The 65171-nt window shown below is 37.7% G+C and overlaps 1 protein-coding gene and 1 non-coding gene across 2 annotated transcripts; one reads left to right on the top strand and one right to left on the bottom strand.

Moving 5' to 3' along the window:
- Positions 1–4493: 4493 nt before the first annotated feature.
- On the top strand, positions 4494–55242 carry MTPN (myotrophin). Its single transcript, XM_009243259.4, has 4 exons — positions 4494–4927; positions 30414–30527; positions 31362–31445; positions 51960–55242. Exons 1-4 carry the CDS (start codon positions 4856–4858, stop codon positions 52044–52046), a joined length of 357 nt encoding a protein of 118 aa, XP_009241534.1. The 5' UTR covers positions 4494–4855; the 3' UTR covers positions 52047–55242.
- On the bottom strand, positions 20613–20719 carry LOC112134429 (U6 spliceosomal RNA). The gene has a single exon (XR_002915862.1). It is a non-coding gene; the product is annotated as a U6 spliceosomal RNA (small nuclear RNA).
- Positions 55243–65171: the final 9929 nt, after the last annotated feature.

The raw sequence follows: 65171 nt of genomic DNA, 5'->3' as shown, positions 1-65171 counted from the left end.
GATAGGGTTTCACCATGTTGGCCAGGCTGGTCTCAAACTCCTGACCTCGTGATTCACCCGCCTCGACCTCCCAAAGTGCTGGTATTACAGGTGTGAGGCGGCCTCCTTGTCCTTAAGTGAGCACTGGAAAATGTGTTCTCCTTAAGAGTCTGAGCAGCGTTCTCAGACAACTCTGTCCACAGAAGGCTGAAGTCCCACTCCCACTTGGAGTCTATTTACAGTTTCCTTTAGTCTTGACTAATAGCTATTTTGGCATGTCTCTCAAAAATTTAGCCAGCTTCTTCCATATTTGATTCCAGCTAGCTCCACATACCGTGATTGTGTGTGTCTCCACTGCACTAAGTCACAACTTTCTCTTTTACTTCTTTCTTGTAGGTACCTTGAATCTATCCAACTCTGTCATGGGAAGACCTGTGCCATTGTTCAACTGAAAAGATTCATGGGGTACTACTTTAAGCTATTCGGAGGTTTTAGTCATGGGTGTGACTGTCACACCTGTAATTTGATCCTTGCCAAGAGGTTGAGTTCTAATCAACCTTTGTTGTTCATCTCAGTTTTGTTTTTAATGAATAATAATGAGAATCACTTGCATCTTCTAAACGTACATGTCTCCAAGTTTATAGCTCCCTATAATCACTTTCATTCCTAACTGCAAGCTGGATAATTATTTTCTAATCTCATCATTTCCTGTAATATTGAGACAGGAGAATAGGGTCTGGAGGCAGGGAGATTAATTAAATCTTTTTTTAATTATCTAAGGCCGATTCACACTGACTTCCTAAAACTAAATCAAAAGGAAAACCCCAACTTCCCATGCCCAAGTAACAAATGGACTCAAGGCAGCCTTTGCAACCCCCATCTTTTCTGGGTGGCAGATAAAAAATTGTAAGTACCTGTGACTGGTCCCCTCCTGCAGCCAATCAGGCTGGTCACAGGCCAAGTCTTCCTTTGCATATGAGTATAACTTTGTAACTTCACTTCAGCCTCTGACTCGTCACTTTCTGCAACCAATTAGTGGTTTGCATAGGGTGTAACTGTAACTTTGCTTCAGTCTCTGATTAGTCCCCTCCTGCAACCAATCAGACTGATTGCGGGCCACTACTTCATTTACATAGGGTGTACACCAAGTAACCAATGGGAAACCTCTAGAGGGTATTTAAACCCCGGAAAATTCTGTAACCAGGTCCTTGAGCCACTTTCTCCAGCATGTTCCCACGCTACAGAGTGTGCTTTCATTTTCAATAAATCTCTGCTTTTGTTGCTTCATTCTTTCCTTGCTTTGTGCATTTTGTCCAATTCTTTGTTCACAATGCCAAGAACCTGGACACCCTCCACCAGTAACAGTATTTTATATAGTCAATAGTTACTGATACATGCCACTAGCTTTCCATTTTCTGGCCTTTTCCTCTAGAACTACTAGAGCTTCCCCATATTATTACAGTTTTGCCAAAGGTTTCACTCCTGTGAGTATGAATCACCGTCTTTATGGCTTCTCCTATCACTTCCTTTGTTGTGTACTCCCCAGCCACTAAGCCAATGCCATTTATTTAAAGGTTTTGTTCTAGTAACATTCCCATTCTGATACTAATTTCTGTGTTAGTCAAGATTGGTTCAGTGTTCCTCTAGTAATAAACACCACAATTTCAATGGCTGAAAACAATAAAAGTTTAATTCATATTCATCCTATATATCCATTATGGGATGGTGAGGGAGCTCTGCTCATTGTAGTTACACAGGAACCCAGACTGACTGTGCAGCCACTATCTTGCATGTTGCTAGTTGCTGTAGTAGAAGGAAAGAGTTCTGAAGGGTCTTACAATGACAAGCCTGGAAGTGACTCATTTCACGTCTGCTCATAACTAATAGGCCAAAATTAGTTACATGATATTATTCAACTACAAGCCAGGAAGAGCAATTCTCTCTTGTGCCCAGAATGGCAGACAAAGGAATTATTTGTTTAACACCATGAATACTTACCAAAATAGGTAAACAAAAAAGATAATTAAAATACTTGTGACATGTGCTGTAAATGGGGGAAAAGCTGGGCTCTGTAAGTAATTGAAGGACCTATTTAAAGTGGGTGGTCTGGGAGGTCTCTCTGAAGGTTTGCATTGAAACCTCAAAAGTCAGAAGGAGTGAACAAGACTTAGATGAAGAACATTCCAGAGAAGAAACAAGAAGCATAAAGGCCTTAGGGTGGAATGAGCTTGGCTTAGCTTGAAACTGACAGAAGACAACATATTTCAAAATCAAAGAAACAATGGGGGTGGCAAGGGACTGTCATGAGATAGGAGATACTATCACCTACCGTCAGCAGTCAGTGCAAAGAAGGCCCTGAAGCCCATATCAAGTAGTTAGGATTTTAACCTACCTGCAATAGGAAGCCTTTGAAAGGTCTTAGGACAACAAGCGCATGTTTAAGTTTTAAAAGAGTAACTCCTAAAGTGGGGAATTATCTAGAAAAGGATGAGTGAAAATAGGACACCAACAGGGAGGCTATCATAGCACATAGCATCATAGCAGTGTAGACAGAGATGACAGTGGCAGGGATGAGGGATATGTGAGGGTGCAGGGAGTAGTAATAGTGAAGATGGCAAGAAACGAACAAATTTAAGACATATTTTGAAAGATTTACTGATAGATTGAATAAGAGAAAAGTTGAGAATGGGAAGAGCAATTATGACTCCCAAGTTTCTGGTTTTAGTGATAGGGTGGTTGGCAGCACCATTTACAGAGATATGTGGGGGACAACTAGGTTTAACATCTACAGGAGACCAGATCCTATTCTGGACATGTTAACTTTGAGAAATCCAAGTGAGTAAGAAGTTAAATATAAGAATAGATCACATAGGAAAAGTCTGGTTAAAGATTTTTTTTTTTTTTTTTTAGATGATCTTGCTCTGTCACCCAGGCTGGAATGCAGTGGTGCCATCATAGCTTACTGTGGTCTCAAACTCCAGGGCTCAAGTAATCCTCCTGCCTCAGCTTCCCAAGTAGCTGGGAAGGCAGATGACTACCACTGTACCCAGCTAATTTTTTTAATCTTTGTGTTTTGTAGAGACGGTGTCTCATTTTGTTGCCCTGGCTGGTCTCCAACTCCTGGCTTCAAGCGATCTTCCAGCCTTGTCCTCCCAAAGTGGTAGGATTACAGGCATGAGCCACTGCACCCGGCCAAAGATATAAATCAAGAGCTCAGCATGATGTAACTCAGAAATCACACAGGTGGGAGTGTGTTGGAGAAGAGATGGAGATTCTAGGACTTGCCTAACAAACTCCCCTTTGAGATTTGTTTCCAGAAATCATATCACTATTGTGTATGTGGACTTGTATTTCTAATTATCAGGGAGTAAAATTAACAAATGACAATCTAGGTAGATGTTAATATTTGGAGGGATTTCTTTTGATTTGAAACCCATTTGCTATCTATTCTAAATGATAGCAAAAAAAAAAAATACATTTCCAAACACTATTGACATCCCCATTTTACACATGTGGAAAACTGAAGCAGAAGGGGGTTCAGTAACTTGCCCAAGATGACACAAAATTAGCAAGAAGTCGGACCTGTATCGCAAACTAAACAATTTGTCTCCAGAGTCTGTTCGGAACCCCTACACTGTATGGCAATGGTGGTAAAGTAGCTTAGTTAATGTGTTTAGTGCGTTACAAATAATAGATTATATATATGAGTTTTATATATAGTAATAATTATATATGTATATATATTATATGTATATTTCTAGCTCCAATAAGAGCTTTTATTGGATCTATGTTCCTTTTCCCCTTCCCGGGTCATTAGGGTTGTGAGGAACAATTCAAGTGGTAGCTGTGCACTATGGTATTACAACTAAACCCTAGGAAGAACAGAACTGACTTCACCAGAACAGTCTTGAAGTTTCAAACCATTAAAAACAAACAGTAAATTTAAAAAACGTAAATTGTACTAGACAGTTTGGTTTGCTCCACTTTATGGCATCAAACTGAATGCCTGGACGTCATTTGCTGGTCAGGAAGATGAGTTATTTTTTTTTTTTTCCTGCCACACACTAAAGTTTTTTGCTCCAGGGAACATTATACATAGTGTTAACACACTCAATTTACATTGTAGTTTTAGTGTTGAAGATTTCCTGGAGGGCAGGAACAGCGTTATTCCATCGTTTTTAGCCCAGTAATACTGGATGACGGAGAGAGGGAGGGTGAAAGGGAGGGAGGGAAGAGGAAAAGGCAAGGAAGAAGGAATTCAAATTAAACAGTCTTACTATACATTTTTAGAAGCTGAGCAAGATGCCCTCCAAGATTATGATTTTTAAAAAGTAAAGTTTTCCCCATTAATGGTAGTGCAGAAGCGTCCTAATCCCATCGAAAGTACTCTCACTCTTCCTCCATTCGCTGTCTTGACCTCCCCCTGGGCCTCCTTCATTCAGCCTCCCAGTCCCGCCCACTTGTCTTCGGCTCCTACCCTCCACTCTAGCCTCCCCGCAGCCTGTACATTGCGCATGCGTACTAGTGGCGTTCGCGCCGCGGACCCAGAGAGGGCGTTCCGCGGAGGAGAAGAGGAAGAGGAAGTTGGGGGAGGGTCCTAGCGGGGAGTGAACCGGAAGTGTAAACGTTCCTGCCTCTCCTCGGCCAGGCGGAACCTGCTCTGCTGGGCCCGGTGGCCGCAAAAGAACTTTCTTTCTCCCGCCCGAACGGTCGCCGCGGCCAACTGCCTCGCCCGCCTGGCAGCCTAACCCGCCTTCTCTTCTTCTCCTCTCCGGCTTCGCGCGGCCCTGCCTCCCTCTCGCCCGGCGGCATCCGCTTGCTGCTGCCACCGCCTCCTCATCTTCTGCCCGGCCAACCGGCCTGCCCCGCTGCAGTGATGTGCGACAAGGAGTTCATGTGGGCCCTGAAAAACGGAGACTTGGATGAGGTGAAAGATTATGTGGCCAAGGTAAGCGGGGATGAGAAGAGTAGGCGAGAACACGGAGGTAGGCTGGAGATGAGGCTGAGGAAGCTGATGGGAGCTGGACTGCGGGGATGGGGGTGGGCGGGAGGAGAGAATTCCTGGGTGGAGGCGGCACCAAGGAGAGAGGGGCGTCTAGGGAGGAGCTAAACTGAAAGAAGGGTCCAGGTAACTTGGTAGCGTTCTGTGTCAGGTAACTGCTGCGTTAATACAGTCAGGCTCTACCTGACTTCCTGGCCTCTTGGGGGAGGGGAGGAGTGGTGTCTGGCTCATCCAGAGTTTCTTCTGCGCACTGATCATTTGAGTTTGGCCCTCTTCTACACCAAAGTTACTTAAACCTTTCTTTGAATGAGGTAATTCTCCATCTTGGACTTACCCATTACTAAATGAAGTAACCTAAGTAATTAGGATCAGAGGAACATTTTTTTTAACGCTGGGCCTGGTGTGAAGTTAAAGAATTTATTGACCGTGAAAAGAGTACCGAAAATAGAAATAGTTAAAATTCTGAAACTGAGTATCACTTCGCTGTGGTGTCTTAACTTTGGGTGTGGCCTTTCTCCTTTCCCCCACCACAACAAATACATATTTGCTTCAAGTGGTAAGGTTGTCAACTGGCATCTGGGAATGTTTAAGATATCTGAATAGTTTTTAAACAAGCATGTTAACTTCAGTTATTCCATTCTTCTCCCTGATTTCACCTGAAATGCTTACATGTGTAGTAAATAGCAATGCAGTTTAGTGGCAGTGTATTTGGGGGGTAAAATCATGATGAAGAAAGACAAACTCAAACCTCAGCCCCAAATATAAAACTGAATCCACATTGTGGCAGAGTGAGAAACTTAAAATTCCAAGCTAGCCTGCCTTTCCATCCTGAAACTCTGCCTTTGTAATTATGAGAGAACTTAACATGTGATTTTAATTTAGTGATAATCTAAAACGAATCTTCCAAAACAAGTAAAATTTTATGACAACCACGGATGGCATCTTGCTCACCTTCTAAAAGTGTGAGAACCCAGTCTAGATTTTAACTCTTCAAAGAATAGGACCTGACCTGGGTTTTTGCTTCAGAGGCTGTGTTAGGAAGCAAGTAAGCAGAAGCAGTTTCTTAAAACTTACAGGATTGTGCAAGGCAAACTGCTGCAGGTTTTTACTTTATTTAATGCCATTACAATTTAGACTTTTTGGATGCTGCTTACCTGCTTAGTTTTTTGCAGTGGAGTTTTAGGACAGGCTGTCTTCTAGTCACTGTCTTCTCAGCTGGTAGCCGACTGAAACTTGACTTATTGGCTATTTCAATATAAAGCTAAAAGGAAGAAATTATTTGGTACACTTACCAGTGGTGGGACACTGCAATACTCTGGAAGTGAGTGGGCTTTTGTTTTCCTGTCATGGTGGAACCTAGGTTGTTTGATATACTTGAAATACAAAAAGTTGAGTAAGTACTAACTGAACTTACAGCTACCAAAATAACACAATTTATTTAGTTTTTTCCGGACACGTTATTTTATGTCATCCTTGTGAATACTGGGAAGTAATTCCTATTATTGGTCCCATTTTACAGATTACTGAGGTGCAGGATACTTAGGAAAGGTTATGGAGATGGTAAATTGTGAAGCAAGAACTAAACTGCTGAGTCCAAAACTGAAATTCTTTAACTGCTCTATGCACTATCTCTCAGTCTAAGATCTAATTGTGAAAGTGTATCATACCAAGATTTCTAGCAGGACATTCCCAGAGTCCACATTCAGGCAGGTAAATTGTGCCCAAAGAATTTTCAACTACACAAAAATATTTATATGAAAATATGTGCCAATAAAGATGGATTAATTTATTTCCAATTAGTTTTATAATTAGGTTAGGTTATCATGTTCAATTTGATTATTTTCCCTATATTACTGCCATAGCCTGTTCTTCATTAATGTAAAAAATTTGCATAAGAGGGAGGGTAGACATTCGGAAAAAGCAAAAGGAAGTATTGAAAGTTGGACTATCCAAAAAGATATGACTGTAACTGTAATGTAATCTGATGTACAGAGCATTGAGCTTTATCCTTTCTTAGTTTTGAAGATTTCATAAAGTATCTTTCACTTTGTTAATGAGAAATAATAACAAGCACTGAAGTTTGTACTGACTCAGCTCCCTTATGGTGCCCATTTATACTTTCAGGTCCTTATTACAGTTTCTTCTGCCCCACAGCTGTCTTCCCTGCTTATTTATTGACTCACCTTTTTCATCTACCAATTTGTGAACACTCACTTTTTGAGTTTCTGTAATGTGCATCTATCTGAGTAGGTGTGTACAAAGGAAATACTAAAGAAACACTTAGACCTATCTAGTCTTCATTCTCAGGGGTGAGAGTCTATTTTAAAAACTCTCCTCAACATTCCTGTGAAGATCTCTCATATTGTTAACCTAAGAATCTACCTGTAAGAGTAAGATAAGCATTTTAGTATTCCCCTCCTCCTTCTCTTTTTTTTTGGAAACAGGGTTTTTTTGTTTTTGTTTTTCGGAGACAGGGTCTTTGCTTTGTCGCCCAGGCTAGAGTGCAGTCTCATGATCATAGCTCACTGTAACTTCAGACTCCTGGGCTCAAGTGGTCCTCCTGCCTCAGCCTCCTGAGCAGCTGGGACCATAGGTGTACACCACGACACCCAGCAAATTTTATTTTTTGTAGAGACTGGATCTCACTTTGTTGTACAAGCTGGTCTCAAACTCCTAGCCTCAAGCGATCTTCTGGCCTCGGCCTCCCAAAGCACTGGGATTACAGGTGTGAACCACTGGGTCCAGCCCGTTTTTCCTTTATAAATTAGTATTTTTAAAAATCAGTCATTACACTTTTCTACCTGCCTCTGACTTCTCTATTAAAGTTTGAAGTGTGAATATCCCTAAATCATTGGTTTTAGGTGAGTTCTTGAACTTAGAAAAGTCAGTTCGCAGTCCCCAAACCACTGAAAATTGTATTTTGAAATGGAAAAGACAGTATTGAGAGAAAAATTTAGAGTATTGAGAGAAAAATTTAGATTATTTAGAGAAAAATTTAGCTTATTACATTAAATGTTTCATGTATAACTTTAAGACAATATCTGAAGCAATTTTAAAGTCTTTCAACACTACATTTGGCTTCTTGACTGACTTAAGGACCACATTTAGTTAATTCATTCATTTTTGCTAGGCATCTTTCAGGTCTTAAACTCTTTAGTAGTCCTGGGATGATAGTAAAGAAGTTGGACACAGTTTTCAGGAAACGTAAGCATCTATATTTAGCAGACCATCGTGAAAAAAAATTCATACTTTTATAGTAGTATGCAAATTATAAATAACATCTTATTTTCCTAAAATTCAGTTGTCCAGCTGGAAAACAAGTGAAAGCCAGAAAATAAGGTATTCATGAGCAGCTATAAGGGATATTCATAGCCCCATTTTTGATATGGATGTTTCTTTTGGGTGACATTATTTTTGACTTTGTCTTACATTTCTGCCTTTATGTTCTCTTGTTGGAGTTAATTCTAGCCTCACCTGAATTTCAGACTGCATAAGCTCTGTTCAGACAAATTCCAAATTGAGCCATTTTCCTCTCAAAAACTGTTTTTATTCCTATTGTGTCTCCATTTTGACTAATGGCATCATGACCCAATCATTTTTCCAAACTGGAAACTGGGAAATTTTCCTAGATTTCTGAGTGTTACCAAGACTACCTTCTTAGTCTCCCTCATCCATTCCTCACTCTCCTTTCTTCTTCTCACTACTTTAGATCAGTTGCTGCTTCTTTCCAGCCTGGACTATATTTTCTTTCTTGACTAGCCTGGACTATATTTTCTTTCTTGACTATAAGAAAATAGTCAAGAAAGAAAATATAGTCCAGGCTGGAAAGAAACAGCAAAAATTGACCCCTTCCTGGTCAGTTTACACAGTTTAGGTGGAGGGATCGCTCTATAACATGAATGTAAGCATGTAATCTTTTTCAGCCAGTCTCCTTCACTGCCCTTAAAATATTAATACTTTTGTGATTTCTCATTGCTTATTTTAAAAGGGCCAACTCCTCATTGGTATGGTGTACTAGGCCACTGTTATCTGGGCTTGCTTTTCTACACTTGCCTCTCTGTAAGCACTCTGCTCCAGATCCTACCATCCTGTTTCTTCCTTGTAGATCTTTACATGTGTTCTTTCATCCTCCCCGACCAAGTCTGCTCACCTCAATCCCTAACCCCCAACCTGTTAAACTCCTGTTTACCCTCCTAGGGTAAGTATCACCTCTAACAGAAAAACATTTTGACTTCACATAGAGTGCTGCTTCTTTTACTGTTTTGCTCATCAGATTGCTGTGATTTTGTTTACATGTGTCTTCATTAGGCTCTGAACTCCTGGAGGGTAGATAATATATTCTTTTTCATCTTTCTGCCTCCAACATAGCACCAAGGAATTTTACACATTAAAATCATGTTTCTGGTAAGAAATTCATTTTATTCTTAACTTAGAAATAATTTCAACATACTTCATTAATTACAGAATAATAATTACCATTGACTGGATGACTTACATTGTCAGGTACTAGAAAGCACTCTGCAAGATGTTTTACCTAAGTTTTTATTTGCTTCTTACCACAGTGTTTCAGTATAGGTAATAATCTCATTTTAAGGATGAAGAACCTGAGGCTTAGAGAACTGAAGTAACTTGACAAGGTCACAAACTAAGTAGCGTAACTGGAATTTAAACCCAGAACTGTCTGAATCTACATGCTCTGTGTGTGTGTGTGTGTGTGTGTGTGTGTGTTTGTGTGTGTGTGTGTATTTATAACCATATCAGTTTGCTTTAAAAATTTTTTTTTTTAGCTAACAACACTTTAGAATTAAGAAAACAAGAAAGAGGCTTGTAAGAAGCAGGTACAACTAATTAGCTCTGACTGTGAATGAAGACAAAAATGGCAACCATATTTTAAAAATTGTAAATATAACAATTCAGAAATAATTAGTATGGAGACAAACATCTCTGTAAACTTAAACTCTCATCAGAGACTGTCATTGCTCAAGACGTGCCATAAGAGTGACTGATAGCCTGTAGAATGTTTTGTTGTATTTATAGTCACATATAATCTAACCTTAAAATTTATGTTCCTAATTGTGATCCTACACAGTCCAGAAAAAGTTAAATTTTGTTTGTTTGCCTTAGGAAGAAACAAAAATAACTAAATTATTGAGATTTCTATTCATAATTATTTAAATAAAACAAGTAACACTTTGAAAAAAGTATGTTTATAAAATTTTATGTATTTGAGGATTGTGATGCAGTATACAGGTATTATTTCATTTACTTATCAACAGTAAGCCATGAGCATTATTAATAATGTTAACCCCATTTTAGAGATTTTAGAGGCAGAGATTAAATAACTTGCTCAAGATCATAAAGTTCTTAAGTGGTGAAGCTGAGATTTGAACTCACTTCCTTGGGTTCTGAAGGAGTTTCAAAGCCCCATGCTGTTAACTACTTCAGCATACCCTTGACCTTCATTTCTCAATAAGGCCAGAAACTAGGGGGGTACTATATTATTGAGTAAATAGTAAAAATAATCATAGCAGGATGATAATTATCCATTGAGACGACTAAAAGGTGAGCTTTCTGGTGGATTTTGAGGATCCAACATGCTTACAGGTGAGTGCTTGTGAGTTGCATTGATAAATAGCCCCTTTTAATCTTCAGCAGGTCTGATATATGTACTCTCTTGTTTACATGTACTTCTATTTCACTTGCTGTGAAATAGAAGCCTGGTCTCTAACTTCCCTTTCTCTGTGGTTTCCTTTCCCTCCAGCCTCCATTCTAACTACATCTGCCGTTGACACTCTAATAGGTTTGAAAAGCAACAGTTGTGCACCATGTGAAAGGATAGAATCTCTTGAACCTGAGAAAGATATCAACTCTAATCTTTAGAAATTCCAAGACTTATTGAGATCACTTTTCACTTTCCTAATAAAATAGCCAATTTAAAAGAGGCCCTGATTCAATCCACTTTGCATTTGTTGGTTTTAGGCAGCTTCCTTTTTTTTTCTTCTTTAAATTATTAGTTTCTTTCTTATAAAAATGTATCACTATGTGTTGCCCTTTCTACAGAATGGCTGGTGACCCATTCAGAAAGCATATGTCAGCTTGTATAAGATACAGGTGCCCTCAGTAGACAAAGAAACATTAGTATAGATTCTTTTCTAATTATTAATGCTTTTAGTCATTTTTAAAAATATATAAAATAGAGGAAGATCTTTTTTTACATTGGAACATAAATGTTCATTCAGATGTACATAGGCTATATAAAGTGTTTTGGTTTGAAATTCTAAACATTTTCCTTTTATTAGTGCAGATAATTAAAAATTTAATGAATTAAAGCTGATTGAAATTATAACAATATTATGTGCTTGTTATTTAAAAAAGCAAAGCTGTATTGAATAAAGTAAAATATCCCGTTGACTATTTTTCCTACCTATGTGGTTCCTCTCTTTAAAATATAAAATTGATTAGGTGTTTTTAAAACAAAAGAATAAAGAAGACAAAAATTGGCCAAAATTTTACTATTTAGGTAACTCCTAACTTTTAAAAAGTAAAATTAAATTAATTCAGATGTGGATTTTAAAATGTCACAGTTAGGACTGAAAGGTAAAGATCTCCCCTCCCCAATGCCTGTGAACAAATCAGCCATTCTCAACAGGTCCATGTAATTAATTTCAGAAAAACATTGAAAATTTACTTACTTATCTGTTTTTCCCGCTTAAAAAGTTTTGTAAACACTTATGCACTTTGCTTTCCACATTGAAATGTATTTATTCTTCCCTTTTTAAATGGTGAATAGTATTCCATTTTCTGGATGTTTATTTAACTATTCCTGTATGATAAACATTTTGTTTCCAGTGCATCTTTGCAATTAAACAGGATTGTAGTGATCACCTTTGTACATATACCTTGACAACTTTTGAGACTATATCTGCATTACTCTCTTCATGAGTTTCGTCAGCTTAGGCACACATTGGCAGACACGAGACCGATGGTTCCCTCACACCATCGACAGCACTGGGCATCATCAGACTTTTTAGATTTTGCCATTTGGATAGGTGAAAAATGATTGTTTATGTCTTTTGTTTATTTTTCTTTTAGTTGGTCTGTTTTTTATTGGTTTGTATAAACTCTGTAAATTAGGGAAATCAGTTTTTTATCATGTTTTGCAAATATTGTTCCCAGTTAGTCTCTTGACTTCATTTATTTTCTTGTTCTACAATGGTCTTTTACTTTTTGTGGGGTTAAATGTGTCACTTTTTTTCTCTTTTGTGACTTGGATTTTGTATCCTGTTTACAAAGACCTATTCTCCTCTGTAAAATTACAAATAAATTTACTCTTCTGGAACTTCATTTTTTCTTCCATTTTGGATATTTGACCTTTCCATTATTTATTTTGAAGTAAGGCATGAAATAAGTATATAGTTTTTTTTTTGACAGTTCTCATACCATTTATTATTATAGTTCCTCTTTACTAATAATTTGAACCATCATCTTTATCATAAACAGATTTCTTGCTCTTTTTCTATCGATACCAAACTGATTTAATGATGTGTAGTTTCAAAATTTCAAAATATGTTTTAGTATCTCCCTCTCACATTCTCTTTAGGATTTTTGCAGGTGATTCCTGAAAATTTTTTTTCCCATAATCTCAAGAAAAATATTAGGATGATTTGAACCTACCTAAAACTTAACGTGTATCTTTTAATAAGCATTAAGCTTTTTTTTTTTTTTTTTTTCTGGAATGCTGGGATCGTGTGATCTGTGGAACATAATATTTTAACTTTTAATTCTTTATGAATCATCTTAGGATAGGAGGATGTCACGCACTGTGAGAATGTGCCATATCAAAGATTCAAAACAGAGTAAGTGTGTTTAGATAATCAAATCACAGCAAAATTGGTAATTAAAGTTATTTCATGGTATTACATCACAGGCCACCTTGTAATAAGAAAAATGGCTGAAAGTAATTTTTTTTGCAGCTATATCTTTACTAAATAATTCTGATAAGCTTAGAAGCTTGATTTTTTTTTTCAGTCCACAGAAAATTACCAGTGTAAAGAGGAGCTGTGATTACTGAAAGAAAAGAAACCAAAATTTAAGAAGCTGACCCAAGAAAGTGAAGGGCAAAGAGCCATATTTACCTTGAAGTTTCAGAGGCCCCAGGCAATAATGAATATGTATAAGCGTAACCTTGAGCTTCTCGAAAAGTTTAAACTTGGTTACTTTTCCCTTATTTACAAAGTCAGAGACATGTATAACATATTTTAGGAAGATTTCAATTTGACATATAAAAAATAATGAGCATTTTGATACTAGGCCTAAAGTAAGTATCTGAAAAATACTGAAAAATGGAGATATTTAAAAAAAAAATTGTAAGCCAGGCATGATGACTCATGTCTGTAATCCCAGCATTTTGGGAGGCCAAGGCAGGAGGATCTATCACTTGAGCCCAGGAGTTCAAGACCAGCCTGGGCAACATAGCAAGACTTCCATCTCAACCACAAAAAAATTGTAGATAGTAAACTCTTTAAACATAGTACAATAGACGCTCATTATGGCACTATCCTTTAGGGATTTGGAATTGCATTATTGGTGAAACCATAGCATAGAGGCTAAATGTGTTGGCTTTGGAATTAGATCTTCCAGGTCTGACCTTCTTACTAACTGGACACTTTGGGTGAATTAAGAACTCAGAACTTAAGTTTCTTCAATTGGTGAAAATGGGAATGATTGTAATACCTACATAATAAGTGTAAACTGTTTACCATTGTGCCTGGCATATGGTGAGTGCTAGTAAATATTAGCTGTTGTTACTAATCAGCATCCTCATAAATTTGTTTAGAAACAAGATTACTTACAGAGCAACTAGTCCAGCTCCTTTATTTTATAGATAAGGAAAAATTAGGTGTGAAAGCCCTTGACCAGTATCATACTGCTAATTGAGATTGAAATTTAAATTCAGTTTTCCTGAACTTGGATGAGGGTGGGTGGGTTGGTTGGTTGGTTGGTTGGTTGGTTGGTTGGTTTTCCACTACACCATTGTGTTTGCTAATGAAGTCATCTTATGCTAGCTGTTACCTCTAATACATTATTATTTTTTGTCCCACAACATCTGCTTGGCAAATTTCTTCTTCTTCCTGAAGTTTTATATTCATGTCTGTTTTGTTCTGTATAGCATTCCCTGACTGCTTGTGCAGTTTATTGTTTCTTGGTGACATCTAATATAGAACTTTTTTGTTGTGTTTATGTTCTGTTGTGGTTTCTTGAATTTGAGAGCTTATGGGCTTCTGGCTTGACTAACAAGTTATTAGACTTGAATTTGAAAAACAGCAGCTTAAGAAACTTAAATCTTGTTCTGTGGGGTATGTCTTTAATTTTTGAACTGCTAAAATGAGTTTTGTCTTAATGACTGGTTAAGAAAAAACCAAGGTGCATTTATAAATATGAATCAGTTATTACCATTTAGTCACTTGAATAGTGGCTCACAAACTTGAGAATTCAGAGGCTCTTCTCCACCGCCCCCTCCAGCCCCCTAAAAAATGTCTTCAGATCTTTAAGCTACAGTGCTTATAGTGGGGCATTTTTCTGTTGACAGGGGTCATAGCACTTGAAGGTTCTTCCTGTGCTTGAGGAGTTCCCTACTTACATAGTATGAATCTTGATCAAAGGCAAGGTCTGGTGCTCACCGCAACAAAAGCCAAAAAGGGCAAATAAATTGCTTTCTCTTGCTCACACAGGAAAAGAGCTCATAACCCAAACATGACTAATTGGATGCATCTATCTAGAGCTGATACAAATGCTCGGGCACAATAAAAGATGTAGTGGCAACAGTAAAACACCACTTTCCAAAAACAGCAGAAGTCGTTATGTGCCACTTGTAGCATCTCTTCTGTGCCCAGGTGGTTCTTGTGACAGATTTTGATTTCACAGACAGTCCCGAACTTAATTTTTTTTTGACGTTGCAATGATGCAAAAGTGATACACATTCAGTAGAAACTGTACTTTGAATTTTGAATTTTGATCTTTCAAAATCAAAGCTTTCAAAGTCAAAATCATATCACTGCTTAGGGATATGCATGATGGTACTCTCATGGTGCAGGGAGCCGCAGCTCCCAGCCAGCCACTCAATCATGAGGGTAAATAACTGGTACTCTGCTGTGTATTGTAATGCCAGCTGTTTTTGCCCAATGGTAGGCTAAGGTAAGTGTTCTGAGCACATTCAAGGCAGGCTAGGCTAAGCTGTGATGGCAGGTTAGGTGTATTAAATGCATTTTCAGTGTAACCCAATCATAAGTAGAGGAGCACTTGTATTTCTTGCTTTTAAGCATCCTTGTTTTCTGTCCATTTACTGAGCTTTGTTCTTCAATCCTCCTAGCAGTTCTGGGAGCTACTTTTAATATCTGTTAATGTATTACATGTCTATTAATCAGTCTGATTTGATTTCTGTTGCTAAAATCAAGAACCCTATATTAATTTTTACCTATTTATCTCACCTAATATTCTGTGGGTTTGTTGAAGATAGCAATTATCTTTGTATCCTCAACAGTTATCACATTGCCTGTTATCTGCCATACAGTTTCATTTGTATTTAATTGGTATTTGCAGAAATTATCCCTTCCTTTGTTGTTTTCAAAGTTGGTTTACCATATACCACTTTGTATGTTAACAGATGTTCTTAGTGTAAATGATGTTCTTTCATTTCCTCTCTTAGAAAGAGCTCTAAATTTTCAAGCTCTTTATTGTTTTAAACCCAATGAACTTTGTCCAACTTTCCACACTGTTGTAGTGTCAACAGTTCTATTAGTATAACAGCAACTTCCACTTGTAACCTTTCATGACTATCATTTTAGAATTTCAGTCAAGAATTGTTTATACAATCTCACTAAAAGTAAAGATAGTTTTGTGCATGCTTCCTTGTGAAAAATAAGAATCATCAGTACTTTTACCTTGGTATTAAGAAACATGTTAAAACCTATACTTAATGCCACATTACTTATAACAATATAAAAGCATATGGACCCTAAAACTAAGTCCTTAGAAAACATTTTTGATTATTTATTATTTTGAAGTTCTCTGTAAGAGATATTACACTTTCATTTTGGATTTCAGTAGACCTTGGTTTGATTCCCAGCCCTGTCCACTTACTAACCTTGACCATGTTATTTAATTTCATCAAACCTCAGTTTTGTATCTGTAAATAGGGATTGTGATAATACTCAATTCATGTTGTGTACAAGTTTCAAAAAATAATGTAAATGTAAAATTTGCAAAGCAGTGCTTAATACACTGAAATTCTGTAGTAAGTATTTGCTGTTTGTATTATTGTCTGTATAGATCTAAGAGGAGATTTAGAGAGGCCAATGTTTAATAGCAAGAGTTGGGAGACATTTTTTGTAAAGGGGCAGCTAGTAAATATTTTAGGCCTTGGCAGTCACACAGTCTCTATCATAACTATTCATCTCTGCTGTTGTGCAAAAGCAGTCATAGATGATACATCAATAAATGAGTCTGTCTGAGTTCAAGTAAAACTTTATTTACAAAAACAGCATGCTGGCTTTGACCCATGAGCCGTAGTTTGCACACCTCTACATAACATTGAAGTTAGTAAAACTACTTTGTCTAATATGTTTCACTTTATTCTCAAGTTTTTGAGATATAAAAAAATTAAAATGTATAATATAAAACTTATTTTGGGGGTCAGCATTTTCAAAAACATTATTCAGGAATCTTTATGATTCAAAGATGTTGGACTGGAAAAGCAAGGCATGGAAAGGTGCTTGTGGATAGAGAGAAGAGAGGGAGTTTGAACGAAATTCTCTAAAAGAAAAAGCATAGAATTTCTATACTAAATTTGAACCTTAGGCAAGAGGCCTAGATTTCTGAAAATGAGGAATTATTACTTGTAATATACAAATAGGAACTAATTTAGATTCTTAAACTGAAAGTAGATTCTGCGAAATCTTTTCAGTGCATGAGATCATCCTTCACCAAAAACGTTCCAGAATTTTCTTCCCAGCCCTAATGTGAGTCCTGTCCCTGGCTTGATTTCCAACTCCAGAAGTGAAAGAGAATGCTAATTAGCAGTTTTCACTGGTTCATTCATAATTCATGCAGCAAATACCATTTGAGCACCTACAGTGTCAGCCACTGAGATGAGTTTTCTTTGGTAGGTTTACTTAAAAGCTTAGAAAACAAACAGCAAATAAGATGGTCGTATGAGTTCTGAATACATTATTTCCCTTATTTAATACATGAAATATGGATAACACTTAGAAATCAGCTCTACAGTTTGTTAAGATAAAGTTCTATTTGGTTCCTTTCTCCTCTCTTCCCTCCCTCCCCTCCAGCTGTGGAGCCATGAATTAGAATCTTATAAATGAAGCTACTTTTTGATTGTCAGTCTTTTTTCCAAATTGACAATTTTTTCCAAATTGACATATTATAACATAATGTTTTAAATGGGTTTTCTTAATTTTGATAGTCTTTCTTTATATAAACATGTTTTGTTATTAAAATTTTAATTTCCCACAAGTAAGCTTTTAAAAAATACTTCACCATTTTCAATTAGAAAATGTCTAAGTGTAATTAATTGCTTCTAAACCTTCCAAAGAAGAAAAATTGTGTGTATTTAATAAGTAAATCAGCTGAAAACTAAAACTAAAATTTCTATAATTTGAATGACTGAAGTAGTCATTTTTGAAAGAAAAAAATGCCTTAGTTGAAGGTTCCAAGTAAATGTATAAGTGGGATAAGAATACATAACAAATGTATTGTTATTCATTATTTAAAATGAGTTCATATTTATATCATTGAAAGTTTGATGCATTTGGGAGGATGACATCAGCAAGAGAAAGTTCATTTGGTGTGACGTTAACACTTCAGAAAATATGTCAAGTAAGAGCAGGTTGATGTTATACTTCCGTCCTTTTAGACCTTTCTTTCTATTGTGCCATCTGTCTGTTTTTCTGTATTGTAAAGTTCCAAATAAAGTATTAATGTATTAACACCTTTCTTGTTTGCTTTGCCCCCTCAGTGGTAGAGTTTACATATAAACCCATTGCTGTGTTGTAATTTATAATTGTGGTATTGTTTGACACACTGATATCAGTCACCAGTACAGTAATAGGTGATTGTTTTTTGCAAAGTTATATCCTAAATAAGGACTTTTAACCTGGGGGATTGGGTAGGGAGGAGGACAGAGAGAGAGTATTAGGAAAGGAGGGACTATATTATAACATTCATCTCAAATGGATCTGTCATTTTTTAAATATTAAACACTGCAGTCTTAAGGAATTCTGAATTCCCAGTGGGGAAGGATAATATGTAACTGTAACTGAAATTATTGGGGACATCGACTCAACTATATAGAATTTTGTAAATTTAATACTTTTGCTGCTTTCTACTGTCAAGTGTCCAATATTTAGTTTACATGCTGTGGTACAAAGTGGTGACACATATGCTAATTTAGTCTACTATTTATTAGGTAGCTTTTGGGACACTGATCTCTTGTGACAGTACAGCATGTACCTATACCTTGGAACTCAGTGGCAGCAATGTGTACATATATTACAGATCAAAGAAAGAGTATTATTTGTTTCTTTTCACCCGAAGAAAGGTCTAAAAAAAATTCTCTGTAGGAGTCGGCCATTTCACTTAGAAATAGCATAAAGAGTACTATTTTATTGTAGTGTTTATTATTCAAATAAACCAAATGCTATGTAATAGAGGCCTGTAAGAAGTACTAATCTAGTGAATAACCCCCACCAAGCCACACTGTGGAGGAGCATGTAAAAGATTTTGCTGTTGAAGGGAAAATCTGAAACTACTAAAAACATACCACTTATTTATTAATATGTTTATGTTTCATATTAAAACCAGTTAGGAGAGTAAGGGAGAAAAAATTGAAAACAGCTGGGAAAAAATCTAGTGAACAGTGGCAGTCTTTTAAACCATGTAATTTCATATTAATTTAACCACCTCCAGATTGGTTTTTCACAGATTTGGTTCTGTCCATAAGTAATATTCTTGCCGTTAATAGAATACTTTAATATTTTAACATTTATTTTCAAAATGGTCTGCAATTCTAGTATTGAGTTCTTCTTTGCTCCATCAGTAATTTAGGAGATTTAGTATTGGTTTGGTTGTGTGTATGTGTTTTGTGTGTTATTTTTGTTCATTTATTCTTTTTTTTTTTTTATGTTTACTTTGTGCTAATGCTTTTGGTATTTTGCTTTATTGCATTGGGATTAGATAATGGGTTCTGTAAGGTTTTAGAGTTTGGAATGTATTGAAATTTTCTTTGTTCTGTTATAATTATATTTTGTTGATATTCAGTGAAATAGTAACGTACAATTTCCATAGAGTACAAAGTTTGATATACATTAACAATCTCATTAATTATTAATCATGCCTGCTGTGTCCTTACCTGCCAAAGACTGAGATGATTATGATAGTCTCTCTGTACAGTGCTATTTTTGTCAGTTGTTTTCTTGCCGTTCTTCAGATAATTCATAACTAGCTTTTACTTTTTTTCATGTAAAATGAACATCTTTCCCATTTACTTTTTTTGCTTTGATTCTACTTTATCATGTACTAATATTACTCTTCCTAGCTTTTTAGATGTATGTGCCTACTATATTTTTGACCATTAAACAAATTTTTTTCACATTTTCATATTTTGCTTTTAGGTATCTCAGTAGCAGCTTCTGGTTGGAAATTTGTTTACTTTTCTTTTTGTTGTTGTTTAACAAAATTCAAGATTCTTTATCCTTAAATTTGATGTTAAGAGCCTAGCACATTGAACCTGTAATCCCAGCTACTGGGGAGGCTGGGTTGCTTGAGCCCAGGAGTTCAAATCCAGCCTGGACAAGGCAGTGAGATGTTGTCTCAAAAAGGAAAGAAAGAAAGAAAAAAAAGGTATATATCTCAAACTCTCTCCAAATATCATTGCTATAGATAGTTTCTCTCTGTAGTCGTCTGGAATTCGGTGTTCTAAGGAGGCCACAAATATGAGACCAATCTAATTTAATTTTTTTGGTGTTAATGTGATTTTGACTTTTTAATTTTGGGGGTCTTTTTGCTTTATCTAAAGAAATTCTAAAACTATTTTTGGGAGGGGGGGAAATCAACTGAATTTTTCCCTACCATACAGTGAGTTCTTATAATCTATAGGCTCAGGTCTTTCCTGAGTTCAGAAAACTTTTTAAAACTTTCTGTTCCCGTTCTGGTTATGTATCATTTATAAGTTAGAACTTTATACTCCTAATACCAATCATCTTTTTCTTTAAACATTTGTACTACTTTATTACCTCGGTATTCTGGGAAAATTTCTTAAGTTTGTTCTCAAGTCTTTACTTAATTGAGTTTTCTTAATTTGAATAGTGTTTCCCAACTCTACTGACTTCGGTACAAATTTTAATTTTGCAATTGCAGTTTTAATTTCCTTGCTATATGTCACTTTCTCTGCAGCTTCCCTTTCTTATCAGCCTGCACCTCAGTTTGTTTACTTTGTGTGTTTGCCTCTTCTCTTCGTAAGACACCTTACTTATTGAGCCCATGTCTTTTGGATTCCATTTTGATTACTCTGTAGATGTTTTCTAAAGTTAAGTTTTTCTTTTTTTTTTTAATTAAAAACCAAAAAAATATGGACTGCTTCATGAATTTGCATGTCACTCTTGCAGAGAGGCCGTGCTAATCTTCTGTGTATCATTCCAATTTTAGTATATGTGCTGCCGAGGCAAACACTAAAGTTAAGTTTCTTATATTGAATCATTTCAGAGGTATGTATTTCCTTAGAGTTTTTTTTCTTTATTTTCTTTTTCTACTACATTTTAGAGGAAAGAATTTTCAATATATTTCTTTTGCCATATGATTAATTTTTATACACTTACCTCCATATTGGTTTTCTTTGTTACCTATCCTTTAAAGGGGAAATACTATTCAGATTTAGGGTGTGCTAGCAGTTAGGATGTGAGGATTGCCTCTGACCACACTTAAAACCTACTTATGTACTAGAAGAATCCTAGTGCTGGTGGTTTTGTTCACCCGATCTTTTATATTCCCTATTGCCTAAGGCATAACTTCATTACATTGTTTAAAAAAACATGAAATCATGAAGACTGGAAAAGAGAATCTTTTTTTTTTCTTTTTTAAAGAAAAAAATGTTAGGCTTAGCCCAAGCTTAATTATCTCTTCATGGTAGCTTGATTAGACCCCTCCCAGGCTGAGCTACATCTCCTTTTCTGTATTCCCAAAACAAACTCATAGCCTGTACTGCAGCTTTAGTCACATGATATAATTTAATCACATTATATGAATGGTTTACTTGTTGTCTTGCCTTTTATGGCTACAGATTCCTTGTGGGGAATGACTCCTTTTTCATCACTATCTCAGATGCTTGCCACAGTTCCCAAAACTTTATAAGCTATCAGTAAATGTTTCATGAGTGATTGAGTAACCAAATTGATGTCTTTGGGAAAATATTAGAATAAACCATTTAATAAGCATAAAATACTAGAAGGAAAAAACAACTTGGCATTGTAAAGAGGAAAGTATACTATGTAAGTTTGATTTCATTCTGTTGTTGCAGTAAAGCAGGAGGCAATACACTTAGTTTATCTTGATCTTAAAAAAGCAGATGTTCCATTAAAAAAAAAACAAGCAGATGTTCCTCCTGAATAATACTAACAAACTAGAAAAATCTTCCCTTGCTTGTAGTACTGTTAAAAAAGCAAATAACTCAGTGGGGATAGCCAGGTGGCATATATTAAACTCCAGGGATATTTCCTATACAGCCAATAATATTGCTCTCAGAAATTAGATCTAAGACATGTTCTATTTAATATTTAATTTCTCTTCTCTGGATTAAAAATAGTTGATGGCACACTCACCAAATTTTCATGAGAATAATATCATCAGGTCAAATCAGTGAATTTCACCGTTTGTGTTCTTCAGAGTCAGCTTAATCTAATTCTATACTTTACACTCTAAATGTCTTGACCCACCCATGTACAGGTTTCAGTAGCAAAGCCAGGCATAGGCAATGATGGTTAGTGTTTACACAAAGTACATAATCAACCCATGAGTACTTTTCCGCCAATCTCCAAGGCAAAGGGTGTCTGTGACCAGTTTTAGGGACATTAAAATACAGAAAAATGTGTGCTTAGGAATCAATGAAATAATGTAACTGTTATGTTCTATCAAATAAGAATTTTAGTGTTACAGGGTATTTGATATTTATTGCATGTCTAGAATTAGAATAAGTAAACTATGGTACATCCACTTGATAGGATGTATGTATCTTTCAAGAATGATGTCTCTAGTTCAACCGTTGTGGAAGTCAGTGTGGCGATTCCTCAGGGATCTAGAACTAGAAATACCATTTGACCCAGCCATCCCTTTACTGGGTATATACCCAAAGGACTATAAATCATGCTGCTATAAAGACACATGCACACATATGTTTATTGCGGCACTATTCACAATAGCAAAGACTTGGAACCAACCGAAATATCCAACAATGATAGACTGGATTAAGAAAATGTGGCACATGTACACCATGGAATACTGTGCAGCCATAAAAAATGATGAGTTCATGTCCTTTGTAGGGACATGGATGAAATTGGAAATCATCATTCTCAGTAAACTATCACAAGGACAAAAAACCAAACACCACATGTCCTCACTCATAGATGGGAATTGAACAATGAGAACACATGGACACAGGAAGGGGAACATCACACTCTGGGGACTGTTGTGGGGTGGGGGGAGGGATAGCATTAGATATACCTAATGCTAAATGACGAGTTAATGGGTGCAGCACACCAGCATGGCACATGTATACATATGTAACTAACTGCACATTGTGCACATGTACCCTAAAACTTATAATAATAATAAAAAAAAAAGAATGATGTCTCGTGAAAGAATACATAGTGTGATCACAACTTTTTAAAGCAATTATTTTCATAGAAAAGGATTAAACGGAATTATAGCAGAGTGGTAACAATGGTTGTATTTTGGATGGTAGGCCTTGCTAAAATATTTTTTAATTTCCAGATTTTATTTTATAAATATGTATGTGGTGGCAATGGGGTGGTTTATAACACTTAACAGGGGATCAGTTAGAAATCATGCTGTACTAATTTCCTTTCTTTGAAGTTTCTAGACTGTTATAAAGATAATCTGAAATACTTTACTGAAATGTTAATGTTTCAAAGATATCCTTGAGGGAATGATGGGGAAGGATGATTGGATGAAAGTGTCATGAACTAGATTAGGGATCAGCAGATGGTAGGTCTCTCTGACCCATTAGTGACTCAAATTCAGGATAACAGCAAATCAATGAAAATATTTAGTTGTAGTTACAGTGTGTTGTGACTGCTAAACACAAGTAATAACCTAATGTAAAAATAAGAATTGCTTGTGCCATGTGTCTGCAAGGGATAGAACCATAACTAGTAAACAGTGAATTTTCCAGTACTGAGAGCAGGAATGGACTGATCAGCAAGGTTCTGAATTGCCTTTCATTAGAGATACTCAGTTATAGGTTGGGCAGACACAAGCAAGGATTAAAACATAGAATGGGTGGCTGAATTAGATGACATTCAGAGCCCCTTCCAACACTGAGATTGTATAACTTTCAGAGACCCTAATAAGGTTTTAAAAATACCACTTTGTGAAGTAGTAGCTGTTTGGTAGGCAACAGGTTGCACTGTGACAAAGCTGTTAATAAATGACTGTAGGAACTATTAAAATAAGACTGCTATGCACAAGTCACCCACAGACATTGTAGGCAGTATATAAACAAGTAAGACATTGTTCTTTCATTGTCCTTTCTTTAATGAAGTTTTTATTAAAGTATATAAATAACATACCTGATCGAATAGAGGTAAATGTAATGAAAGACATATAAACAAGAACTATGAGGATTAAAGGAACGGAATTATATATCAAGAATATCAGGAAAATACCAATAATATTTAATTTTTTTAGGTTGAAAAACCTGTCCAGTGCCCAGTCCTAAAATGCCACGTGTTTTATTCCATTTAGGGTTGTTACAAAGGAATATCTGAGGCTGAGTACTTTATAAAGAACAAGGTTTATCTGTTGTCTAGGAAAGTTTAAGATTGGGCACCTGCATCTGTGAAGGATCACAGGCTGCCTCCACTCATGGCAGAAAGTGAAGGGGAGCCAGGTGTAGAGAGATCACATGGTGAGAGAGGAAGCAAGGAAGGGAGGAGGTGCCAGGCTCTTATTAACACCAGCTCTCAAAAGAACTAATGGGATAAGAACTCACTTATCCCACACCCAGTGAGAACATTAATCTGTTCATCAGAGATCCCGCTCCCATGACCCAAACACCTCTCTTTAGGCCCCCACCTCTAATATTGGGATCAAATTTCAACATGAGATTTTCCTGGACACACATCAAAATTATAGCACTATGCTTTGGCATTGGAATAAATGATACAATAATTAGGTTCTCCTCTGACATGGAACTCACCAACTTATTGATGTAAACTGGTCATGCATTGTCACTTTTTTTTTTCTTTCCAATTTTTTAACACTAAGAAGAATTCAGGTTAGGACCAAGGAAGACTCAGAGAAGCTAATCTCGGGTTGCCAGAATGTAATCTTAAGACCTTTCTTGGGTTCCATTTGGTTTAGAATTTCACATAGACTTTCTCCTTTCCACTGTAATCTAAATCCTCATCTTAACTCTTAGAAGCACCAGAAGTCAACCCATCCTAAAGCATGTTATGGTTTCTATGGTGGTTCCGGATAGTGTATGTATTTAATTTAAACTACTCACCAGAATATACTATGAAGTAGTAGTGTTTCATATGTGTATTATGTATATACATTACATATGTTACTTAGATTACATATATGGAATATACCATATTTAGAGAAAATAATAGCTTCAAAACAACTTAGTATGTTTTAATGTAATACAATCTAGGTTGTGAATTTAATAACTGACAGACTTCATGTTGCAATGAAAAGAAAGTTTTAAGAGTAAAGGGAAGCTTTGTATTTGCAACATGAAGACCCTTGACCTCGGCAAAAATGGTTATGGTAATAGTGTTGAGGGTGGAAGCCAAATTAGAGTGGACGGTGAAACACTGGAGACAGCAAATATAGACAATCCTTTTGTAAAGTTTAGCCCTGGAAGGGAGGAAAGAGAACAGTAACTGAAGGGCAGATGTCAAGTCCAACAAGAGGTTGCTGCTGTTTGCTTTTATAATGGAAGAGCTGTGAATGGCACATGCTGGTGAGAAGGAGCCAATAAAACAGGAAAGGCTGAAAACACAGTCAAGAAAAGAAACAAACATGAAGTTTTCCCCCAAAAAAGAAAGAAGGGATGATATACAGAACATAGGTGAGGGATGGCTTTTGATAGGATGAGAGGATGAGTCAGTTCCAAGAAGGTGTGATAGAAGTTCCTGAGGGAGATCATGTCTGTAGGCAATCTTCTGTATAAAGAAGGATATGGGCTTATCTGCTGAGAATGAAGGGGAAGGAAGAGACAGAAAAGCCTAAGGTCTATAATAAGTAGAAGAGGTTTAAAATAGTATCTGTGGAAAGTGGAAGAGCCAGAGGAAAAGGAAAACATGGTAACATTTCCATGTGAGCTAAGGAACGTGTTAATATTGTGTATCTCTCTTCTCTATCCCCAGAATTTGGGAAAGAAAATTAGGGTTTCATTTTTCTCTGTAGCTGGTAACGTTTTATGAAGTTAGAATGAAGATTACAGAATAGGTATCTTTATCTCTGCTGATGTCACTAAGGCCTAGAGTATAGACTGGAGGCAGGGAAGAAAGGAACTATATAGAGCACTATCTTCCTTTCGTATTTCATCACCACTGTTGGACCTACCACCCATCAAGACTGCTGAAAACCTGGTGAAATTGTCATTCAGCACCCCCCTAACCACGGGATCTGCGGATAAAGACAGCTTTAATTCTTCCTTCTCGAAATGGATGCCTTTTATTTCTTTTCATGCCTGGTTGTACTGATTAGAACCGCTAGTGCAACATTGAAGTGGTAAGAACAGACATCCTTGTCTTGTTCCTGATCTTAGGAGGAAAGCATTCAGTCTTTCAACAATTAAGTATGATCTTAAATGTAGGTTTTTTGTAGGCCAAGGAAGTTTCCTTCTTATCCTAGTTTGCTAAATTCTGATGACAAATGAATATTGGGTGTTTTTTTTTTTATAATCCATTGAGATGATCAATCATGTGGCTTTCTCTGTTTATTAAAATGGTAAATTATATTCACTGACTTTTCGAATATTAAATCAACGTTATTCCTGGGATAAACCCCACTGGGTCATGGTATATTATCCTTTTTACGTAGTGTTGGATTACGTTTGCTAAAATTTTGTGTAAAATTTTTCCATCACTTTTCATGAGGAATATTGGCATACAGTATTTTCTTATAACATCTTTGTCTTGTTTTAGAATCACAGTAATGCTGAACTCATAAAATGAGTTGAGATAACATCCCATCTCTTCCATTTTCGGGAAGAGTGGGTAGAATTGGTATTATTTCTTCCCTTAAATGTCTGGTAGAATTTACAGTGGTGCCATCTGGAGTCTGAAGGTTTCTTTGTGGGGAGGTAATCTGTTGTCCGATATTGGCACTTTGTATCTTCGCTCTTTTCCTGATGACGTTTGCTAGAGGCTAATCAGTTGTATTGATCTTGAAGAATCAGCTTTTGATTCCTCTCATTTTTCTGTTTTCTGTTTCTTTGATTTTTACCCTGATCTTTATTCTTTTTCATGCTTATTTTGGATTTAATTTTTTTTCAGTTTCTTATGATGGAAATACAAAGATTATTCATTTGAAATCTTTCTATTTTTCCAGTATAGGCATTTAGTGCTATAAATTTCTCTATAAGTACTGCTTTGCTAAGGCCCTGCTGACAAGGATTTTTTTCTGTCAGTCACACAAAGCCTTTTCAGTCTCATCATCTTTTTGTCTGCTAAAATAAGAATTGTAATGTAAATGTCTGAAGGAATAAAGGAGAAAGTTTAAACTCACAACTCCATTTCATAGGCATTTTGCACTCGTATTAAGAGTGCAAGGGAGGGTATAACATTTTTTATTTTTTGAGATGGAGTCTCGCTCTGTCACCCAGGCTGGAGTGCAGTGGCACAATCTCGGCTCACTGCAAGCTCTGCCTCCGGGGTTCATGCCATTCTCCTGCCTCAGCCTCCCAAGTAGCTGGGACTATAGGTGCCCGCCACCACGCCCGGCTAATTTTTTGTGTTTTTTGGTTGAGACGGGGTTTCACCGTGTTAGCAAGGACGGTCTCGATCTCCTGACCTCGTGATCCTCCCGCCTCAGCCTCCCAAAGTGCTGGGATTACAGGCGTGAGCCACCGTGCCCAGCCCTGAAGGATGTAACATTTTTGGTTTACGGAAGTATCTTTGACAAAGATCTTATTGATGATTTATTGCACTTATTTATTTGCTTTGTCTCACTCTAAAGACTCGTCTGGTTAATCCTGTCTAGCTAATATTAATAGAAAGGACATGTTAATAATGGGAGGAAAACTAATTTTATCTGAATTGTTAAGCATTCTTTGTCTCAACGACATTTTTGTAGTTGTGAATAAAGACTAAGGTGGTATGCCAGTTCACCCTTACTATTTAAATTTGATTTTGAATATAAAGCATGTTACAATAAATGTCTTCAATTATTCATATTTCAACCATTATGCAGAAACCTGCCTTCATCCTATTTTGAATAATCTTTTGTCTAGTATAAGCCAGTACCAGGAATCCACAAAAATAATAGTGAACCCTTATTAAATATAATAGCCTTCATTAAACATTTATTAAACAATGTGTCAGACACTATGCTAAACACTTTGCATGGGTTATCTCTTCCAGTGACACACTGAAACCCTGTGAAGTGTAGGCATTTCTATTCCCATTTTACAGATAAGGAAACTAAAATTTAGAAAGTACCTGGTCTCTGGTCCCACAACTAAGTGGTAGAGTTGGAGTGCTAACCTGGTCTCCAGTAATTTTAGGCACATTATACATCCTTATATAGACATTATATAGACACTATATATTTACATTATGTTACATATATACATTATACATTCCTTCTATATCCTTCTGATTTACAGGAGGCCCTGTTGTAATGCATGTATCACATATTAACTTAAGTAAACAATCCATTAGAAATTATTGCTTTGAATTATTGAAGTAGTCTTAACTTAGAAAGATTGTTTTATCATCTAATATTTCAGAGTAGGAAAATGCTTTCTGATGAAACTCTTGATCCTCCAAAAATATATATATTTGAAATACACATGTGGGCTGGAATTTGGAAACACTCTATAATTTAGTTCCTTTAATGCTTCACTGACACCATTGGTTGCTATGGTAGACCGTTGATATCACCCTTCTCTCAGAATGCTTAAAAATAAGTAAATTCATAATTGAGTATACCTATTATATACATAGATAATACTTATGCTAACCGTATTTCTATTAATATTAGCTAGTGTGATATTTAAGTGCCTTACATGGATCATGTAGTTTAACCCCCACAACTCCATGAGCTGTAGGTACTGTCATCTCTGCACATAGAAAGTAAGTAACTTGCCCAAGGTCTAATGGTGGTGGAGCTCCTGTTCTTAACTCCCACATCATACTGTAGGAAAATATAAAGAGGAAAACATATAATTTCTACTCTCAAGGAATTTGCATTCTGTTGGGAAAGAAGGCATACACCAAGTTGTAAGGGTACCATATATTTAAATACTAACTGATTCCTGTGAGTTTTATGAGAAAGAGAGCTTACCATTATCATGGAAAATTTCGTAGACAAAGTAAATCTTAAATTTGATTGAGGCTTGTAGGACCTATAGTATTTAAATTAATGGGAAGGAAGGAGGGAGCAGGCATAAGTGACAAAGGGGAAGGGGAGTTTGGAGGAGTTTGAAGTATGTGTGTTTGAAAGAATGGTTTATAGTGGCTATAAAATGATAGGGCTCTGAACATCTTGATTCAGGGTATGGCTTGACGAGTTGACCAGACTATGCTAAGTGAATAATACAATTGTTGAGAAAATAAACTTTGTTTGTCTGAGCCAGGGTCTCACTCCTATCACCCAGGCTGGAGTGTAGTGGCAGGGTCATGGCTCACTGCAGCCTCAACTTCCTGGGCTCAGGTGATCCCCCCACCTCACCTCCCAAGTAGCTGGACCACAGGAGCATGCCATCGCGCCTGGCTAATTTTATATTTTTAGTAGAGATGGGGTTTTGCCATGTTTCCCAGGCTGGTCTTGAACTCCTAGGCTCAAGTGATGTACCAGTCTTGGCCTCCCAAAGTGCTGGGATTACAGGTGTGAGCCACCACACCCGACTGAGAGAATATAGGATGTTTTGCTCATCAGTAAAATCTGACCTCTCCTAAGAGGGAAGGGGCAAATACTGAATTAGAAACAGCATGTTGGTACAGAAAGAGAATGGGTTTAAATCTCTACTCTGTTACTAACTGAACCACAGTAAAAAGTTATTTAACCTCTTTCAGCTTTAGAGTTTTCATATATTAGATGGAGGTTTTCTCTTCTTGGGGTAGTTTGAAGATTAGAAACAATGGGTGTATCACAGTGCCAGATGTATTGCAGCTGGTCCATAGAGAAGGTAGTCATCATTTTTAGTCTCTCTTAATCTTCAGTGAATGAAAATGACTTTTTTAGACTTAAGTTCATTTTTTTGGCACTATACCTCCATTCATCACCAGGATTGTCATGTTCTTCTGAAAGCCCTGAGTTCCTTTTTTTGTAGCACTTGTATTTTGAAATTATATGTTTAATTATGTGATTATTAATATCTGCCCCTCAACCCCAGATGGTAAGCTTCATACAGTTGGGAGTCATGTCTGATTTTGCTGACCACTGTCTTCCTACTGTCTAGCACAGTGCCTGCCACACAATTGGGCTCTACTGAATGTTAAATGAAATAAATTCTTAATACCTAATACTGAAATTACATTGTGATATTGATGGTTGCCTACATCAAAGTGGGAATACTTTCTTTGAAGAATTAAAATACATGTAATATGAACTGTGTAAAATCTCAGTGCTTGAACTCACTAGTCTTTTGTGGTCACATATTGACATGCTGATTGAACTCCTTAGAAATGGAGGACAGTAATGTATTTCGTTATATTTATCATTATTGTATATTGTTTTCAGCTTAACTAATTGTGGCTTGAATTTCCATCATACTATATGTTAACTCTTGTGCAGAATTTCATTTCAAGTTTTTGGTTATTTTATTTTGCAAGAAATGTTAATTGTTTCATGAAACTCTTAACAGCTTTAAGAAAGTAAAAATATCAGGTGCTTCATTTCACTTCTTCAGTCTTCCATTCATATAAATATTGTTTTCATTTGGTTTTCTTACAAGGGAGAAGATGTCAACCGGACACTAGAAGGTGGAAGGAAGCCTCTTCATTATGCAGCAGATTGTGGGCAGCTTGAAATCCTGGAATTTCTGCTGCTGAAAGGAGCAGATATTAATGTACGTAGAGGACGTGATCATTCTTGAAAAAATTTTCTGTTAATATGCTATGGGTAATTGTTTTCTATAGATTATAAAATAGCTATTTGTAGAAACTTCATTCTAAATAAGAATACAGTCTGAAATTATGCCAAATTGCCTATAACTTAGAAATACAGTGGTGGGATTTTTAAAAATAAGCCAAAAAAGCTGACTTTTTTAAGCTGACAAAAATTGAAGGTTAGGATGTTTCCCCTGTGGCTGTTGCTTTTCAAGTTCTAAAGCTTGGGGAGTTAGCACTATCTGTGGGTAACAAATGGCTATGATGTAATACAGCACAGGACTCTGCAGTCATAGGCTAAATCTAAACTGGATTATTGGACAAAGGTCAATGGGCAAGTGGTCAGATAAGCGCAGTCATCTCCCAACTTTAGCCTTTTGTAGCTTCTGTATTTCAAGGGATGCCATGCTACCCGGCCCTTTTACCTCCTCTTTGGCTGTGTTTTACCCCTGTCTTCCCTTACTGGACCACATTGGCATTTCTACAGTTGTGGGGAATCAAGGCTTGGAGAGGCTAAATAATAGTACCACAGTAAGTGGCAGAGCCAAGATTTGAGCTGAGGTCAAAGCCCTGCTCCCTATGCTCTACTACTCTGACTCCTAAGGAAAGACATTGCTCGTGGACTTGGGTCTGTGGTAGCTCTAAGAAACTAGACACTTGACTCTGTGGATTGATTTATTTATTTATTTTGTAGAAAGGCAAGTAGGTAAATCTCGAAAGAGTTTTCTAGTTAAAACTAGAAAGTAGGAAGAAATGAAAAACAGATAAGGTTATCTCTGTTTATTATTTCATAGGCTCCAGATAAACATCATATTACTCCTCTTCTGTCTGCTGTCTATGAGGGTCATGTTTCCTGTGTGAAATTGCTTCTGTCAAAGGTGAGGTCAATTGCTAATAGTATTGCTTTTTCTATTACTGTGTTTAAGCCAAGTATTTGTTAATTTGTTTGAATTTTGTGTGGCAGCAGGGACAGAAAACTGGAAGCAATATACAAAATTGAGGTGTAGTGTTACTCAAAATAGCTGGCCCATAAACTGTTACCAGTTTGTGGTAGGTAAGGAGCTTGGGTGAATATAAATCAGCAGTCTTCTTTGTCAAGAAAATATTTTACACACACACACACACAAACCAGCTTGAAATAACCATTGTACTTGATGATATAGAAGAATGTCATTTTGGATTAGTAACACTTTGTGGACTGGCACCAGGTTCATACACCATGTTTGAGTAGCACTGGTTTGAAATGTATATGTTTCATTTTCTGGAATACATACTGAGCAAAATGGTTAGAGGTAGTTTGCTGTAAGTAAGGACTCTCCAAGTTATCTGGTTTCTTGATATGCTTGAGATAGTGGTAAATTTGGAGTTTTCCTACCTTTTTTGTCTTTGCTATTATAAGCCCTTAGATGGAGTTCAAAATCCAGACTCAGAAATTAACCATTTAGTTGCAGCCGTTCTAGCTGTATTAGATGGATCCTACAGATGTTGGAAAGCAAGAAATCTTCAGAAAATATTACCAGTTACAGTATTATCACTAGTATTTAATCCCAGCCTTGTCATTTTATGACCATACTCTGGAAAGTGTTGTTTATAATATTTCATTTGGGATCTTAAGCCCTGCTAAAAGAAGCAAGAGAAAAACAGAAATAAGTAGATGTATATAAAGCATTTTGCCACAGTGCCTAATACATAGTAAGCACTCAATAAGTAGTAGCTTTTATTATAACTAAGGCTGAAGAGGATTTTAATGCTTTGTAGTGTCAGCTTCAGTAAGATACGAAGAAAATTGGGAAAGAAGATAGCACATTTATCTCTTAACACTTTATTGACAACTATGTAAAGATATGGTTCTAAAAGCAGTTAATTTGGGTCCTCTAAATAGAGCTAGGGTTTTTTCTACCCATAGCTTCATGTTAACCACAATTACTGGATTTCTTTAAATATGTTTGTTGTTGTTTGGGTTTGGGTTATATATCAAGAGCAATTTTTATACCTTACTGATAAGAATGATGCATTTGTCCAAAAGCCAAAATAAATGGAAATATTACTCTTTGACGCTAGTGGATCCAGCATCTGTGATAGGGTGTGCTCACAAAGATTTCCAGTCACTGTCTTTCTCTTTACTGTTCATCCTTCCCCAAGATCCGTGAAAGGATTACAAAGTACCTTTGAATACTGCTAGATAATTTCATCCCTGGGAAATATTTTTGCTTACTGTATCAAAAACAGATTTGCTATTTATGAAAGATTTATATAATTTCAATATTGTATTAGTTAGGACTCTGTCTTGCAAGTAACTGAACCCAGCTCAGACAGGCTTAAACAGTAAAGAGATCTTATTAATTTATATAACTGTACAGTTGAAGCACAGCTTGACCCTGGATTTAAGACACATGTCCATGATCTGATTTTTTTATTTTTATTTTTGGTCTGTCTCAGGTCTCTTCCTTAGCATTGGCTTTATTTCCATGGCTTCAGCCTATCTGCTAGCTCTCAAAAGAAATGGAGGACTCCCTCCTTACCCTTCTTTCCCTCTTTTTCCCTGACCTTTTTTTACCCAGCGAAGGGTTTTGTTCTCTGAAAATAAAAACCTCCATGGGATCATTTTTTGCTTAGGTCCCTTGTCATTTACTAAATGAGCTGCCCTAAATGCACTCTTTCCTTCTAACCATATCTCAAACTGTAGATCAGAACAATTTTTCTTTGTGTTAGACCTCTCTGTCCTCTTGGGAAAAACAAAACAGGATATAATTTTTATGCTATAGAGAACCCAAACCATTGTTCTGTATTCCTTATTCCCAAAACATGAGGCTTCAGGTCATTGAGACCTTGTGGTTGTAAGTTTCCATTGTTAAAGAGTTGAAAACATTAAATGAGTTCCTGAAAAGTTGGCTTGATTTGCATGTACGTTAGGCCCTAAGATGTCATCCCAGAAGGTTCTCTGTGTGTGTACTGTGTTGCTAAATTAATGATTGTGAGTTGTCTTACTTTTAACTAGTTTGTTTTTTCTTTTGCTTATGCCCATTTTGTTCTTTTGTGTCTGAACCTTGACTTTTTTTAGCCAAATAAGTGACATTTGGAGATAGCTATGTTGGTAGCAGACCGTTTGTAACCATGTAGAGCTCTTGTTTTATATGAAAGAGATTTTCTTCTTTTTGAAATCAGCATAGTACATTTTAGTTCTGCTTTTTCAAAATTAATTGCTTTGATTTTATTATTGCATAAGCTTCTTTAATGGATACCCTGTAGTTTTGTTAGGCAGATTTTTTTTGAAAATTGATTATACTCTTTCAAAAATTCTTAGTTGCTAAAATAGAGCTGTTCCAGTGCATCTTTTAAAAGTTATAATCAGTGTTTATATTAAGTCTAATTTGTTCTGCCTTTTATCAAAAGTAGAATTCTTATGGATTATTATGAATTCACTTGAAAAGACTTGGTTTAAGAACTTTGCAGATTCATTGACATTTCCAATACATTATCCAGTTGATTTATCCTTAGCATAGGAAAAAAGGCAAAATAATAAACAGGGATTTAGAAACTCAGTATGATCACAACTAATAGGGGAGAAATCAGAAAAACAAACATGATTGCTAGACTATTTGAAGTCAAACTTTATATGATATGCTGTATCATTTATAATTTTTTATAAACCCAAATACTTAGGTGTTATTATCTGTCTTTTATGGATAAGGAAACCATTTATCCTAGGGTGGGCTAACTGCTTGAAAGTCAAATACAATGTAATGGAATCAAGATTTGTTCCAAGATGTAGGATTCAGCAGCCTGTGTTCTTACTATTACTTGAAATTGCCTTTCAGAAGTACTGTCAGGTCAGTTAATGAGAAATGGAACATGTACATATCTGCAGGTAAAAAGACTTGTGGCCTCATTTTTAATTGGCAAGCTGGTAAATGAGAAAAATGTAGAGATCAACAGATGGGAGGCTTCCATTTCAAAGTTTAGGTCTGAGCACATTCTGTGGTATTCCCTTTTTGCCCCCAATGACAGAGAAGATGTTTTTAAAGTGAGTTGATCAGTATCTGCTTTGGACCAGAAGAATTGGATCCATCAAACAAGAAATTATAAGGAAACCTTGAAAGACAGAAAACAGGCAGGGTAGGACCAAAGAAGAAATTCCCAAATAAGAGCAAGAGTATTGTTGAAAAGGCAAGAGCTGATCCAAGGCCACGCCCAGAGGTGCCCAGTACCCCCAAGCAACAAATGGAGTGATAAGTTGGATGCACTTCAGGAAGAAGCAAATTAAACCCAAAAGGAAAGATTGAGATGCAAGGGGAATGATAAGTAAGAAGTTAGTGTGAATTAGTATGTGAATAACTCTAAACAAATATTTAACACTGAAGTTTTTAAAAAATAAGCTAGAACCAAATAAGGTAAATAATATGAGATGATCAAAGCTTCTGGTATTTTCACCAAATCCAGAGTACCTGAGAAACATGGTAAAACTAGCAAGAAGCAGCAAGGGAAAGGAGGCAGATAATTAATGCAGGCTCAAGAAGCATCCTCGAAGAGGTAGCAGCAGCAGAGGAATGAGAGTGTGAAGAAGCTGATGTGAGTGTATGAAACAGACACTCATAATAGAAAAGTGGCAACTGACCAGTACAGCAGTCTGTGGAGAGGCCAAGCCCAATGCCTGTTTTTATCAAAACAATAATAGGCAGCCTGTATAATCATGTGTCATTTAGAATTATAATTATCTCAGTGAAATAAGGTTCCCCTTTATTTGCCCTAAAAAATCTTAACCAGGAAATTTTTGGAATGAAAAGGATATTTAAAAGGTGGTATTAAAAAGTCCTTCAGTTCAAAAGTTGGCAAACTTTTTCCTAGGCATACCACTTTTGCAAAGGCATGTCTTTGTAAACTACATGGTCACTGATGTAACATTGCCATAGACAATACATAAACGGATGGGCATGGCTGCATCCCAGTAAAACTTTATATACAAAAACAAATATCCAGGCCATAGTTTGCCAACCCCTGCTCTAGCTCATAAATAGTTTGAAATTTATAAGGCACAGCGTTTTAAAACCCTAACCCTCAGTGGTAAGATGTTGCTTCCCTAAATGCTACAAGGTGAGTGTGTATCCTTCTGGATGCTTTTATTAGACTGTGCTAGCACTTATTTTTGAAAAGATTGTTTAATGTAGCCAAACAAGACTTTATAGGACACTTATCTGGGATTTTCCCTGTTCATTACTAAACTGGTCTTTCTGATTAAAATCTTAAACACTTGAATAATAGCAAGGTTGCACAAACACATTAGAAGGGGGCTAAACATGAAATCATATTCTTAAATAGTATTAGCTGATGGACTTTCCCAAGTTCAGAATTCATTTACAGTAGTCCCCCTTTTCTGCAGTTACCCATGGTCATGGTGAGCACGTTACTAAGATACTTTGTGAGAGAGACACCACATTCCTATAACTTTTATTACAGTTAACTTTTATTAACGTTATAATTGTTCCATTTTATTATTATTGTTATTTCTTACTGTGCCTAATTTATAAATTAAACTTTATCATAGGTATGTATGTATAGTAAAAAAAACATAGTGCGGTCATGTGCCATATAATGACGTTTCAGTCAACAGTGTGCTTATGGAGATGCTGGTGTAAACAAACCTACCTCACTGCTGGTCATACATAATACTTGGTAATGACTATGTTATATGTTTATGTATTTACTATACTATGCTTTTTATTCTTATTTTAGACTAGAGTTTCTTCTACTTATTAAAAAAAAAAAGTTAATGTAAAAGAACTTCAGGCATGTCCTTCAGGAGGTATTCTAGAAAAAGGCATTTTTATCATACGAGTTGACAGCTCCATGTATTCTCTTGCCCCTGAAAATCTTCCAATGGGACAAGATATGGAGGTGGAAAAAGTGATATTGATGATCCTGACCCTGTGTAGGTCTAGGTCTAGGCTCGTGTTTGTGTGTTAGTTTTCAACAAAAAAGTTTTAAAAAATTTTTAATTAGATAAAAACTTATAGAATAAGAATATAAAGAAAATATTTTTCTACAGCTGTGCAGTGTACTTGTGTTTTAAGCTAAGCTTTATTACAAAACAGTCAAAATGTTAAAGACATTTAAAAGTTTATAAAGTAAAAAAGTTACAGTGAGCTAAGGTTAATTTATTGCTGAAAAAAGAAAATTTTTCTTATAAATTTAGTGTAGCCTAAGTATACAGTGTTTGTAAAGTCTATAGTAGTGTATAGTAATGTCCTAGGCCTTCACCTTCACTCACCACTCATCTCGCTCAGAACAACCTCCAGTCCTGCAGGCTTCATTGATGATGAGTGCCGTATACAGGTGTACCATTTTTATCTTTTATACTGTATTTTTACCATACCTTTTCTATGTTTAGATACACAAATACTTACCATCGTGTTACAGCTGCCTATAATATTCAGTACAGTAACATACTGGATATAGGTTTGTAGCCTAGGAGCAATAGGCTATAACATATATCCTACGTGTGTAGTAGGCCATACCATCTAGGTTTATGTAAGGACACTCTGTGGTGTTCACACAATGACGAAATTCCCTTGTTAAGCGACATGTGGCTGTATATATTAGGGTTCATTACTGTCTGTGGTTTCAAGGCATCCATTGGAGGTCTTGAAATATGTCTCCTACAGATAAAAGGAGACTACTGTATTTTTCACAGTTACATATAATTGGACATCTTAATCTAGTTTTGACAATTCTGTAAGAGAAATAATAGTAGTTTGCCTATAGCATTAATACACTATCATGTGGCACATTTATTTTCATTTTATTTTATTTATTTTTTTGAGACAGAGTCTCCCTCCGTGCCCCAAGCTGGAGTGCAATGGCGGGATCTCAGCTCACAGGTTCAGGCAATTCTCCTGCCTCAGCCTCCCAAGTAGCTGGGATTACCACACTCAGCTAATTTTTATATTTTTAGTAGAGACGGGGTTTTGCCATGTTGACCAGGCTGGTCTCAAACTCCTGACCTCAGGTGATCTGCCTGCCTCGGCCTCCCAAAGTGCTGGGATTACAGGCGTGGGCCACCACGCCTCATGTTGCACATTTCTAATATTAACATAATACATGTAATATTGAAGATTATATTTTCTGTAATACTCATTAAAATTCCATATAATGTACATAATTCCTTATAATTTTAATAACGAATTTTAAGAAGTTCAGTATTCCTAATCCTAAGGAATACTATTTCTAAATAATCAACTATGGGGTATTGTGGGGAAATATCCTAAATATTTACTACTTTTATCAATCGTTTAAAGATGTTATATTTGCTATAATTTAGAATTTAGACAGATAAGCTTTCAGTCATTTATGCTGGTGTGTTTACACTCCATGCCTTACATGGTATATACTGCTATTAAAAATGACCTCTCAATCGCCTATAGAAATATGAATTCTTATAAATAGAAAAAGTTGTACCCCAGCATGAGAGAATCAAAATCCCATGAGTTGAGAATTTAATGAAAGTTTCAAAACATTGTAATTTTATTCTTAGATTACAAAAATAAGCTGACAGCATACTTAATTTGTTATTATAAGCTATCATTTTGTTACTAGTGATATTTAGCATACTGAGCTATACCTGAGAGGAGAAAGCCCAAAAGAACTGCTTTTTTGTTTTCCTTTTTTTCTCTGCTTCTGTGTCAAAAGAATTTATCTCCTCAGGAAGCCAACTCTAATCTTACAACAACGACTATATATAATATACCACTGATGGTTATGCAACACTAATTTTAGTGACTCAGCTGCTTCAGACCACTCTGTAAGTTAACTATTCCTGGCTTGAGAAGAAAGGTATACTCAACTGCATTCTTATTTAAAGGAAGTCAAAATGTTTTATGTTTTATGTATAATTGCTATAGAGATTTAAAAATACTGAAATTCAGTCTGCTGAGGAAATAGAAAAAACCGTCTTGTCTGGTAACATTCATGTTTTTGATAAATGTATTTTCTGTGCTTTTTCTTTTTAATCACGCAGCCAGTTAGTAAAACTTGAATATCCCTCTCAAGTATGAGCATTGTTGACTCCTCAGGGAAGTGTCTGTGGTGCAGAATGTGCTACTTGAATTGGGAATCAAATGTGTAAGATATAAGGGCTGAAAGTCAGCCCTTTTCAGCATAAGCAAATTGGTGTGCCCGCAGGCAGAACAAATATTTACTTGAATTACTATTTGTTACTTGAATTACTACATACCTCCAATAAAATCTGAATAGCTTCAGATATTCCCCCACTCACATTTTAGGATTATTTGGAACCCCAAAATTCTGTTCCATATAACATGGTCAAGTTGGGTTTCAAAAAAGTTTTAGGACTGGTCTTCCTCAAAGAGCTCAGCAGTGCCTTACTGAATTGTCTTATTTTTAAGAAACTGTGTCATAAAGGGCCTACCAGAGTGATATATCTACAAGATTTACCCCATAAATAACTGAAGAACCAATTGTTAGACTGTTTTGTAGGTTTCACAAATCTCATACACAAGTATACCCACGGTGTAAGTTCATTGTCGTTAACTATTTAGCTCTTTTAGACTACAGCACATCATTTTAGCTTCTGTTAGTGATCTATGCTATGTGCTGGGGTGCCACACACCTACACACACACAAGTTTAGTTCTCAGTTCTGCTTCTTAATAACTCTGTGGGTTTGAGCAAGTTTCTTAATATCTCAGCCTAAGCTTTCTCTTCTGTAACATAGGCCTGTATTTATCACATAGAGTTGATATGAGGATAAAATAGCTCACAGTTAGATGACATTTCCTATGTACAAGTACAGTTTTGAGGGCTTTGTGTATATTAACTTATTTAATCACCACAGTAGTCTTATAAAGTAAGTATATTTTTTATCCATTTTACCATTGGGGAAACAGAGGCACAAAATGATTTAGGAAATTTGCCCAGCATCACACAATAAGAAGGGGAGTTGGAATTCAAATCCAGTCAATTTTGCTCTAGAGCCTGTGTCTGTAACCATTACATTATACTGCCTCTCAGTATAGCAAGTACTCAAGTGAGATAATGTGTATAAGCCACTCGCTGAAATGCCGAGCACATCATGAATTCTCAGCAAGTACGAAGACTTTAGGATTGATGTGCTTCTCAGGAAAGGAAAGGCTTTGCTGTAGGAGTGAGGGTTCCCTGAAGAAAAACTTTATGAGAAGAACTTTGTTTCAAGTGTGGACATACTTTTTTGTCTGAAACTTAGGATGTACCACCTCTTAAGTAATATAACAGCGGCAGGGCACAGTAGCTCATGCCTGTAATCCCAGCACTTTGGGAGGCCGAGGCGGGTGGATCACCTGAGGTCAGGAGTTCGAGACCAGCCTGGCCAACATGGTTAAACCCCATCTCTACTAAAAATGCAAAAAAAAATTAGCCAGGTATGGTGGCAGGTGCCTGTAATCCCAGCTACTCAGGAGGCTGAGGCAGGAGAATAGCTTGAACCCGGGAGGTGGAGTTTGTAGTGAGCTGAGATCATGCCATTGCACTCCAGCCTGGGCAACAAAAATGAAACTCCGTCTCAAAAAAAAAAAGTAATATAACAGCTCAATATGTGACTGTCCTTGAAGAGGAGTAATTTGAAGGCTCACTTGTGCTTTAACCCATCCTATTTCCATGATGAATTTTTCTCTGAAACCTTGAAATGATCTTTCTATTCATGTTAAATATGATTGCTATAGTGATATTAAAGTCATATTTTTACTAGGGGTACCATAAGAACAAATCCAAGACCATTATATATGCAACTGAAAATGAACTATAGTTAACTGTGTTCAAATAAGGAATAAAACGAAACATAAAATGTCTTATTGCTCACGTGTGTATGAGTCTCATTTGTTAGTTTTTGTCATTTGAGTAAGTTTGAGCCACTTCTTGGAAAACTTGAAGTACCTGCCTCTTTAGATTTTAATTGACATTTTAAGAATTGAATTTTTGGAAAAGTTAAAGAGATTAGACAACAGCATCAACACTTAGCCCACTTGGTAAATTAAAGTTCTCAACAAATGCTTTGGTTCATATGACATTCCCCATTGCATACTTAGCACGTTGTTGGAGAAGCAGAGTGGTGCAGATAGAGGAGCTTGGCAATGAAGTTAGTAAACCTAGATTTAAGGCCTGGTTCTGTAACTTCATAGCTAGTAAATCACTTGACATCTGAACTCAGTGGGTTTAATAGTATTCATACCCCAGGATTATTCTAAGAATCAAAGAAGGTAATGGTCTTTCCTATTTTTAGTACTTGCCACACTATGAAATATATGAGAACTAGTCTCTGATTCTCCCTAATGCCCTAGAACAGTGGGCAACAAACATTTTCTATTAAGGGCCAGGTAGTAAACATTTGGGGCTTTCTGTGCCTTATGGTCTCCATTACAGCTTCTCATCTCTGCTACTGTGATGCAAAAGCAGCCATAAGCAACATGTAAATGAATGAGCCTAGCTATGTTCCAGTAACATTTTATTTACCAAAGCTATATCTGCCACTTAACAGAAACTCAGTAAAGATTCACGGAATGGACTTGTGAATTGAGTGTCTATGAAAAGATGCTGTGGTGTCAGAGTGCGCAACAGATGACATGTCGTATGTGTGCCATCCCACAGTTCTTTCATTTTCTGTAAGATAAAAATAAGCTGCAGATATCTAAAGGTAATAAATTCCAAAATCTAGTCTTGTCCCTAACATTTTGGGGGGAGAGGCCATGGGTAATTTTCAGCTAAATGTGGTATAGAATACAAAATTTGGAGTCAGATGGTTCTAGTTTTCGTATTTGTTGACTGACCTTGGGCAAGTTTCTTAACTGAGCTTGAGAGCCTGTCTACAAAATGGAGTTAACAATGCCTACTTCAGTGGACTGCTGTGAGAAAAATGTAGTTACATATTTTTACTGTTACATTAAAAACTCAAAACTGCTACGAAAAATGTAAGGGAGGTAACAATCACTGTGTTTTGTATTATATTAAGACCTTATAGGGTATCCAGAAATTGTCTTTACTCTGTCTCCTGTATCAATATGTAAATTAAATATGAAATTAAATGTGCTATGAAATCATACTGCACCAGTAGATAAAACTGCAAAGTATGTATAATTGTAGGTATTTGAATAATTTTTAATGTCACTAAATACCAAATCCATTTTTAGTAGTTTCCGAAATTGAATCATATGTTTAAGTTCTATGGTAATGGTAATATTTAAGTATATATTTAAACAGTGTAAGGTTTTCAGATTCTGAACATTTTCTCATAGTACCATGGAGCTACAAACAGTTGCCTCAAATCATGAGATAATGGAGTTCTTTGTGAGTATAGTACAGTTTCTCAAGACTGTTCTAAAATGCATATAAATTGATTCAAAATAATTGACAGTATTCTTTCTAATGATATAGTAGTACGTACTTAGACAAGATAGTATTTTTTAAAAAATAATTTTTCCTTTTAATTTGGATGCTTGTGTTCACTAAGGGTAATATTTCTGTTACTATGACCCAGATGTGAATTTTTTTCATTTAATATTTATTGAGCATCTGCTGGCTACCAGGCATTATCCTAGGTATTAAAGCCACAGGGACAAATACAACAGGACCCCTTCCTTCATGGAGCTCAGCCTAATTTGGGGAAGATGTACCTGTTAATGGTTAATTACAGACTGTGGTAAGTTCCCTAAGAAAGGTGGAGTTCAGCCATGAGTAACAAAAACCCTTACTACAATGATCTAAACAAGAAAGTCTGAAGGTGTGCAGTCCAAGGCTAAGTGACTGCCTCCACTGTGTATGTTGTTGATAACCCACACTGGGCACCCGCCGCATTTTCCCCAATCCTTATGGTCACAAGATAACTACTGAACCGCCAGGCATTGTGTCTGTTGACAACAGGAAGAGGGGGGAAAGAGCTAAGGCCAAAAGTAGGTCAGATAGTCAGTCACCTGTAGCTTTAAGGGAGTCTGAGGATTTCATTTATTTTCAGCCTCTGTAGTAGAGGAAAGCAAAGAAGAGCAGGTTGGAAGTGGGTTGTGTCAGATGCTGAGTGAGCTACAGTATTGACCTGTGATCTCCAGGGCACCAGCTGCCTGGGAAATCCCAGCAGGCTTCACAGAGAATCTAACAATTGAATGAGAGGTAATTGGGTGGTTCCAGGGAAAGAACAAAGAATGTCTTTGATCCTTTACGTTTTTCCAAGTCTTCATGAGACATTTAATATCAAAAGGAAGTACACACTGTATTCATTTAAATACTGGGGATATAGGACTTAACAAGGTAAACAGATCCTCCCCTCTTGGACACCTCATTTTCTAGAGGGAAGACAGAGTAACACCTCATTTTCTAGAGGGAAGACAGAGTAAACAGGTATATAAATAAATGTAACTTAATTTCAGGTAGTAACAAGTACTGTGGGGGGGAGAAAAAAGCCTTTATAAGGGTAAAAAATAACTATTTTGGATAGAAAATTTCTTAAGGGTATTATATACTTTTCTCTTAAGCAGAGTAACAAGACATGATGATTTCCTTGAAGACTTAGCGGCATCCAACCCTCGGGGGTCTGTTGAAGTTTTGGTTAATTGTCCTTACACTAGCTAAGCTTTAGCCGGGCTCAGTCTTGGTTTCTTTCTTAGTATAGTCATGTCAAGCTCTTGTCGGATGTTACTGTTGTTAGTGTGACCGTCTTCAGTAGGCCTTCTCTCCTTTCTATTTTCTGTTTCTGATTTGATTTTGACTGAGAAAGTCTGTGTTTGAAATAAAAATTTCTCAGTGAGGACATCAGCATGCTTCTATGGAATGATAAAGAGCTTGAACTCTGTAAAGCTGTTTCAGTGGCTTTTTAAAGTTTTATATTCACTTCCTGTCAGTTCAAATCAACAGAAGGTTGCTAGAATCCTGACCTGATAAGTATCTGTCATAAAATGTTAAACTAGAAACATTGCCAATATTCCTTGAATTGCCTTTAATCCTCAACTGCAGTCTTAGTCCTTTCAGACATTCGTTTTGTATTTGATTCTAAATTGCTTTCTTTCCAAAGTGAATTGACCATTCAAAACCATGGTTGCTAAAGAAAATTTTCTGAAGTAATTGGTTATATTCCAAGGGGGAAGGGTATGTGTGTGTTTATCTATGTGTATATGTAGATAGGTAAGTCCATATGCATATATAGAGATAACACACAGTTTGCCCTCCATAGCCATAGGTTTTGCATCCATGGATTCAACCACAGATCAAAAATAGATTCAGAAAAATAAATTAATAGCACAATAATTAAAAATAATATAAATTAAAAAGCAATACAGTATAACAACTGGGTGACCCTTGAACAATGCAGGGGTTTAGGGTTGCCAATCCCTGCACAGTCAAAAATCCACATAGAATTTTTGACTCCCAAAAAACTAATAGCTTACTGTTGACCGGAAGCATGTAGATGACATAAACAGACAGTCAACACATATTTTTTGTATGAGTTATATACTGCATTGTTACAGTAAAGTAAGCTGGAGAAAAGACTATTAAGAAAATCATTACAAAGACAAAATACATTTACTGTTCATTAAGTGGAAGTAGGTTACCATAAAGACCTTTATCCTCATTTTCTTTGCTTCAAGTAGCTTGAGGAGGAGGAATTGGAGGTTGGTCTTGCTTTCTCAGTGGAGGAAGAGGTGGAAGGAGGGACAGGAGAGGCAGGCACACTCCATGTAACTTTTATTTTAAAAAATCTGCTTATAATTGGACCTGCACTGTTCAAACCCATGTCGTTCAAGGGTCAAGTGTATTTATATAGCATTTACGTTGTATTAGGTATTATAAGTAATCTATAGATAATTTAAAGTATACAAAAGTATATAAAGTGTGTATGTTATATGCAAATCTAAGCCATTTTATATAAGGGATTTGGGTATCCAAGAGGGAGTCAGGAACCAATCCCCCTCACACACACAGGGATGACTATATGTGTAGTTGACTGTGTTTATATTTGGTTTGAGAGAGAGAGGTTGTGTGTGTGTGTGTGTGTGTGTGTGTGTGTGTGTGTGTATCCAGTTAGCACTTGGAGATCTATATATATATATAGAAGTACTAATTTTTTGCCTGATTTTATAAATTTTGTGAATTTTATAAATTTTGCATGGAAACAAAGCTGTTTGTTATTCTGTCAATTTATCAGTATAACTATAATCAGCATCTTCAAAACCTTGACAAAAGCCTTTTGTCAAGATAATGTCAGATAACCTCTGAGGAGTTTGAGAGTTTCATCCTTAAAATGTTACTAATCCAGTTTTCTTGGCCTATTTTTACATGCTAAGAACTGATAATGTACAGGGGAATTAGGCCGTCTGAAGTAAGAAGTAGATAAAGGTGACAAGCAGGTAAAGATATGTTCTTGTTGTTTCATGTGGGTATATCTTATCTTTCCAGCTAGATTGTAAATTATTTATGGGTGGAGATAGCATGACTTGAAGTTTTTTTAAACATTCTCCGTGTTTGACCTCACACTATCAAATAATACTTGATTATCTACAAGTGTGGCATTTGAAGATCAATAAATTACTTGCAATGCCTTAAAAACGTTTACTGCCTAGAATGACAACCAACCTGTCTGTTTGGGTCACTTTAACTTGGCCATAGCAACCTTTTTCTCCTCCAGAAAAATCAGCAGAATCATGCTCTAGGCAAATGAACCTAGTTCTGATTCTAATCAGATGTCAGCAATAAAGGGACTTCTATGTAGAAATTACCTGAAAACAAGTGAATATGTTATATAGTGTGCTAGTAGGCAGGCAGCCTGTTCACAATGGAAATGCTTTGTTGATATATTCACAGCAGTCTGTCTTTAAATCTGCCTGATTTAATACTATAATTATTTTATCAAGTTCCTTATTATATATTTTTAGTTCCTATTTGTATCCGTTTTTTTTGTTTGTTTGTTTGAGACAGAGTCTCACTCTGTCACCCAGGCTGGAGTGCAGTGGCACAATCTAGGCTCACTGCAACCTCCACTTCCTGGGTTCAAGCTATTCTTCTGCCTCAGCCTCCCCAGTAGCTGGGATTACAGGTGCCTGCCACCATGCCTGGCTAATTTTTGCATTTTTAGTACAGACGGGGTTTTGCCATGTTGACCAGGCTGGTCTTGAACTCCTGACCTCAGGTGATCTGCCCACCTTGGCCTCCCAAAGTGTTGACATTACAGGCGTGAGCCGCTGTGCCTGGCCTGTATCAATTAATAAACATTTATTGATTACCTCTTATTGGGCCTGTGCAAGGCTTTGGGATCGCAAAGACTAATGAGCCTTGTTCCTGCCCTCAACATAGTTAGTCTGGTAAAGGGAGACAAATATGTAAAACAATCAGTGCATTGAAGCATTGTGGTTGCTGTGACAAGAGTTATATGCAATGTGTAAAGACCTGAAGGAAGAAGAGGGCAATTGTGGTCTTGGAAGTTAAGGGGATAGTGTGTTATAAATAAGAATGTCATTACAGCTCCAGGTACCACAATTGTAATTTCATAAAGCAGTTGACACTTGAGCTGAAGCTTAGAAACTTAGTGTCTAAGAGTCCAGTAGAGAATGGGAACACCATCCCAAGCAGAAGCAACAACGAGAAAAGTCACAGGGACAAGAAAGAAACCATGATGTATTCGAGTACAGTACATTGTTTGGCATAGCCACACAGTCAGGTAGAAAGGATTTATTTAGCAAGGCCTATGACTAGAGAGGTAGGTAGTGAACAGATTATGCCTTTATGTGTCATGTTATTTATCTTTATTCTGTTTCGTGAGAATGCCATTAAAGGCTTTTAGGTATATGAACAGTATGATCAGACTGGCATTTGAGAAAGAACACCCAAACATGTGGAGTCTGAATTAGAGTTGTATAATAAAAAAGGCCGGGCGCAGTGGCTCACGCCTGTGATCCCAGCATTTTGGGAGGCTAAAGTGGGCGGATCACAAGGTCAGGAGATCGAGGCCAGCCTGGCTAACACAGTGAAACCCCATCTCTACTAAAAATACGAAAAAATTTAGTCAGGCATGGTGATATGCACCTGTAATCCCAGCTACTCCAGAGGCTGAGGCAGGAGAATTGCTTGAACCCAAGAGGCGGAGGTTGCAGTGAGCCGAGGTTGTGCCATTGCACTCCAGCCTGGGTGACAGAGCGAGACTCCATCTCAAAAAAAAAAAAGAAATCATTGCATCAAAATGTTTATACCTGAACTAAAAAAGTGATGGTAGCAATGGAGAACCAAGGACAGATGGGAAATGTTAATAGTATGGTCTGAAGACTAAGTAAACAAGAACTGCATACTGTCTCCACATCTTCTGGAAGATGGTAGTGTTCTTCACCTTGTTGGAGAATATTGAAAAAGGAGCAAGGTTTATAGGAAAAGATTACAGATTCATTTTGGGAGAGGTTGAATTCAAGGTATTTATGGAACTTAAAGTAGGTAAGTCTCAAAGCCAGTCCTCAGAATGAGGACAATAAAGGTTGGACATGGATCAGATGATTAGGAAGAGCATGTTGAGCAAGTTATAAAGAGTGTTAAAGACCTGAATCCTGTATAAAGGACAGCCAGAGAAAGTAAAGGAAGGCAGGGGAGAGTAGGAGGAGTTGGTGTGGGAGGGAGAGGCAGCCTAGACAGGAGAATGTGGAGATAATACTGTCTTGAGAGTTAGGACCATAATGAGTTAGGAATATCACTGTTCAGATACCATATATGTTGACTAGACTTGGCATTTAGAGGACGTTAGTGACTTATTTCAAAGTGTTTTCAGAACAGTATAGGTCAGGTTGCAAATTGTCTGTCATGTCTGATTTTTCCTTGTGCTTTAGAAAGAAAACCCTAGGTTGTAGTTGTCCACATGGCAGCCTAGGTAATCCTTGTGTCTCAGCTTTCCTTGCAGTAATTATGGCTGTGTGTCTAACTTTTAGGCTAATGGGATATGCACAAATGATGTGTGTCACTTCCAAATCATTACAAAATATGAAGCCACTTGCTGTGGACTTTTCTCCTTATCTAGAAGGCTAGAAGCAGATGTAGGACGAGCCAGCTCCAGACATATGGATGAGGAGTGTACCCATGGGAGATCAACAGAATGGAAGGAACTTAGGTCCTTAGATGACCTTAAAGGACAGAGCCACCCTGCCAACCTCTGTGTGCTTGGCACTAAGACTGTTTTATAAGCAAGAAATAAATTAACTTAGTTCAATTCATTGTGTTTTAGGTTCTCTCTGTGGTAGCAATTTACCTTAAGAGTAACAGATTGGTTCATGAATTACTGCTATAAAGAACTACCTGAGACTGGGTAATTTATGAAGAGAAGAGGTTTAATTCACTCACAGTTCCTCAGGCTGTACAAGAGGTTTAATTCACTCACAGTTCCTCAGGCTGTACAAGAGGTTTAATTCACTCACAGTTCCTCAGGCTGTACAAGTTTCCTGAGGCTGGGGAGGCCTCAGGAAACTTACAATCCTGGCAGGAGGCAAAGGGGAAGCAGTCATATCTTCTCATGGTGGCAGGAGAGAATGTGAAGGGGGAGGTGCTACACACTTTTAAGCAACCAGATCTCATGAGAACTCTATCACAAGACAGCACAAGGGGGTGAGGGGTGGTGCCTAAACATTAGCATCCGTGATCCAGTCACCTCCCACCAGGCCCTACCTCCAACACTGGGAATTATAGTTTGACTTGAGATTTGGGTGGGGACACAGAGCCAAGCCATTTTAATTCATAAGTTTGTGGGACTGGGGAAAACTCAGGCTGTTACTGTGTTACCTTCTGATTCAGTCATTTGTGAGGATTGCATAGGGTTGCAATATTGGAACAACAGAGAGAAAATGACTAGTCATATTAGTCTGCTAGGTGCCACCAAGAGCAGTATTTACCTAGAAGTAATTTGAACATCACTTACTTAAGAATTGATAAAAACACAGTTTTTACAGACCAGAATATAAAAGTTAATCTTGACAAAATAGAAAAGCTGGCAAATTAGGAGGTGGAGGGAGTGATGGGAAAGTTGAGAAAGTATCTTATAAAATTACTTCATGAGAATTGATGGAACAAGAAATACAGGTTTCAATAAATATCGTTTACATTTATAAAGAACAAAATATTTTAAGTATAAGAAATTGAGAAGGTCTGGGGAAGAGTGGTAGTGGTGAGTTAAAGGCCTATGTATGTAGCAGGAAGTCGAAAGATAAAATCTAAAGTTATAGCTCAAATATCAGCATGAGTATATTATTTAAAGCTATCAAATAATTAAAAACAATTAAAAAAATGGTTTCTTCAAGGAAGGGATAGGGCCAGATATACTTAAATTCTTCAGTTACTTCAAAACTGGTTCATCTTTTTTTTTTTTTTTTTTTTTTGAGACAGTCTTGCTCAGTTGCCCAGGCTGGAGTGCAGCATCACGATCTCATCTCAGCTCACTGCAACCTCCGCCTCCTGGGTTCAAGTGATTCTCATGCCTTAGCCTCCGGAGTAGCTAGGATTACAGGCGTGTGCCACCACATGAGGCTAATTTTTATGTTTTTAGTAGAGATGGGGTTTTGTCATGTTGGCCAGGCTGGTCTCTAACTCCTGGCCTCAGGTGATCCACCTGCCTAGGCCTCCCAGAGTGTTGGGATTACAGCTGTGAGCCACTGCGCCTGGCCCTAAATTTATTCTTCAGTATTGTATCCCTTTTGATGGTATTACAAATGGAATTTTTAAATTACATGTTTGAATTGTGAACCTTTTATCATTATGAAATGTCCCTCTTTGTCTCTAGTAATTTTTTTTAATCTTAAGGCTTCTTTTGTCTGATATAAATATAGTCACTCTACTTCTAATTACTCAGCTATTTTTAAAGAAATATATATGTATACATATTTAGAACAGAAGAGTAGAAGGAAACACTAAGATGTTAACATTAGTTGTATCTAATGTATAGAATTATGAGTTTTCTGCGATAAGTTTGCATCATAATCAGGAAAAAGGTGACATATACATTTTAAAAATATTTTATCTAAATACTTCTGGTTGCAAATAGCAGAGATAGTCAACAAGCAGAAAAGGAATTTTTGAAAAGATACTGGCCTAGTTGCAGAATCAACAGGAAAAGCTGGGCACCAGGTTGAGAAGACATTGAGCTGTGGCAACTGCAGGGCCCTGGGTAGCAGGAACTTCTCAGCTGTTTCATCAAGGTGGTGCCCCAGAAATGAGTTCTAACTTCTTATGTTCTCTTTTGATCGCTTCAATCAAGATTCAAAATCTAGGAGAGAGTATTCCGCTTTCAAATCTTTGAAATTTGGTGAGGAAAATAAGCATCTCGGTTTTATAGTCCTAGGACTATAGAGGACACTGGGAATGGTTAAGGGGAACAGAAATACAGTTACAATGAATATGATCTAGTATTTGGTAGCACAACAGGGCTACAGTAAATTGTTAACTATTGTTAACAACTTACTGTTTACATTTGTTAACAATTTACTGTGTATTTTAAAATAAGTAAAAGAGCGGAATTAGAATGTTCTAACACAAAGAAATGATAAGGGCCCTGATTTGATCATTATACATTGTATGCCTGTATCAAAACATCACATAACCCACCTATATATATAACTGTTATGTACCCATAATAATTAAGAATTAAAATTTTAAAAAGCAAGAGGGGACAAACGATTCCCCAAGATGAAATTAGGGTGCTGCCATCAAATGGAGGGAAATAAACTCTGGTAGCTAAAAAGCAACAGAAGTTCACTATAATATGTAACTGTTAATGCGGAATTATAGTTGATAATGCTAGTCATAAAAATAGCCATCAAAATGAATAAGAAATAACTTTTTTGAATTGTGTCGGGACTCACAGCACTGAAGTTCTCACGCACTGACGTCTCTCCCACTTGACCCTGAATTCCATGTCTTCCATGAAGCAGCTGAATTCATTTAGAAAATGAGGAAATAGAGACTTTTATAATAATACTGAGGAGGACTTTGTGATAATTTAACACTTCCTAAAATGTCATCTCCTCCCTGGTTTACCTAATCAGCCTGTACTTCCTTGTCAAGACTCAGCTCAGGCATTTTACCTCATCCCAGAAGACTTTCTCCCTTAAAACACCCTCCTGCCACATCCTGTTCCGATTACGGGCCACTCATCCCTGTTACTGTTCTCTTCCCGTGGTGTTGTGTTGGTTGAGTTGTCTGACTCTCATACCAGCCAGACTGGCAGACTCTTGTCTTATTTTTCTTTGATTCTCCAGTCCTTTACACAGTATGCGCACATTAAACATTCAGTAAATATTTGTTGAGTGAATGGGTGGATTTGCCAGAGAAAAGGATAAGGCATCCCATCTAGAGCCTGCATGGATAAAGGCATGAAACACGGCAGGAACTGGTGAGAAATTCTGTAGGATTAGAGCATGGAGCGGTTAACTGGAGAAGAGACTGGTAAAGTTGACCAGCGTTAGCCTCTAAAGGACCATATATGCGAACTTTAAACAATTCTGTAGGTGTCAGGAACAAGCAGAAGAATGTGTGAGATTTGGCAAGGGGAGCGGGTCAGGACTCTAGAGATTGTGTGGTGAATAAATACTGGCTGGAGCTAGAGCTGGTAAACAGAACCCTCAGATGGTAGGATGTTGTCTCTGGGAGTTAAGAATCAGACCTGGTTTGGGAGCAGATTAACCTACCATGCACCTAGGCACTTTTCCAGGTGCTGGAGTACAGTGGTGAATTACTGCTCCCATGGAGCTTTCATCCAGAAAGGGCAGACAGATAAAACAACATACAGGCACAAAAGGGCACATACACACTCTCAAAACCAGAATGCCGTGTTGCAGATAAAATGTTCCGAGGCAGCACTCTCCAGGTTAAGTGTTCAGAGCAGTCTGGTGTCTGCACTGAATATTTCCCTACAATATCGCAGGGAACCTTGTTATAGTCCGCATCTCAGGCATTTACTGCGAAGTTTTTACAAGTAAAATGACAAATACAGTATATGTTCTTGATGTATATAATACTGAATGCCCTCTACAAAAAGTGTTTCAAAGAAGAAAAAAATAATTTGTCACAGGAATACTTTAGCAAAGTGATTTACTTTTTCCCCATTTCATACTGCGCATAGGGATATTATTTTTAAAGCCTAATTAGATAAATATATGATAGTATAAATAAAAGCCAGTGATTGCCTGGGTTAATTTTGTACCTTACAATTCTTATGCCTGAAAAATAATGTGGCATTTTTACAATTAATCCATAACGTTGCCAACTTGTTTGTTTTTCTGCAGTAGAATAGACTCCACTTTAATTCTTGATGTAAACATTAACCTGTGCCATGCGATCTAGTCTTACATTCCCTTCCCCCAGTTGTGGTCTCATTTAATGATAAGGACCCTTTCCTCTCTTTTCCAGGGTGCTGATAAGACTGTGAAAGGCCCAGATGGACTGACCGCCTTTGAAGCCACTGACAACCAGGCAATCAAAGCTCTTCTCCAGTGATGGATGGATGGACTGATAACTCCGGAAGAATGACTCTCCTGTGGCCTCACACTGCTGCCTGTTTGTCTGTCACTCTCTATCTGCCAGCTTCTTCAGCTAAATACTTTAAGAGGGGTGAGGGGAGAGAGAAATTCTTAACAAATCAGACTACCAGAAAAAAAAAAAAAGTTGTTTTGGAGGAGGGGCAAAAAGAACCATGATCAGGCTTTTACTGGGATTCCTGATCAAGTAAGCCTCTTCCCTTTCTAATAAAATATACACCTTATACCCAAGGGAGAGCAAAGACAAAATACACCAGTAACATTTGACCTTTTCAGCTCCCTAGCTAATTTATTAGATTGTGTTGAAGGTCTGATTCTACAAAGGCCAACTCTACATATTTGGTAGCCCTAACTGTCTGAGCAGTAGTGGCTGCTGTGATGTAAACTTAGGGTGCTGAGATAAGCAATTAGCTCTAGCCTTCTGCCTTAAGAATGCACTCTACTGGGGATTTCCTGGCATAGTTAAGAGCGCTGCCTATAAGGTTGGTGACCAAATCTTTCCTCAGTGACTTTAAGCTTTATGTGAAAGCTTAGTTAAGGTGAGGAGGGGCACACTCCTAAATTGCTGGATGACTGAACTTTGGATTTTCTCTCCCCTTTCACATGGATTTCATGTCTCTTTAGATAAAACTGACTAGTTTTATTTATAAAATCTTAAGTTTTGGAAGTCTAAAGGAGAAACCATTCCAGTATGCATATTTTTTTCTCCTCTAGATTCATACATTCATATAGCATTGAAACACTTTCAAACTCCTGCTGGTAGTAAAAGGGGATTTAAAAATAGAATCATAGCCATAAGCCTGTTAGTATCATATAAAGAGAGAACAGTTATCTTAGTACCTATGGATTTTCTTTATTTGCTGTTTGAATGGATTGACCTTGGTTATGTGTTGAGAATTAAGGAACATTCTTTGGAATGCCTCTCTCAGACCCATCTTGGAGGCTGATTACTTATTGCACCAAAGCTATCACTGGGGTGAGATTTACTGTTGGGACAAATTTAGCCCCATCCCTTCAAAAATACACTTGTAACCAGGTTTCCCAGAGTTGTTGATAGGCTTTTGCTGAACATATGCCAACCCACCTGCATAATATATTTTTGTTGCTTCTATAAATCATGCATTGCATAAAGTGTGACAACTTCAAAATGTATTCTCTGTTCTTGGAATACAGTGCCCTAAAATGGTGTTCTTATGACCTGCAGAAAATATTTACACATATTTCCAAATATTTATTTCATGAGCAGTACAGCTAATTAAAATATATAAGCTTAAATTTTATATCTTACATTTAAAATATTAAGATTCCTTTGACTTGCCATCCATATAAGCTTGCTAAAAATATTAAGAGTTTTTTCTTAGCCAAGTCATGCAATAATTGAATGTACCTCAAATTTTTAGAGAGGGGAGGGTGGGTTAGGGACTGATATTCAGATTGTGGATAATAATTGAATTGATTTTTAAAGGCAACATAGCATTCTACAGCAGGGTTAAACTAGTACCAAGAACAGTCACCCTGGTTAATAACAAGTTTAACTGATCAGTTGCTGGTTGGTTGGTTGGCATGTGGGTGTGTGGGTGTGTGGGTGTGTGGGTGTGTAGGTGTGTGTGGGTGTGTGTGTGTATTTTTCCCCATGAGTCCTTTTTTTAATCCTGTGGCTTTTTCACTTACAACTAGCCTAACCCTGTAATTTTCCTACATCCAAGAAAACAATCACAAAGTAGTGGTTTAAATACTTTGTTGTATTTGGCTAATTTTGCTGTCTTAATGCAGCCTATTAAGAGTTGGGTTAAAAATCAGTAATCAGTACTTTATTACATCACTGAACTAAAATATGGAGACATCCTCATTGAAAATGGAGGGCACTCTATCAGTCTATAACTATCAACGTAGTGCAACAGGGTGTTTTGATACCTTTGTTTTCACCTCTTGACATAATGCTATTTAAAGGCTTGAATTTTTCCCTTTATATAATTTTCACCTTTACTTTCAAAGTGTTTTGTTGTAGTTGGCTATTGCAGAGAGTGCATTGTCCTATCATTCCTAAACCTGGTCTGCTTTCTACATTCATGGTATGGAAACCATGTAATTCTTTGTACAGTTTATCCTGATGTTCCTTGTAATGCAGTAGAGGCTATTTCGCCTTCCCTCTTCTTTCTCAACCTTTTTGTAAACCCTATAATTATGAAGCAATTGCTTGAGAAAATAACATATAAACATAGAATAGAATAGACTGACCAAGATGGTTCACGGTTTCTTTTTTTAACTAGGTTATTTATAATGTATTTCTGAACCACTTGGCAGACAAATTCACAACACTTAATGTTCATATTTTGAGTAAAGAAAGCTAAAACCATGTTTGCTTTCTGGTACTACATGCATTAGCGAAAGGTTAAGTAAGTTTCGTTCTCCACTGAAGTAATACTTAACATCTCAGAAAAAATTTTGCATGTTCTGTAGTTTTGTATCAAATCAGTCATTTCATATGCACTATATCAAGTACAAACAGGTAGTTTACCTGTTTATAGTAGTGTACTAACAAAGTCTCCCTTGCAGCTTCAGACTGGTATCTATAGGCTTATCGTTCAAATACAGCACTTGAATATCCCAAGTAGTTCTTCTACGCATAGCTCACCTTTCTAAACCCAGTTAAGCATGGAAGAGAGGTAGTAGGTAGGTGCAGTGTGTGGAAGCTGCAAACAAGTAGGCCTTTTATTCATTGATTTCTTTTCCCAAGTACTGGATTTTAAATCTATATGTATCTATTTGATTTTTTTCTAATATTTCAATTGAGCTGCTGTTTTCTTCCATGCAATATTGTATACTCAATTGTGTATAGAAGAAGCTGGTGAGAGTGCCCTCCTACATAAATAAGCAATTGCAGTGTTTTTGCATGCAAAATATAAAAAATTTAAATTGTCCTGATTCTATTTTGTAAATGGAGAAACAATCATATCTTTCTAAGCAGTAATGGAGGAAGACTAGTGCATTGTGCATTTTGATATATTTGAGTTCATTTTTTCCACAATGTCATACTTTTGACGCAATTGGGTTTCTCATAGTATCCTAGTTCATGTACATCCGAATGCTAAATAATACTGTGTTTTAAGTTTTGTGTTGCAAGAACAAATGGAATAAACTTGAATTGTGCTACAGCTAATGTGTCAGCAGCATTTTTCTCGGTTATTATCACTTTCCTTTTGTAGTCATCTCTACAACTATACCAGAAGCTTGATTGACTCAAACATTTAGTTAATCTTATCCCACTTCTAGAAAAAAATGAGTGGAGGGAAAATGAAACATAAAGATTTAATTGAAATAAACCTTACCAGTCTTTGAAAGGATTTGCTTTTGTGTCAGTCTCCTGACATTGTTTTGTTTTTCTATAACTTCAGTAACGCTCCTGGTTGGCGGGGAGCAAGGTGTAGCCAGCACATCCCAGATCGTCAGGATCTTCAGGGGGGTTGAAGAAAATGGAGTCGTGGTTAAACCTCTGATCCTTTCATTGCTCATCTAAGTTGCTCCACATTTCTTGGAGATCTGCATTTCCCAAACTCAACTACGAGCACTTTATTAGAGTGTAATTTTCGGGATGAGTGATCACTTTGAACCTTAAAACTGAACAAAATTAAATACAAAATCAGTTTCATTGTGTTGTAATCTTGTCAACACCAGAAGACTATTCTGCAGTTTACTTTTAGTGATAGAAAAAATATATATATGTGCAGATACTAAGTTACAGCAAAAGCTGTATTTTAGAACTTTCACGTTGTTGACTGAAGTATAAATGGGGACCATGTGCGGCTTTAGGTGGAAGTGTTTACAGAAAATTTTTTAAGTTCTCATTTTAAGAATTGGAATCTAGGACCGGCGCAGTGGCTCACGCCTGTAATCCCAGCACTTTGGGAGGCTGAGGCAAGGAAGATCACTTGAGCCCAGGAGTTCGAGACCAACCTGGGCAACAGAGGGAGACTGAGTCTCTACAAAAAATTAAAAAACAATTAGCTGGGTATGGTGGCAAGTGCCTGTAGACCCAGCTATTTGGGAGGCTGAGGTGGGAGGATTGCTTGAGACCGAGAGGTTTGAGGCTACAGTGAGTGAGCTGTGTTTGTGCCACTGCACTCCATTCTAGGCGACAAAGCGAGACCCAGTCTCAAAAAAAGAACTGGGGTCTGTAAAGAAAGTTTAAATCTGGTTAAATACATTTTAAAGGGAATAGAGTCCCCTTATACAATGATTGAAGAACAACAGACCAGCATATGTGGATGGAAGGCACACATCTGGTGGAAAGAAAGAGCTTAGAGGGAAATTAGTTTGCCATTAGAGAATAGCTGTCATAGAACTTTCATGCAGCACAGTATGCCAGACCACCATAAGATTTTTTTTTTCTCTTTCTGTAGCATCAGTGATTCTCAAAATGTGGTCTCCACACCAACAGCATCGCCATAACCCAGAAGCTTGATAAAAATGCAAGCTTTTGGACCCTAGCCAAGACCTACTGAATCAAACTCGGGCTAGACCGAACAGTCTATGTTGTAACAAGCCCTCTAGGTGATTCTGATGCATGCTGAAGTTTGAGGACCATTGAATAAGACCATAAGAGCAAGAAATAGTCAAATAGCCTATAAATAGATGCCATCAGGCATGACTTGCTAAAGAGAAAGTAAATGGAAGCCTTTAACACGTGAAATGTAGCAAAACTGGCCAAGTTTTGAAGCTCCAGATGCCCAGGAAAATCTTTAAAAATGAGTTTCAAAGGTATATTCTGGCCAAAAGAAGTCAGGATAAAATGTAACAATGGTTCCAAAGGTGTAATACTGGTGAAAATGACCCTTAGTTATTCTTAGGGGGTTTTTCTGCCTTATGTCCCCAAAGCTGGATTCCTGAGACTCAAGCCTTACCCTTACCTTACCTTTCCTTGAATTCCAAGATAAAGTGGAAGGTGGAAGCCGGGCACAGTGGCTCACGCCTGTAATCCCAGCACTTTGGGAGGCCAAGTTAGGCAGATCACTTGAGATCAGCCTGGCCAACACGGGAAAACCCCATCTCTACCAATAATACAAAAATTAGTTGAGTGTGATGGCGCATGCCTGTAGTCCCAGCTACTTGGGAGGCTGAGGCACAAGAATCGCTTGAACCCAGGAGACAGAGGTTGCAGTGAGCCGAGCCATCGCACCACTGCACTCCAGCCTGGGCAACAGAATGAAACTCTCAGAAAAAAAAAAGTGGAGGGCTGGGAGAGACATGCAAAGAATTCTTGGGACTTATGACATGAACTGCAGTCTCATGCGTTTTATATGCAGGTCATTGTGGGGTGCAGGACTGGCAGGCAGAGCCACAATGGGAGGAGGCCAAAGGCTGCTTTCTCAGCCCAGTGCCCCGTTTGCCATCACAGTGTGCTGTGAAGATGGATTCCCCACCGCAGTGGGTGTGCTGCTGGCTTGGAAACAGCCTTGGGGCCAGCTTCCCTGGAGTGGAGTGTCCCAATTTCTCCACACAGTGGAGTGGCTTTTGCCCTCTGTTTTTCTTTATGGGTGGCCACTCATCCTATCCAACTAACTAGGTCCCGTGTCAGGTCAATGATCTTACCCAGATACCAGCCAGATCATCACACATCAGCCATGGGATATTTTTCTCCAAGGCTTTTACTTCCTTAAAATATGATTGCTGATTGAGAAGAGAATTTAACAACAGCTTTAATAGCACCTGGCCCTCGATAGACATTTCACTGCATTTGTTCTGAATGATGATGTAAAACCATTATACAGTAAAATGTGAAAACAGCTTTGATTCAGTAAATCCTGCCCTAGAAAAGACTTATTAGAAGAGCCATGAGGCTACCTGTGTCCGTGTACCCAAATATTGACCATGGAGCCTCATAAGTACTACTGATAATTGATTGCAAACCGAAATCAATGACGTGAAGACAAATATCACAGAGTCACAACAATTCACTGAGGAAATGCTGAGCATGGGGTCAAATGCAGCTCACTGTGAGCCATCATGACACATACTCAGGCACAGCTATACATGACAAAGCAAAACAAAGCATTGTCAGGCCACTCCAGCAACTTCTATGATTCAGCAGCTGAAGCAGCAAGGATGGTCTTATTTCCACTGTTTTGATAGAACAGTGGATCACGTGTTTGGCAACACTCGTAGCAACAGCATCTTGTCACACAAAGGAAAATAATACATAGACAATTCCTAGCCACCAGATGTTGGTTTTGAGAATACTACTAGATAGACTTTTTTAAAATAAGCTGTATTTTTCTTCCTTTTTTTAATTTTTATTTTGAGACAGAGTCTTGCTTTGTCACCCAGGCTGGAGTGCAATGGTGCAATCTTGGCTCACTGCAACCTCTGCCTCCCGGGTTCAAGTGATTCTCCCTGCCTCAGCCTCCTGAGTAGCTGGGATTACAGGCACCCACCATCACGCCCAGCTAATTTTTGTATTTTTAGTAGAGATGGGGTTTTGCCATGTTGGCCAGGCTGGTCTCGAACTCCTGACCTCAGGTGATCCGCCCGCTTTGGCCTCCCAAAATGCTGGGATTACAGGCGTGAGCCACCACGCCCATTTTTCTAAGGTTTTACTTACAAATCTGGAAGTGTCTTGTATACCTATATCCTCTTCCTAGTATCTAATAATGTTCTGTGTGTTTATACACATCCCCTGTGGCAAGCTACCAAATCTAACTACCTCACTACTACTTTGTGATTTGCTAGTCAAATTTCATTAGGTTTGAAAGTCTTCAGATCGAAACTAACTTACGGTAATTTGTCAATTAATAGTTAGTTCATGAGATTAGACCACAACACTATGAATCTAGAAACTCTGTAATATAACCATTCTTATTTAAAATTATCACTTAAGGGAGTTAGGGTTTTATGACATTTTGATGTTTGTTTCACCATTTTAACTGAACATTTACTATGATCTGGGGACCATTCTAAATATTTTATGTGAACTGACTAATTTGATCTTCCTAATAATCCTATGAGGTGGGAATATTACCATCCCTATTTTTAGATGATCAAACTAAAATGAGAGGTTAAGTGACTTGCTTATGGTCACACAACTAGTTAGTGGTAAAGCCAGGCAGTCTGGCTGTAAAGTTTGTGCTTTCTACACTTACATTGCCTCTCCAACTCTCACTGAATCAACTAATTACATTTTATTCTATGAACACAGCTTTTTCTAAGACTCTTTAAATGATAACTTGGAAAATATTATATGGACTTGTTTATGATTTTAAACAGTTACAAATCTTATGCATTGATCTGGATGAAATCAGATTCTACAAAGACGACATTTAATTTTCAAGTTTGAGAAGTAACAATACTTTAGTGTAATAAACAATTTTTTTGACAGTCTAGAAAATTGTGATGTAATCAAGAATTGACAAACCATGGTCCACAGGCCGAATCTGGCCCATTGCCTGTTTTTATAAATAAAGTTTTATTGGAACACAGCCATGCTCATTCACTTACATACTACCTATGACTGCTTCCACACTTCAACAGCAAAGGTGAGCAGTTGCAACAGATACTGTAGTTCATGAAGCCCAAAATATTTATTATCTGGCCCTTCACAGAAAAAGTTTGCCAACCCCAAGATATACATATTTAGAAGGCATAGGTTGAGGAATACTCCCAAGGATTGGTCAGCACCTCATTACAGAGGTGTTAGCAAAATCATGGAAGAATGTAACGAGTTAGTTGAAGCAAATGAAAGGCCAAACCCATTAATAACACACCACTCTTTGTGCCTGAAGTAGACAGTTACAATAATGGTCCCCAGTGAATCGTGCCTATGGGTATCTGTGTCCTTACATAATCCCTTTGTATATTCACTCTTGATCTTGACTGTGTGACTTGCCTGGCCCATCAAGCATGAAGCCGGGAAAAGCTTGACAAGTGCTTCCTCATTAGAGCTTGCCTTCTTGGATCTTAGCATGGAACGATGTCTGGAGTCACACTGCAGAAGAGGCCACATGAAGAACTGAGGTGTCCCAGCCAACAGCCCCAGCTAACCACCGGACATGTAAGTGGGGCCGTCCTGAGGCTATTGACTGATAGCCTCAGTCAATCCCCAGATAACTGCAGCAGCATGAGTGACCAGAAGGAGAACCAGCAGCTGAGCTCAGTCCAAACTGCAGACCGTGAACAAATACAGAGAGGTGACTTTAAGCCACCAGATTTAGGCACAGTTTTTTATGCAACAATAGATACCTGACACAGCGCCCTAGCTGACAGACGTCTGATGAGAAATTAGGAGCATCACCTACAGACAGGAAAATATGTCTAAATATTAAAAATGACCCAAAAAATGATACCCATGAGATACCAAGCAAATACCATTAAGGACCCAGGATTTCCTTTTCTTTAAACTCTTGAAGGAAAGAAAAATAGATTAAATAACAAAAACTTTTGCCTTCCATCTAGGAATGGTTAGGTCCTATAAATAATCAACTCTTGTGTTTCTATCTGTGGAATCCTTTTTATCCCTCTCTATCTACCCAGACAGAATAGAGTCTCTCACATCCTTGTAGATTTTTCTTTCTGCCTGCTGGATGATTCAAAGGCTGGTAGGGATTTGCTTGTGATATGACTTGGCTGTGTCCCCACCCAAATCTCATCTTGAATTGTAGCTCCCATAATTCCCATGTGTTATGGGAAGGACCCAGTGGGAGATAATTGAATCATGGGGGCGGTTTCCATATTGTTCTCATGGTAGTGAATAAGTCTCATGAGATCTGATGGTTTTATAAGGGGTTTCACCTTTCACTTGGCTCTCATTCTCTCTTGCCTGCCTCCATGTAAGATGTGCCTTTCACCTTTCACCATGATTGTGAGGCTTTCCCAGCCACATGGAACTGTGATTCCATTAAATCTCTTTATCTTTATAAATAACCCAGTCTCAGGTATGTCTTTATCAGCAGTGTGAAAATGGACTAATACAGCTGGTATGAGCCAAGTAACTGACAAGCCAGTGACTTTAAGGCAAATTATTATAATAATGAGAAAAGGTTGTGGCTTAAATAGCAGTTGTGGGGTGCAAAGAGGGAGCAGGACATCATGGAACAAAGCCAAGCCACAGTGCTGACATCCTCGCCAAGAGTCCCATGCTAACCACAGGACAAGCCTGTTGGCCTTCCTGCTGGAGGAGGAGAAGGCAAGGGGAGCCTTGTCCATGGCCAGCAAGGTGTGAGTATGCAGGCGGTGTCCCGAACAGTACAGCAGCACGGGGTCCCTCACACTTCATGCTTTCACTTCATATCAGCACTTTCTCTCTCAACCCAGACCCAAGCAGTCATTTCAAAGCAGCTCCCTTGAGGTCCATACTAGCCCGTGGTCACCCCAGAAGCTAACAACTGCCTCCAGGTACAGGACTGAGAAGGAAGAGAGAAGTTAAAGGGCAGGGAAAGGAGAGGCATGATTTGTGGAACATAAATAATAAAGAGAACCAAAATTTCTACTATATACAGCTACAAATACAGCTACAAAACAAACAGCTACAAAAAAATACAGCTACAAAACAAACTTGGGCCATTTCAGCTTGTAATGCATTTAATGGAGGTAGATGGTGAGGAAAGTCAGCCTCTACATTGTAAGCTCATTCGTTCATTCAACAAATATTCATGGCTGGGTGCAGTGGCTCATGCCTGCAATTTCAGCACTTTGGGAGGCCAAGGCAGGTGGATCATTTGAGCCCAGGAGTTCAAGACCACCCTGGGCAACATGGTGAAACCCAGCCTCTACAAAATGAAAAATAAAAGCAATTAGCTGGGTGTGGTGGTGTGCACCTTTGGTCTCAGCTATATGGGAGGCCAAGGGAGGAGGATCACTTGAGCCTGAGAGGCAGAGGCTGCAGTGAGCAAAGACCGCACCATTGCACTCCAGCCTGGGTAATAGAGTGAGATTCTATCTTGAAAAAAAAAAAAAGAGAGAAAGAGAAATATCCATGGAGTGTCTAAATGTGTGCCAGGCCCCGTTGTGGGCACTATAGATGTTGCAATAAATACAGCATTTCTGACATGACTCCTGCCACGTAGGGCTTATTTCCTAGTAGGAGAGGGGAAAAAATTTCTATTTGTAAATAAAAGAATTACAAGTCATGATGTGTGCTGGAAGGAAACAGACAAACTAGACAGATGAAGGAAACAGACAAACTAGATGGGATGGCGGAGAGGAGCCACCTGCTCTTGGAGGGTAAGTGCCTGCGTCTTCCTCAGGTGTGTGCCTCTCGCAGTGTTTACATTTGAATGCAATGTTGTAGCCTCAGAGAGCTAAGCTCCATGTGGTTAGATCTTCTCCCTATTTCAATGTATGGGGTTGCAACATTGACGCAGGCTGAGCGACGGGAGGGAAGGTGACAGATGGCAGCAGCACTGGGACCAGAGGAAAGGTTAAGCAAGTCTTTGGGGAATGGCCTGCCCTTGCTAGTGCATCTCCTGCAGGGTGGCCTGGGAAGTGAGGTCCCCAGCCATCTCTCTGTGCTGTGGTGCACCCACTCATCAGGGGCCAGCAGCGGGTCCCCACCCTGACGGGTTCTACTCCAGAGCTCTCTAACTGGACTATCCTCATGGGACCACATAGGAGACAGAAGCGCAGCTCTCCCAGGTCTCTGCAGTGACCTACTAATACTTTAGATCCAGGAAGAGAGCTGCACCTGCGTTTGGCTCTCTTATGGAACAGGAACATGGTCCCTGGGCTTTATCACACCAAGAAGCTGTGTTTTCCAATATCTCCTCGTCTCCCTAAGCACAGGGGTAATAGGGATTGGTTTTCATTTTTTTCTCACTCCTTCATTTTCTTTTTGAATGTACCATTGCATAAATCCTGTAGTTCATCTTGTTCTATAGCTTTGAGTTTAAATCTCATTTCATGTCATTATTAGCAATTCTTTCCGTAATGGTAATAATCAATAAAAACCCTAGTTAAAACCCAGACAGCTGCCACCCCTTGACCACAGCCAGGGGAAAAAGTATTGCTGTGGTTTTTGATGGTGCTGGGGAGAACAAGGAATTCCTCTCTGAGGATAACCAAACCAAATGCAGAATGTTTTGGTTGTGTGACCCAGGTAGGTTACCCTTTAAAAGTTTAAACTCCTTTATTTCAGAAAGCTGAAAAGGCATGACTTCAAAAGGAAGTTTTACTGGTTAAAAATTAGGGAGTTTTTTTAAAAATCACATACCTGTGGCCCAGAACATTCTCATTTGATGAAATTTATTTCCATTTTCCTGAAATAGTCATGATTTTTTATTACGAGTCAAATACATTACTTAATATGCCTGCTAAGTTACAAAGGATTAAACAAAGAGAAAGTATCTTTGTTTATTATTATTTTTCTCTTGCCACAGTTCTTTATTTGGGTTGAGGATTGCCTCGTGTTTCCTGACACATTTTTAGGAAAGGATTTTTTTTTAGAGTTTTGCCACGTAGTGAATGAACTTGACAACCTTTTTGCCAAAAATCACATCTGTATTTTGCTCCCACTCTTTCCCTCTGAAGTTGTCTGCCTGTGAACAAGAAAGCACATGTATGCTTTCATAAGGCTGTGGGCTCATTACGTCAAAGGGGATGGTGTGGAAGCAGATTCCAAATACAGGATGCTGGGCTGCAGGAGGTGTGCTCGGGCTGGCCACCGAGGAGGAGCACTTCCTTCCTCCACACTGTGTTATGTTCTCCCCTGCACACATTGAGAGACATCAGTCCTTAGCACACAGATGAACTTGCATCCTTAAAGAACTTGTCCATGTTTCTTGTGCTCAAAGTTGGCCAAGTTGTAAAGTGTTTCCCAGAGGCCCAGAGGCCCAGAGATAATTCTAACACCAGTAACTATACCTATATCCATCTGTATTAATCTGTTCTCACACTGCTATAAAGATACTACCCAAGACTGGATAACTTATAAAGGAAAGAGGTTTAATTGACTCACAGTTCCACATGGCTGGGGAGGCCTCGGGAAACTTACAATCATGGTGGAAAGCGAAGGGGAAGCAAAGACCTTCTTCACAAGGCGGCAGGAGAGAGAAAGAGGAACTGCCAAACCCTCATAAAACATCAGGTCGTGTGAGAACTTACTCCTTATCACAAGAACAGCATGGGGGAAACTGCCCATATGATGCAATCGCTTCCCACCTGGTCCCTCCCTCAACACATGGGGATTACAATTTGAGATGAGATTTGGGTGGGGACACCAAGCCAAACCATATCACCATCCAATGGAAATGAAATATAAAGATTCTCATTGTCTCCTGCTTCCCTCTCCTGAGGATGCTTAATGGGTCTAATAAGGAAGGTATAATTAAGACCACCCAGACCTCCACAGAATAATACAAGAGTTTGATGAGCAGCATCAGTGAGCCCGATTTCAACTAGACTTACTGTATTAGTCCGCTCTCATGCTGCTAATAAAGACATACCCAAGACTGGGTAATTTATAAAGGAAAGAGGTTTAATGAACTCACAGTTTCACTTGGCTGGGGATGCCTCACAGTCATGGTGGAAGACAAAGGAAAAGCAAAGGGATGTCTTACATGGCGGCAGGCAAGAGGGCATATGCAGGAGAATGCCCGTTTTTAAAACCATCAGATCTCTTGAGACTTATTCGCTATCACAAGAACAGCATGGGAAAAACCTGCCCCCATGATTCAGTTATCTCCCACCAGGTCCCTCTCAGGACACATGGGAATTATGGGAGCTATAATTCAAGATAAGATTTGGGTGGGGACCCAGCCAAACCATATCACTTACTAAACGAGTCAAGCATGTTTAAAGATAATCAGGCAAGAAGAAAGCGCTGAGAGCCCTGACATCACATCGATTTTGGAGCACAAAAAGAAAAGGTATGAAACAGATGAGTAATCTATTTCAAAAAAGCAGTTGTGCTAAGTTTTAGGAGATCTAAAAGCACCCTGTTTCCAATCCCAACAGGGTTCAAGGAGTGTGGAGGCATGAACAAGAATATCCTGGAAACAAGAATGTTAGGCCAGCCTGAAATCGTCCTCCTGCATCCCAACTCCTAAGGCATTTTTATCTAATTCTTAAGGAGACAATCCGCACCAAAAAAGCCCATCGT

Source organism: Pongo abelii, chromosome 6 (genome assembly GCF_028885655.2).
Source record: "Pongo abelii isolate AG06213 chromosome 6, NHGRI_mPonAbe1-v2.0_pri, whole genome shotgun sequence".
NCBI lineage: Eukaryota > Metazoa > Chordata > Mammalia > Primates > Hominidae > Pongo > Pongo abelii.
This window is presented reverse-complemented; position numbering and strand designations above follow the sequence as displayed.

What these genes read in the sequence shown, in the direction of transcription:
- MTPN (XM_009243259.4), top strand. Translation starts at nt 4,856, where the DNA reads ATGTGCGACAAGGAGTTCATGTGGGCCCTGAAAAACGGAGACTTGGAT. An exon ending in TGAAAGGAGCAGATATTAAT is followed by an intron (nt 30,528 to 31,361) that starts GTACGTAGAGGA and finishes ATTATTTCATAG; the next exon opens with GCTCCAGATAAACATCATAT. An exon ending in TGAAATTGCTTCTGTCAAAG is followed by an intron (nt 31,446 to 51,959) that starts GTGAGGTCAATT and finishes TCTCTTTTCCAG; the next exon opens with GGTGCTGATAAGACTGTGAA.